At 39.2% G+C, this 71,929-nt stretch overlaps 2 protein-coding genes, 1 long non-coding RNA gene and 1 other non-coding gene across 8 annotated transcripts; 1 reads left to right on the top strand and 3 right to left on the bottom strand.

Annotated features, from left to right (window-relative positions):
- Positions 1–4,496: 4,496 nt before the first annotated feature.
- Trnat-ugu (transfer RNA threonine (anticodon UGU)) lies at positions 4,497–4,569 on the bottom strand. Its single transcript has one exon. It is a non-coding gene; the product is annotated as a tRNA-Thr (tRNA).
- Positions 4,570–23,704: 19,135 nt separating this feature from the next.
- On the bottom strand, positions 23,705–32,630 carry LOC139705244 (uncharacterized). Its single transcript, XR_011707150.1, has 2 exons — positions 32,542–32,630; positions 23,705–24,993 (listed from the first exon to the last, which is right to left on the bottom strand). It is a non-coding gene; the product is annotated as an uncharacterized lncRNA (long non-coding RNA).
- Positions 32,631–32,739: 109 nt separating this feature from the next.
- Positions 32,740–52,404, top strand: Foxj2 (forkhead box J2). Of its 2 annotated transcripts, none has more exons than XM_027950551.3 (11): positions 32,740–33,050; positions 39,081–39,427; positions 40,982–41,056; positions 42,918–42,986; positions 43,163–43,303; positions 43,784–43,982; positions 45,992–46,399; positions 46,820–46,921; positions 47,450–47,659; positions 48,074–48,172; positions 49,615–52,404. In XM_027950551.3, the coding sequence occupies exons 2-11, from the start codon at positions 39,095–39,097 to the stop codon at positions 49,701–49,703; spliced, it is 1,725 nt and encodes a 574-aa protein (XP_027806352.1). In that variant the 5' UTR covers positions 32,740–33,050; positions 39,081–39,094; the 3' UTR covers positions 49,704–52,404. The 2 variants fall into 2 exon arrangements, with proteins under 2 accessions (XP_027806352.1, XP_071466485.1); XM_071610384.1 differs by having other exon boundaries at positions 47,450–47,671.
- On the bottom strand, positions 44,704–62,927 carry C3ar1 (complement C3a receptor 1). Of its 4 annotated transcripts, none has more exons than XM_027950554.2 (3): positions 62,766–62,927; positions 55,572–57,072; positions 44,704–45,146 (listed from the first exon to the last, which is right to left on the bottom strand). In XM_027950554.2, the coding sequence occupies exon 2, from the start codon at positions 57,060–57,062 to the stop codon at positions 55,608–55,610; it is 1,455 nt and encodes a 484-aa protein (XP_027806355.1). In that variant the 5' UTR covers positions 57,063–57,072; positions 62,766–62,927; the 3' UTR covers positions 44,704–45,146; positions 55,572–55,607. The 4 variants fall into 4 exon arrangements, with proteins under 4 accessions (XP_027806355.1, XP_027806353.1, XP_027806354.1 ...); XM_027950552.2 differs by lacking the exon at positions 44,704–45,146 and adding an exon at positions 52,691–54,940; XM_027950553.2 differs by lacking the exon at positions 44,704–45,146 and adding an exon at positions 52,691–54,876.
- Positions 62,928–71,929: the final 9,002 nt, after the last annotated feature.

Raw genomic sequence — 71,929 nt, 5'->3', positions numbered from 1 at the left:
AATTCTCCTGCCTCAGCCTCCTGAGTCACTGGGATTACAGGTGTGTGCCACCATGCCTGGCCATACTTGTTTTAATTGAAGTAATTTTCCACATTTTGGGTTTTTATGTGTTTTCTTTCCTAAAACTGGTTTTCTTGAGAATGTGCCTGGTTTACTCCTTTTTATTCTCTACTCTTTTCATTATTTTCTTCTACTTTGAAAAAGAAAGGCTTATCTCTAACCCATCTTAAACTTTTGTGGGGGGCAATAATCTGTTTTAAGTCTAGGGGCACTCAACCACACTGAGCTATATTCCCCAGCCCCTTTTTTTCTTTTATTTTCAGACAAGGTTTCCCCAAGTTGCCCAGGCTGGCATTCCGGGGTTTAATCCCCACCACTGAAACAACAACAACAACAAATGGGTAAGATGGTTGGCACAGACTCTTTCTTTTGGGGGGTAGTAGGGTTGGACCCAGGGGCACTCTACCACTGAGTTATATCCTGGATACTTTTTATTTTGAGATAGTGACTCAATTTGCCAGTGATGGCCTTGAATTTACATTCTTCCTGTCTCAACCTCCTGAGTAGCTGGGATTACAGGTATGCACCCACTACTGCATCTGACTTAACATTTTTATTTGAAATTTAAAAAAAAAAAAAAAAAGTAGTAAGACTTGATCTGCTCATGGGCTTGCCCATGAACAAAGGCTTTGACGCTTTTGTTTATATTTCCATAAATTGAATAAGCTAAGTCTGTATGCCAAAGTTTAAAGAAAAAAGTTAAAAATCTAAAATGCCTTTATGTATGACTGCACAGTTTGCGGGGACAGTGGAAGCTGAAACCTTTCTGTGTAGGTTTAGAGTAGACAGAGGAAAAATACAGCTTGTAACATATTGGTCAGGGGCTGCTCCTTAGCCAGAGAACTCAGCACTTGTTTCTTTGTATAAGGGCACATCCTTAGAAAACCTGTTTTTCCCTACAGCAGCACCTTTTCCTAATTTGCACAAAAGCACTGGAAAGGCTAGCAGTGGCCCTGAATGCATGTTTCCTGTATACTAGATAGCAGAAGTTAATCCCTAGAAGCAACTTAAACATATTTTTTTCCTAGATGTCCTGATGTGTAAGGGGGTTACATAGTTTTCAAAGTTATTTTGGGAGTAAACAGAGAAAAAAGAAAGTGTTGAAGATGGTTGCTCCTTTTTTTCAGTGATGCCTGGGTGCCTCTTCCCCACCCTATACCACAAGACTACAAGTCTCTTCCTTTCTCTTTGGTTCCTCCTTTTGGCTGCTGCTGCTGCTGCTGCTTCAAACAATGAATAATTTCTTAAATAGTTGATTTAAGCATCTGCATTGGTGATTTTGTCCTCAACTCCTGGTTCAATACTGATGGAAGCAACCTGTTTGACTACCTCAGAAGGCCTGTGTTTGTTAGTGAATCATTTGTGGGTTCTCCTCTGGAAACCAGTCTAGGTTTTAGAACTTTTCCAAGATGTTTTTCTTGTAGTGATTCTCACAGTCTCCATGGGCATCCGAATTGGTCCTCCACATTGAGATTGTTTTTCTTAGGACCTCAGATCAATTCAGCACATAGCTTCTCTGGGGAATTTACTTACAGTGGGTTAGAGTAATTCTGATTCCAGACTAGCCACCTCTGGTTCCAGGGGTATCTTTTATTCCCTGATTTGCTAGTTCTTCCGGGAGAGCAAACTTGGGGCGTCAGGAGCAGAGTTGGTCTCTTACTTCTTAAAAGCCCACCTTGTACCCCTGACTCCAGCCACTGCCTTTCCTTTTACTTTCTCCCTGATCTCCTCTCCAATTTTTTTCAAATTTACTCTCCTCTCCCGAGGGCTTTACCTCCTGGGCCTAATTATATACAGCAATCCGCTTGGCACCAGTCTTACCTCAGCTATCCTTAGGCTAATTCTTGAATTTTTTCTCTTGGACCGAGAAACACCCAGTACCGGGAGGGGTGCCATAAAGACATACACCGCCACCTGGCGGCCTACTGCCAAATAGATCTTGCAATACCAGGGACGGTATTAGCTCCATAGCAACAGGCCCTTGGAGGCACCAGTCGTGGGTGGGACACAACAGCTCCTGCTTTGGTAACAGCATTTCCCCTGCCTGTAATTATCTTTCCAAGTTTATTTCCCTGGAAATTCTTTTTATCTTTTAAAATCCACCGAAAATGCCACTTTCCCCATGAATCCATTCCTCATCTTTCAAGTTAAGAGTAGCTCACTCATCTCAAGAGTATCACAGAGCAGGTTCAGCATGTCATTTGCCACTCTTCTGAAGCTCCTCATTGCATATCTCAAACGTTTCTCATCTGTTAGTCCCTTAAAAACTCAACTCCTTTGAAGTTCATGCCATCAGGATATTACAATCATGTGCTGATCCCCTGGGTCACTTCCTCTCATTTCTGAAGATTTTAAAACTTGACTCATTCTCTTGGTTTTAAACAACTCCCACTGTCAACATTCATGGAGACAGTTTGTCCAGTACACTGGCCTCTCAGTTTCTTGTCCACTTATTTCCAATCATCTATCTTATCTCCATGGCAATACCCTAGCCTTAGTCATTAATAAAAATGTACTCTTCCCACACCTCTACTCATACTCAAACTGACTGCTTTAAACAATAAATACTACCATCAGTGGTCATTCATAGTGCCTCTCATACTAACCACCCATCACTTTCTCTCCCAAGATTTGTTTTTTTGGTATTGGGGATTGAACCCAGGGTCACTTTACCACTAAGTACATCCCCAGTCCTTTTTACTTTTATTTTGAGACAGGATCTTGTTAAATTGCCTGGGCCTGAGTCTCTGGAATCGCTGGGATTACAGGCTTGAATCACCATGCCTGGCTTCTACAAAAATTTGATAGAACACAGTCTGATGGGCATGGTGGCCCACGCCTATAATCCCAGCAGCTCAGGATCACAATTTCAAAGCCAGTCTCAGCAACTTAGCAAGGCCCTAAGCAATTTAGCAAGACCCTGTCTCTAAATAAAAAATAAAAAAGAGCTGGGGATGTGGCTCAATGATTAAGCACCCCTGGGTTCAATCCCTGGTAACAACAAAACAACAACAAAAAAGGCAGTCTCTAAGTTATCAAGTCTATCAATTTTTCATTGCCTCATCACTTTCCTTCTGTTTTGACTTTTCACTTCAACCAATTTAAATTCTCTGATTGATCAACTCCAAGACTGCCTTGCATAAACTTGAAATTACCTGGCACTTCCTTCCCTCCTGTTATATTCCATAGTAAAATTCCAACCCTTGGTTAAATCCAGCTCTACTTACTCTGCTTGCCTATACTTACTAATTAAATAAACATAGCTAGGGAAAAGTCCATACTGTGCTAACTAGTTTCAAGTTAAAGTTAGGGTATAATCTGAAGCAAACCCTTAGCACTGCTTTGCAGAGCTTTACTTCCCAAATCAATTTATTGCCGCAGGGCAGAAAAGTGGATACTTCTGGGATAGTGATAAGGCTAGGGGGAATCTTTAATTCCTGTAAGATTCTATTTCTATTAGTGTTAGTAGGTATTGAACCTAGGGCCTCAGACACACTAGGCAAGCACTCTTATCACTGAGCTACATCCCTTACTCTTCTAATTTATTTTTGAGACAGGGTCTCCCTAAATTGTTGAGGTTGGCCTTGAGTTTATGATCTTCCTGCTTCAGCCTCCCTAGTAGCTTAGCTACTATGCCTGGCAAAATTCTTTCTTAGCCAGTGTGAAGGGTATCAAATTATTTAAAAAAACATCTTTTTTTGGTTGTAGTTGGACACAATACCTTTATTTATTTATTTAAAATAATTTGTTTTAGTTGTAGTTGGACACAATACCTTTATTTTATTTTTATGTGGTGCTGAGGATCGAACCCAGCACCCCGCCCGTGCTAGGTGATTGCTGTACCACTGTGCCAAAACCCTAGCCCCTTAAAAAAAATTCTTACAATGCACAGACTCCTTCATGGCCATTAAATAAAGAATTCTCTTGGTTTATGAACTACTCAAGATGAGAACCCCATATCTGTGCTTCTATTTATTTATTTATTTATTTTGCCATGCTGAGGATTGAGCCCAGGCCTCAAGCATGACAGGCAAATACTCTACCACTGAACTAGCCCCGTGTTCCCCTTTAAAGCAAAATTCTTTCTGTTTAATACATGCCCTGTGTCTTTTGGCTTTGTCCCTATGCCTTTGTTTGAAGGCTCCACTCAAGGTCAAGAAACTTCAATTTACCAGATGGTCAGTTCTGTACTGTTTTTACTCAACCAATTATATCTGGTAAAACTGACCACTCCCCCTCCATGTTTAATTTTCTTGGCATTTGATACATCAATCTGTCCTGGTTCTTTTTTTTTTTTTTTTTTTTTTTTTTAGTACTGTGGATTGAAACTTCAGGGATGCTCTACCACTGAGCCTCATCCCCATTCCTTTTTATTTTGAGACAGAGAGAGTCTTGCATTGTTCAGGCTGGCTTTGAACTTTTTTTTTTTTTTTTGGTGGTGGTACTGAGGATTGAACCCAGGGCCTTGTGCATACAAGGCAAGCACTCTACCAACTGAGCTATATCCCCAGTCCCTGACCCTGAACTGAGCTTCCTGCCTTAGCTTCCTAAGTAGCTGGGATTATAGACATGTGCCACTGTGCCTGATTCTAGTTTCTACATTCTCACTGTCTTTTCTCAGCATTTCTGAATGTTGCTGCGTCCTCAAGTTTCAATCCTCAAAATACTTTTCTTTAACACTCACTCCCTGGGTTTTCCTCAAGGCCTATGCCTTTAATTATTATCCATATCAAATCTGAGTCTCCAACCTAGACCTTATCTCTGAGCTACAGACTTGATGTCTACACCAAAATGGCTAATAGGAATCTCAAACTTAAGAGCGCTCCAAGTTCCTGCCCCAACTGCTTCTCCCCCCCAATTTTCCCATCTTGATGGCTTAAACCAAAAACAGGAACTGGTTTTGATTTCTGTATTCCCTTTATCCCCTCCCCAATTCATTAGCAACTGAATCCAACTGTTTCTCCTAGCCCAGTTACTACCACACTTCCCAACACCCCATTATCTCTACTTTAGATTCAAATTATAACTGATCTCTCTGCCTTTGTATGCTCCCATGTGGTCCATTCTCTAACCAACAGCAAAAGTGATCTCTTAGAAACATAAATTTGATCTTATTTCTCCCCTGGTCAAAACCTCTGGAGTGACCTTCTATCATATAGAATAAAAAACTTAAAACAGCTCTTCATGAACTTTAGGTCCAATGTGATCTGGCTCAAGGCTGTTTCTCCAGTAGCATTTCCTACAACTCTTTCTGCTATACCACAATCCCTCCTTCCTGTTTTTTTAATCCATCAGGCATACAATGGTCCATGGGTCAAATGCAGCCTGTAGTTTTATATTCTCTTTTTATTTGGAGATAATTGCGAATCCACAATCAGTTGTAAAAACAAGTAATACAGTCTAATATATTCACCTAGTTTCCCTAATGGCAGTATCTTGTTTAATGGTACAATATCACAAACAGGAAATGGTGTTGATGTAATCCACCCATCTTGAATTCAGACTTTAAGTTTTACATGCATTAATTTGAGTATGTGTGTTATTTAGTTCTTTGCAATTTTTTTTTTTCTCCAATTACTGGGGATTTTTCCAGTGCTTCATGCCTGCTCAGCAAGTGCTCCAATGCTAAATTATGCTCCAATCTCTTTTTAGGTGCAGTGTTTTGCCAAGTTGCCCAGGTTGGCCTGGAACTTGCAATCCTCCTGCCAGATGAGTAGCTGGGATTATAGGCATGTGCCACCAAACCTGGTTTGTTTTTTTTATCACGTGTAGATTCATATTGCCATAATCAAGATACGGAATGTAGCATCAGAAGAATCGATCATGTTTCCTTTATTAGTCAGTCATCTCTCCCTGAGACCCAATCACTAGCAACCACTAGTCTGTCAATTTTGTTATTTTACAATTATTACACAAATGGGATCATACAATATTTGAGACTGGCTTCTTTCATTCAGCACAATCCCTTTGGAATCCATTCAAGTTGTTAGGTGTATCAATTGTCCATTTGTTTTTCTTTTATTTTTCTGAGTAGTACTTTATAGTATGGATGTACCCAGTTTGTTTAAACATTCAGCTGTTAAATAGGATGCTTACAGTTTGGTCCATGACAAATGGACCTATGAACATTCATGTTAGTACTTAACCACTAAGCTCCATCCCCAGCTACCCCGCCTTTTATTTTATTTTTTTAAAGAGAGAGAGAGAGAGAATTTTTTTCAATATTTATTATTTATTTTTTAGTTATTGGCGGACACATCGTCTTTATTTGTATGTGGTGCTGGGGATCGAACCTGGGCCGCACGCATGCCAGGCGAGCGCGCTACCGCTTGAGCCACATCCCCAGCCCCTTTTTATTGGGTTTTGAGATAGGTTCTCACTGAGTTGTTTAGGGCCTAGCTAAATTGCTGAGGCTGATTTTGCACTTGTGAACCTCCTGCCTCAGACTCCTGAGTTGTTGGGATTACAGGTGTGAACCATGGTGCCTGGCTATGTGTTGGTTTTTGTATGACTGTGTGTTTGTTTATTCCTACCTCTGCTATTGTAGATTGAACCTAGGGTCTCACACATGCTAGGCAAACACTGTACTCCTGAGCTTCATCCCTAGCCCATGATTATATTTTTCTTTCTCTGGGATAAATGTCCAAGAATGCAATTGCTGAGTCATATGCTTAGTTTTATAAGAAAGTGCCATCATGTTTACTAAACATGTTTAAAACTGTACCACTTTATATTTTCAATATTAATGTATAAATGATCTAGTTTCTCTGTATCCTCGCCTGTAATTGATATTTTTTATTTTAGCCATTCTGATAAAAGACAAAGTGATGGGCTGGGGTTGTGGCTCAGAGGTAGAGCGCTCGCCTTGCATGTGCGAGACCCTGGGTTCGATCCTCAGCACCCAGAATACAAATAAATGAATAAAATAAAGGTATTATGTCCAACTACAACTAAAAAAATAAAAATAAAATACAAAGTGATATTTGGTGGTCTTATTTTTTGCCATGTGCGCTACCACTGAGCTGCATCACCAGTCCCATTTTTCAAAGTTTGACGGGGTTTCACTAAGTTGCCCAAGCTGGCCTTGAACTTATGATCTTCCTGCCTCACCCTTCCAAGTAGCTGGGATTGGCATGTGCCACCACGCCCAAATCATTGTGGTTTTAATTTGTATTTTCCTGATGGCTAAAAATGCTAGGCAACTTTTCATGTGCTTATTTGTATCTGTATATCCTCATAGTGAAATATCTGCTCATCTTTTTTGACTATCTTTTTTTAAATGTTTTTATTTTTTTAGTTGTAGATGGGCACAATATTTTTATTTATTATAATGATTATCATTTTTAAAAACATTTTGTGTTTTTAATAACAGCTCTATTGAGACTTATTTATTTATTTTTAAATATTTATTTTTTAGTTGTAGCTGGAGACAATATCTTTATTTATTTTTATGTGGTGCTGAGGATTGAACCCAGGGTCTCGCACGAGCAAGGCAAGTGCTCTACCGCTGAGCCACAGCCACAGCTCCAGCCCCTCTCTAAACTCACATACTATATAATTCATTCTCTAAAGTGTATACTGTAATAGGCTGTAGTGTATTCAAAGTTGTTTAATCACCTCTACCTTTTATCTTCATGCATTTGCCTATTATTGACTTTTCATAAAAGTGAAATCACATTAATGTGCAGTCTTTTGTCACTGGCTTCTTTTACTCAGAATATTTTCAAGGTTCATTCATGTTGTACATATAACAGTATTTCATTTTTTATTTCTCAATAATACTTCATGGTATGGACATACCATATTTTACTTATCCGATTATAAGTTGATGAATGTTTGAGTGTTTCCAAAATTATCAATGATCCTGCAATGATCACCTGAATCCAAGTTTTGTTTGTTTGTTTGTTTCCCCCCTAGTACTGGGGATTGAATTCAGGGGTCTAAACCATGGAGCTACAACTCCACCCCTTTTTACTTTTTGTTTTGAGACAGTCTCACTAAGTTGTGAAGGCTGGGTTTGAACTTGTGATACTCTGGCCACAGCTTGCCGAGTAGCTGGGTTACAGGAATATACCATCATACCAGGATCAGTTTCTCCATATTCTTGCCAACAATTGTTAATGTCTAGATTTTCAGTTATAGAAAAATCTAGTGAATTTGAAGTGCATTTTACAGTGGTTGCAATTTGATTTCCTTGCCAGCTAGTAACATTGAACGTCTTTTCATGTATTTATTGGCCATTTGTATATCTTCTTCTAAAAAATGTCCTTTTTTTCCCCTCTCATTGGTGCCAAGGGATGAACCATAGGCCTTATGCATACTAGGCAAATGCTCTACTAGTGAGCTCTATTCTTGGCCGTATCTATTTTTATTTTATTTTTTTATCTGCAAAAAAATTATTCCAATTATGTTCAAATATGCACAAGAATAGAAAACAAAGGCTAGAAAGTTCTATATCATAATTTTGATAGTATATCTATCCACATAGCAGAACCAGAAAAATGTTTCAAAGTTTTCTTTTTTGTGATTTTTGTGTTCAAGAAGGTTCACACAGTGAGCACATATACTTTTCATAATCAAAAAAATAAAATTAGGAGATGAAACTCCACCAGGAAGTTGGGATTATGTCATTGTGCCAAGGCTTCCCCCAAGCCTTTGATCCAGGGCTGCCAGGGATAAATGTAAGCATCCCTGGTAAATCGGAGGCTTAATCACCGACTGTCTTAGCCTGTCTATTTTTAATTGTGTTGTTTGTATTTTTATTATTGAATTGTAATAATCCTTTATATATTCTAGATACAAGTCCCTTATCAGATACATGATTTAATACAATTATCTCCCATTCTGTGGGTTGTCTTCTCACTTTATGGTGTCTTTGGAAGAAGAAAGTTTTTAGTTATGATTATGTCCAATATATCTATTTTTCCATTTGTTGCTCATGCTTTTTTCCCTAAGGAACAACCACCTAATCTAATATCACAAAGATTTATATCTATATTTTTTCCTAAGAGTTTTACAATTTTAGCTCTTACATCTAGATATTTGATTCATTTTTAATTAATTTTTGTATATAATGTGAGGTAAGCGTCCAATCAACCTGCCCCTATACAATTTGTTAAAAAGACTATTCTCCATTAAATGGTCTTGACACTCAAAAATTTACACAAGGGGTTGGGAAATAATATGAAGGTCAAGTTATCCATAACTATCACAACACAGGGGGTTTATTTCTGAACTTTCAGTTCTATTCTTGTATTTCATATGTCTGTCCGTATGCTGGTACCACACTAGTTTGAAGACAGTTTACTGCTGTGTTTTGAGAATGCTTTATATTTTCTATACACAAGTCCTTTGGATATGTGGTTTGCAAATATTCTTTCTGCTGCTTGTCTTTTCAAGAAGACCCTTTTCATAGTCATCCACACAAGGGCTCTTTCTGTGTGTTTATTATTTTTGTTTTTAGCACCAGGGATTGAACCCTGTGGTCCTTATTCACTGAGCCACATCCCATCCCTTTTTATTTTTTGAAATGCAGAGTCAGTTCACCAAGTTGCTTAGGGCCCTTCTAGATTGCTGAGGCTGGTTTTGAACATGTTAGTCTCCTGCCTCAGCCTCCTGAGTCACTGGGATTACAGGTGTGCGCAACTGTCCCCAGCTCCTACAGGGTTTTTGCAGAGCAAAAACTTTTCATTTTGATAAGCCCCATTTATTCATTTTTCTTTTTATGGCTTGTGCTTTTGCCTCTTTTTATAAATAAGGTTTCAATTTAATATAGTCATGATCATTTATTTATGTACTGTCTATGGCTGCTTTAATAATATCACATTAGAGCTGCTGAATACTTGTGAACCAAACCATGTGGTCCACAAAGTCTAAAGTAGTTACTTTCTGGCTCTTTACACAAGAGCATGCTGACCCCTGCTTTAATCTGCTAAACCTTTAGCAGAAGGCTTGAGTTCAAGGCCAGTCTCTGCAACTTTAAAAGACCCCTGTCTATGACCTTTACATATGTCACTCCCTTTGTATGCAACACGAATTCTCCAGATCTTCTTATGGCTAACTCCTTATCATCATTCTGGTTTCCTATCAGATTCACCTTAAAGAGTCTATCCTTGACCACAACTAGAGTAAGTAAATTCCTCCCCTCCTGTCCTATTTTCTATCCCCTTGCCAATTGCTATATTTTTCTTAGAATTTGTCATTTCCTTCACTACAATGTAAGTTCTATGAGGGCAGTCCCAGACTTGTCATATACCAGCCATTTGAGCAATTCAAATGAATAAATGAGTCATAGAGAACTACTACATATTTCTAGAAAATAAATGTTACTTATTAACTCATAAGTTGTTTTATTAGAGGAAGAATGCTTGAATAAAAGAACAATAAGGCTGATTCCCATAATTTATATAAATCATATTTATGGGTCACTTTACGTGCATGTTATTCAACATATGAAGCTGAGGAATTACATAGGGCTAGAAAATAGGATGTTTGAAAGTCTTTAGGTTTGTTTTCTAAATCTGTATCCCTATCAAATGGACATCGTAGCCCATGCCTGTAATCCCAGTTACTTAGCAGGCTGAGGCATAATGATCACAAGTTCAAGGCCATCCTCCACTGGTGGAGACCCTGTCTCAAAATTAAAAATTAAAAGGGCTAGGGGATATAACTCAGTGGGAGAGTGCTTACCTAGCATGTGGGAGGCCCTGGGTTTGATCCTCAGTACTATATAAAAAAAAAAAAATCCTGAATCTGTATTCCTTCCTTATCCCCTCTTGGACCTAAACTAAAATCCAATGGGTAGATAATGATATAAGGTTATCTTTTTCATAGTATGTATTATATTCATGTCTCCTCATTGATTCTGAACCTCTCTTCTTGATGTCTCCTCTTGATTCTGAACCTCTTGATCTGTCTAATCAGTCAATTTGGACAAAATTTCACAATCAGTTTATTTGGCTATGTCAAAATTGTTTTGTCACCAGGAGCAGTGGCACACACCTGTAATCCCAGTGGCTCGGGAGGCTGTGAGGCAGGAGGATCAAAGCCAGCCTCAGCAAAAAGCGAGGTGCTAAGCAACTCAGTGAGACCCTGTCTCTATATAAAATACAAAATAGGGCTGGGGATGTGGCTCAGTGGTCCAGTGCCCCTAAGTTCAATTTCTGGTTAACCCCCCTCCAAGAAAAAATGGTTTTGTTGAAGTAAAATTGCTAGTAACAACACCAACAAACACTTTTAAACTTTATCCTTAATTTCCATCAAGTTTCTATCCTTGATTTCTATATTATTGGGAGATTCACAGGTATACAGATCTTTTTAAGTAAGCAACAACGAGAAGATACCTTAATAATAATAAAATTGGCATAATCAGGAAGTACAGAAATAACAGAGGTAGAATAGCTTATGATTTTTGAAATGAAAAAAAAAAGTAATTCCTGGTCTTAAATGTTGAATTCTAATTATTAAATTAAATAAATAGATTAAGCCTGGATCTGCACCAGGTAGACTTGGTGGGGAGCTGGATTGAGCAGCGAATACAGGGGCCTCATTTTTGGTTGTTAAAGAAATGAACACATTAAAAAAAAGATCAGACTGGGGTTGTGGCTCAGTGGTAGAGTGCTCGCCTAGCACGTGCAGGGGCCTGGGTTCAATGCTCAGCACCACATAAAATAAAATAAAATAAAAGGTATTGTGTCCAACCACATCTAAAAATTATATATGTGTGTGTGTGTGTGTATTTAAAAAAGATCACTTTTTGACTAATTTCTATATCCCATATCTTGGTTTTTGTGGTAATTCCTCTAATATCTTTTCAAAACCATCTTAAAATTGTTATATAAATACCCCCCCCCCCCCACACACACACACACTAGGAATTGAACCCACAGGTGGTGCTCTATATCAGTGAGGTACACCTATAGCCCTTTTTATTTCTTATTTTGGGACAAGGTCTTACCAAGCTACCCAGGCTGGCCTTGAACTTTTGATTCTCCTACCTTAGCCTCCTGAGTAGCTGGATTACAAGTATGCACAGCCATACCAAGCTATAAATATATCCTCTTTTAAAATGTGTTGACTTTTTAATGTATCTTTTGGAAAACGTGAAAGAAGAACAAATGCTTCCCTTCTTCCAGTTCTGCTTTCCTAAGAATGACCATTAAAATGTCCAGGAAGAAAACAATCTGAAAGTCTAAGATGCAAGTCATTCAAGATACCAGTGAATTCCCAGAGAAACAGTTTTATGTAAAATGTTTCCAAGTATGACCCCTCCTTATTGCATTTAGGAAACATGTAATTTAACCATCAGAGAACACCTAGCCTACTCCCAGTCCCAGCTCATTCTAAAGAAAAAAAAAAAAAATATATATATATATATATATATATATATATATATATATATATATATATGTTTTAGGTGGACACAATACCTTTATTTATTTCTATGTGTTGCTGAGGATGGAACCCAGTGCCTCACACATGTCAGGTGAATGCTCTACTGCAGAGTCACGACCCCAGCCCCAAGACTGACATCTTACTTAACTGTCTTTGTGGATCTTTATAACAATATTTTGCAACTAATATGACTCACACTCTAGAGTCAGCTCAATAAGAATATATATATATATATATATATATTTAGGTGTAGATGGACACAACACAATGCCTTTATTTTTATGTGGTGCTGAGGATCGAACCCGGGTCCCGCCCGCGCTAGGCGAGCGCTAAGAATAGTTATAATTGAGCAAATTCATTTCACTGTTACTCTTCATATCTATATTGCCATGGTTCAAGATTTCTTCAAAACCAGTTTTGTATAATTTTTAATGAGACCTGTTTGCAATTATAATGATGAACATGAGTGTTCTTATTGTTCTGATAATACATATTTAAGCACAAAACACCACAAATGGCAATGCTAATTAATTGTGAATTTTAAAAATGTAGAAATGTACAAAGTCTGTTGGCTATAATAGTCTTTTAACCACACTTAAGTATGTCCTATGTTTTATCAAGACAAGAAAAGGAATGAGATGGACATCATTACCCTAGGTACATGTATGATTGCACAAATGGTGTGACTCTACTTCATGCACAACCAGACAAGTGAAAAATTGTGCTCTATTTGTGTACAATGAATCAAAGATCATATTCTGTCATGTATAACTGATTAGAACAAATTTTAATTAATAATTTGTTCTAATTTGTGATAACAACAACATGAAGGGGAGGATGGAGTTAGGAGCAAAATCAATGTACATTACTGGTATCACTTAAAACTAGATTGTTATAAATTTAGGATGTTAATTTTAATCCCTTTGATAAACTCTACCTAAGTAACTATTTATAAGTTTTGGTGGGTCTTCTTTGATCCTTTCAAACATCAAACATTTTGCAAATAGTGAAACTGGACTTAACGTGGATTTAATCTACACTCTCCATTGGATTTGCAGGTATGTAGCTCTTCTTTTCTTTTCTTTTTTTAAAAAAAAATATTTATTTTTTTAGTTGTAGTTGGACACAATATCTTTATTTTATTTATGTGGTGCTGAGGATCGAACCCAGGGCTTTGCACATGCTAGGCGAGCATTCTACCACTGAGCCATAACCCAGCCCCGTAGCTCTCCTTTTCAATACTTTATTCTCTATTATCTCAATCTCTTCTCTGATGATTGATTTTTATCTTTCTTCATTAAAAAAAAAATGTATGTCCAAATCTAGCATTAAATTACAATTCTCTCAAAGTACGAAAATAAGATGAAGTACACAGGCAAAATACAAATAGAGAACATCTCCAAAATTCTCATTAAGCTGCAAGTCATAAAAGTACACATTTTTCATAATTAAATTTAAGTGTTTACAGAGTTTTCGTCAAAAGACAGAAGGTCAACATTTATCTTGACCATATAATGCAAGTAAGAATCTGAGATAGGGCTGGGGATTCAGTTCAGTAGTAGAGTATTCACTAACAAGTGAAAGGCTGTTTGGTACTCAGCACCAAAAAAAAAAAAAAAAAAAAAAAAAGACAAAAAACTACAAAGATAATACTTATTGTTCTATTTTGGGAAAAAGTTACTCTTCAAGTTTTTATCTTTAACAAATAAATGTGTAATGTGTATATTCTATACAATTTTGTAGTAAGGTACCATTTATATATATATACAAATATGGCTATTAGTGAATAACTAATACTAGAGAAAAAAAAATTCATTTCTCTTAAAAATGAGAGGTCCACTAAATAATATCACTAGTTATGGCTAATTTTGGAAATGTACTCCTTAAATAAATCTTCTGAATTTATTTCACAACTTTAAAATTGGGAAAAGAATGTTTTATAGATACTATAAACAAAATATAGAATGTATTTCTCAAATTTTTGTACAAGGCAAATGCCATATAGAAGATATTGCCATCCATCATGACTATGTTCTTAATATAAAGAAGAAACTGAATACTACCATGATGAAAGATTAGAAGGGAAAACATGAATAGATTACCTCTCCAACACTAAATATTCAACTATTTTCAATATTGTTGTTAGCTATCCCTTAAAGTAAATAAAATCAAGTGAAAAAAGAATAAAAAAGACAAGAAAAATCCAGGAAGATGATATTGTGATTATCAACATAACAATGACAAACTAATTTGATATCTTAATACTCATACTGTATGTGTTGTTCTCCATCTCTGTTCTACTAAGAACTGACTCCCTTCAATCCTCTTCAAGTAGAACTTCCTGTAAATTTTAATTAGCTTGTTATTTATTCACTCTATCTAATTAGGCTGCCTGAGAGAAGATATGACTTAGGAGTGGCTAAAGGACACTTCTACAAATACTTGTGGAAGGTAAAATCTCATACAACTTAGATCTTAGATTAAGTCAATTCTGGGATCCTCAACAAAGTTCTTTTCATCTGTTCAATAGCGTGGGAAGGAAGAATTTTAATCAAGTTAGAGGTTCTAGGGAGAGAAAAGATGCTGGCAAAAACAGCAGCTCTATATTTTGAGTCACTGCTTGGTCAAAACTAGCACAGTTTTCCTATCGAAAAATGAACAGGGATTAGATGGTAACCTTGATGCCAAAAACTCCATGATTTTAGTGTGGTTTACTTTGCCATAGAAAGTTAAAAATATTTGAAACAAGCTGTCTCCTTAAGTTTTATTTTCACTTAAACTGCTAGGGAGCTATGGTGGTGTTGGAAATCATGATTTTTTTCTTAACCAGTCATCAAGTCTGAGCCTGTTTTCTCTTCTACCCATTCTCTTGACTAGGATGGGTAATTTTGAAAATCAGTTGAGATGTGGTATGTTGAAGCACTAATACTGTTTCCTGAGTTTATTAGGAGGAGGAGAAGAATGAGGACAGGTTGTTCTTTTGATTATTTCATATCATCCTTACTACCTTTTCTTTTCATATCTTCTGCTACCTTTCTCAGTTTCTAGAACCATCTCCCTTCTTTCTTCTGTCAGCTAGTTTTTGTCCTCAAGGTTATTCTTATTTGGGAAAACAAGCAAACAAAGGCAAAACAAAAACAAAAAAAACCCCTCCCTACTCCTTTAAAATAAACGCACTTTCCTTTAAAAGTGAGGTTTTTACTTAATTTTTTCCTAAAAATGAATTCAGATTAAGTCTTCTTGAAAACCAGTGGAAATTCTACACTTAGTATATGTACTTAACTAAAAACTAATTTTGCCAAACTAATAACTAAGGCAGTTGGCCTTCCAACCCTTCTCTCACACTTCAGGAATAAAACGCTGAACGAATCCAGAGCTAGATGAATGAATATTAAATAATTTGTTAAGAAAATGTCAATTTTCCTTCGCTAAAACCTACAAAGGTAATTCTATCTACACAACGTTTAAGCTCCAGGTAGACAAGTTTCAAGGCCAAGCAACAGATCAATCCTCCCATTTTCTCTGCTGGGACCATTCTTCTTCCAAAGCATCCTCATTTCCTTCAGGTCTGGATGAAAGGACACTTCCGCAGAAAGATCTTCTCTGAAAGACATTTCCCCGTGCCCCACCTTATCTTAACATAAATCATCCCCCTATTTCACAGCTCTGTTACGTTAAGTTTTTCTTAATAAGACTGATCACTGTCTGTATAGTATTATACACCTATGCATTTTCTTGTCTGTTGCTTGAATGTACGGTACAGGAGGGCAGGGTGCTGGCCCACCCAGTTCACTGTGGGATTCCAGAGTTTTAAGCAGTGGTGGGGCATAGTAGGTGCTCAGTAAATAAATATTCTCCCAATGCCAGGAAGCTACTTGCTAGTTTCAGCAGAACCGCAGGCCTCTTCCTCCCTTAACCTCCGCCTTTACACGACCGCAGACCGCGTTCCCCCACCTGCAGGTCCCAGGGACAGCGCTGCGCACCGACCATCCCTACCGGCAACTGCGGTTAGATCTCCCGGCCACCCGAGCCTCCGCGCTGATCCCAGGCCGTCGCGACCGGGAGTGACAGCGCTGGCGCCGCTGCGCTTCCGCCCGCCACGCCACGCAGCCGTTAGGACCCCGGCTCTGCCTCGCCAAACCCAGCATTCTATTTTGAGTGATCCGTTGATAGGATGGTAAAACGTGACTCCCGGCTCTTTCCGTCAGCAGGTCACCCACCCACCCGCCTCTGGGTAGGGATCCTGCTGTGTTGGCCAAGTCGGGGCCACCCCAGCCCCAGTCCTGCTTCTCACCTTCCACTTGTGCCAACTGACCAGCCACGGCCGCTCGAGGCCTGGGGTTCCTCCGGGCGCCCCCTCAGGCGGCTTCCTGCGGCGGAAGCGGAGAGCCCTTTACCGGGCAACACTTCTGGGCCCCACCCCCGCCACCGCCGCCGCCGCGGTTAAAAGCGTGTTACCATTTCTGCTTTAAAAGATACCCGGGCCGCTCGTTGCCTCCATGCCCCTAGAGGTGCCCTCAGATATCCTCGCCGGCTGTCCCGGTCCCTGCTGGGGAGGCTGAGGGCAATTTCAGGCAGTTCAGGCTTTTTCCTTACTTCTTCTTCTTTTTAAAAATAATATATTTATTTTTGGTGTGGAGGTCTTAACCTAGGATCACTTCACCACTGAGTGAACTACATCCCCAAACCCTTTCGTTTTTTGAGACTGGATCTTGTTAAGTTGTGCAGGCTGGCCATGAACCTGCGGTCCTCCCGCTTCAGCATGGGCCACCGTGCCTGGCAGCTGTTCTAATTAAAAATCAACTGTCCTTTCACCTCCTGTAAAGGACTGGAGTTTGGGGGTTAGAGGTAATAAAGGTCACTCCCTGCTGTATCCAACAGGGCCCTCCATATATAGGACGCAAAGGTCATTTAGAGATTGTCCTCCTCCAGACAAAAATGTTGGACCTAACTTACAATCATTTGAGTCTCACCATGAAAATATGGTAATGAAAGTGTTGAGTTGACAGGTTGAGTTTTTTAAAAGGTCTGCACTGCACTTCTCAAAAGAGGATTTCCTAGTGGACATTAAACACCTGCAAGGTGTGTAACTGAATGAGTCAGGGAACTTCTAATTAAAACCACATCGGAGAAATGTCTGTTCAGGTCCTTGGCCCATTTATTGATTGTTTTTTTGGGTTTTTTTTTTTTTTTTTTTTTTTTTTTGGTGCTTAGTTTTTTGAATTCTTTATATATCTAGAGATCTGATGTGTGAGGGGGTAAAGATTTCCTCCCAAGAAGTAGGCTCTTTAGTCACCTCACAGATTGTTTCTTTTGCTGAGAAGAAACTTTTTAGTTTAAGTCTATCCCATTTATTGATTCTTCATTTTAATTCTTGTGCCAAAGGAGTCCTATTAAGAAAGTCGGGGCCTTAGCCCACACGATGGAGATTAGGGCCTACTTTTTCTTCTATTAGGCAGGGTCTCTGGTTTTATTTTTAGGTTCTTGATCCATTTGCAGTTGAGTTTTGTGATGGTGAGAGATTGGGGTTTAATCTCATTTTGTTGCATGTGGATTTCCAGTTTCCCAACACCATTTGTTGAAGAGGCTATTTTTTCTCCAATGCATGTTTTTGGCGCCTTTGTCTAATATAAGATAATTATAATTTTGTGAGTTAGTCTCTGTGTCCTCTATTCTGTACCATTGGTCTACCAGTCTGATTGGTGCCAATACCATGCTGTTTTTGTTACTATTGCTCTGTAGCATAGTTTAAGTAAGGTCTGGTATAGTGATGCCACCTGCTTTACTCTTCCTGCTAAGGATTGCTTTAGCTATTCTGGGTCTTTTATTTTTCCAGATAAATTTCATGACTGCTTTTTTTCTATTTCTGTGAGGAATGTCATTGGGATTTTGATCAAATTGCATTAAATCTGTATAGTTCTTTTGGTAGTATGGTCATTTTGATAATATTAATTCTGCCTATCCAAGATCAAGGTAGATCTTTCCATCTTCTAAGGTCTTCTTTGATTTCTTTCTTTAGGGTTCTGTAATCTTCATTATACAGATCTTTCACCTGAAGAGACACTTCTCAGAAGATGATATACAATCAATCACAAATATATGAAAAAATGTTCATCATCTCTAGCAATTAGAGAAATGCAAATAAAAACTACTCTAAGATTTCATCTCACTCCAGTCAAAATGGCAGCTATTATGAATACAAACAACAATAAGTGTTGGCGAGGATGTGGGGGAAAAGCTACACTCATACACTGCTGGTGGGACTGCAAATTGGTGCAGCCAGTATGAAAAGCAGTATGGAGATTTCTTGGAAAATTGGGAATGGAACCACCATTTGACCCAGCTATCCCTCTCCTCGCTCTCTACCCAAAGGTCTTAAAAACGGCATACTACAGGGACGCAGCCACATCAATGTTTATAGCAGCACAATTCACAATAGCTAAAATGTGGAACCAACCTAGATGTCCTTCAATAGATGAATGGATAAAAAAATGTGGTATATATACACAATGCAATATTACTCATCAATAATAGAGAATAAAATCATGGCATTTGCAGGTAAATGGACGGAGTTAGAGAAGATAATGCTAAGTGAAGTTAGTTAATCCCCCAAAAAACAAATGCTGAGTGTTTTCTCTGATATAAGGAGGGGGAGCATGGGAGGAATAGAGGAATTCTAGATAGGGCCAAGGGGTGGGAGGGAAAGGGAGGGGGCATGGGGTTAGGAATGATGGTGGAATGTGATGGACATTATTTTCTAAAGTATATGTATGAAGACGCAGATTGGTATGAATATACTTTGTATAAACCAGAGATATGAAAAAATGTCCTCTATATGTGTAACAAGAATTGTAATATATTCTGCTGTCATATTAAACACACACACACACACACACACACATTGGAGACCAGTACAGATCCACCAGAATAGCTAAAACAAAGGCTAGAGGCAGGGAGGGAAAAGAAAGAAAAATGTCAAATGAGGGAATGTGAGGCATCCAGAATTTTTACACCTTGTTAACAGGGATATAAAGCAATAACTGTTACAACCACTTTGGAAAATTGGTAATATTTATTGAGGCAGAACGTATACCTACCCTATTACCGAACAATTCCACTCCTAGGTATATATTTAACAGAAATGTATGCCTATGTTCACCACAAAATAGGTACAAGAATGTTCACCTCAGCAGTATTTGCCTAGCTCCAAATTAAAAATAATCTAAATGTCCATTGATAGGAGAATGGATAAATACATTATGGTATATTCACATAATAAAATATGTTGTATAGCAAGGAGACAGCATGTACTAAAGGTGTGTGCAACTATATGGCTAAATCTTACAAACATAAATATGTCTTCACAAACAGAAAACATATTTCATTTATGTTAAGGTCAAAAATGGGTAAAACTAATCTATGCTATCCTAAATATAGATTATGGTTACCTGCTGTGGTTTGAATAGTTTGTCCATTCTGAAATTCTTGTTGAAATTTAATCCCTGTTATAAGGTGGGACCAAGTGGGACTTTTGAGGGATAATTAGGGCTCTGCCCTCATTAATGGATTAATCCATTGATGTGATTATTGGGTTAATGGGTCATGAGTTATCTGAAAGTGGGTCTACTATCAAAGTCAATTTGTTTAGGTCTCTTACACTCTCCCTGTCTGTTTCCATGTGTTGCTTCAGAACTCTGCCAGCAAGAGGCTATAACCAGATGTGACATCTTGACCTTTCATCAGAATCATGAACCAAAATAAACCTCTTTTCTTTGTAACTTACTCAGTTTGTGGTGTCATGTTATCAACAACAGAAAACAGACTAAGACCCAAGAGGGGCTGTGACTGGGAAGGGACACAAGGGCTTCTGGGATGTGTTCTGTGACTTGGTTTAGATGCTACTCACTTTATAAAAACTATTATCCAGGACTGAGTATATAGCTCAGTTGGTAGTGCTTGCCCCTCATGCACAAGGTCCTGGGTTCAATCCCCAGCACCACAAACAAAGAAAAAAACTATCATCTAACTTAACATTTTTCTCCATGTGTGCTACTTTTAAAAGATTTTTAATTAAAAAAATTGAACAAATTATATTGTTATATCATGTGCATGTATGAATATGTAACAATGAATCCCATTATTATGTATAATTAAAATGTACCAATTGAAAAAAGGTAGAGAAAGTCTTAGTGGGCCATGGTGACATACACCTGTAATCCTAAAGACTGCAGAAGCAGGGGCAGGAGTATCACAAGTTTGAAACCAGCCTCAGTAACTTAGAGACAACCTATCTCAAAAACATTTTAATATTATAAAGGTTAGGTAGGGATGGGCTGGGATTGTGGCTCAGTGGCAGAGTGCTTGCCTTGCGCATATGAGGCACTGAGTTTGATCCTTAGCACTACATAAAAATAAATAAAATAAAGGTATAAAGGTATTGTGTTCATCTACAATTAAAAATTTAAAAAAAAGAGAAAGGACAAAATAGTATTTTTCTTGATGTTAAATTTATTCAATTCTTAAATTCTGAGTCTTTTACCTTTTTTGGTATTAAGATGTTAATTCTGGTCTGAGGTTATGGCTCAGCTAGCATGTGTGAGGCCCTGGGTTCGATCCTTAGCACCACATAAAAATAAATGCATTGTGCTGTGTCCATCTACACACACACACACACACACACAAAGTTAATTCTTTTATGATATAATGGTCATAATATAGATATACGTATGTGAAATATATAATTATATATGTGTATGTGTGTGTGTGTGTATTTATTTTTGCAGTGCTCGGAATTGAACCTGGGGCCTTGTGCATTAAAATAATGGTCATGGACAACTGCAGTTGGTCATGTCTCTGCCTGACAATATAATAAGTTTTATGCTCCCTCTTATTTCACAACTGGCTTACTGGCTTATAAAATAAAAAAAGTCTGGATAGCTTCATCCTTTTTTTTTTTTTTTTTTCAGTGCTAGTGATTGAACTCAGGCATGAAGCATGCCACAAACATTCTACCATTGGGCCTTTTGTCTCATTCTTGTGCTGCTTCTGGCTCAGAACTTGCTACCAAGAAAAAAATTTAAATGTGCATCCACATGTACTTGTGGATATGGTTGATCCACATTCTATCTTTTTGTTGTTGTTGTTGTTATTATTAGAGATTGAACCCAGGGTGCTCTACCATTGAGCTATATTCTCAGATCTTTTTTTTTTTTTTTTTTTTTTTTGAGACAGGATCTCTCTAAGTTGCTGAGGTCAGCTTTAAACTTGTGATTCTCCTGCCTTAGCCTCCCGAGTAGCTGGGATTACAGATATAGCCCCATTGTAAAGCAGGCACATATTTAACTCTATCTAGTATATACTAGAATATCTATTCTTGTCTATTGCCCAAGAATTCTTCTCAAGTCACCAATCTCTTTTCTGTACTGCAGAAGATAGAAAATTAAAAACTGTATTTCACAGATTTTCTTGCAGCTAGGATTCTAGCTATAAATTATGGATCTATCAATAATTTGCACACTGGAGAAACTTGATAAATGAAAGTCAGGCACAGGGCATATTCTGGCTGCACTAGCTGCTCCTGCTGGCCAGCTTTTCTTTTCTTTTTTCTTTTTTGTACTGGGTATTAAATTCAGGGGCACTCAGCATTTTTTTTTTTTTTTTGGATACAGGGCCTTGCTAATATGCTGAGGCTGGTTTAGAACTTGGGATCCTCCTGCCTCAGCCTCCTGAGCTGCTGGGGATTACAGGCATATACCACCACCACTGGCTTGTTGGCTTTTCTGTAGCAGTGTTGCAATGCTTAATTACTGTATTCATGGTTAATGAAGACTGTTGAGGCAGCATTAGCAGTAGGTCGTTGATTCCTGGATCACAGGCATGGTGATGTGCTCTTCAATTCAAAGCATAGTGTAACTATGTTTTGACTATGCATAAGAATGAATTCCTAGATCACAGGCAGGGTGATGTGCTTTTCAATCTATGCGTAAGACTATAATGTAGTTATGCATAGTCTAACCAAATAGTCTTCATTTCTCTCCTTTCTGAAGCTCCCCTCATGGGCTTAGAGCAATTTCTGGAATATAACAGAGACCCTGTCCCTCCAATACTTTCAAAGATTTTGTAAGTACTTACATCCCTATATTAAAGCCTTTTCTACTTAAGGGGGTTTCTGTTTAGTGCAACCCACTCTGACAAATCATACCTGACTGAGCCACAATAAGTACATTGTCCCTTCTATGCTTCAATAAGTTCCTCTTATACTCTTATGTCCCTTTTTTTCCTTTTTCCACAAATGCCAAATGAAGTGTAACATGTTGCTTTCATCCCTGATCTTTTGAGGTTTTATAGCTGCTTCTTGGGTCTCCATAGATGAAAGAAACTCAATTACCATTATTTCAAAAGAGCAGGCAGCCAAGCTCCAATTAAGGATTTTTCTAGAACCCAAGGTTCTATTTTACTCAATATCTCTTGTTGTTACCAGTCAAGATACCACTTTTGGGCTGGGCATGTAGCTCAGTGGTAAAGTACTTGCCTAGCAAGTGCAAAGTACCAGGTTTATTCCATTCCCAGTAAATGTGCACACACATGCATGCAAACATACACACACACACACACACACAACCTTTTTATTTGTTTAAGGGCTTGGATCTATGACTGGGAACAATAATTTTTTTGGGGGGTGTATCAGGGATTAAACTCAGGGGCACTCAACCACTGAGCCACATCCCCAGTACTATTTTGTATTTTATTTAGAAACAGGGTCTCACTGAGTTGCTTAGAGCCTTGCCATTGCTGAGGCTGGCTTTGAACTCCAGATCCTCCTGTTTCTGTCTCCTGAGCCACTAGGATTACAGGTGTGTGCCATGCACCCGGTAATAATTTTCTTTTTCCTTTCTTAGACTTGGTGCTGGGTTCTACATTATCAACTTCCATGCCCCTTCCATAATCCCTGACAATTTGTTTTGTCTTACAGAGTATAACTAAAGGAAAAGAGTGCTATAAATGTATTAATTATTAACTTAAAAATAATTTTTTGTGGAGCCTGGGGTTGTGGCTTAGTGGTAGAGCACTTGCCTCACACATGTGAAACACTGGGTTTGATCCTCACCACCACATAAAAATAAATAAATAAAATAAAGGCATTGTGTCTATTATTAAAACATATTTTTAAAAAATAATTATTGTTTTTGCATGACTTATTTAGCATTACTAGGAAGGAACTGTGGTTTTCTTTCAAACACTTTAAAAAAAATTTATGGAGACCTGGAAAGAAGTTGTTTATTTGGAAGTTGTTTATTAATGTGTGAGATTAGAAATGAGCACTTTTAGAATAAGTAGAGGTAGAAGATAGAATTCTAAAGAATACCTCATTCAGGGAAGGTTGGAGGAAGAAGAACTAGTGAGTGAAATTATAAAAGACTGGTAAAAGTGAGAATAGAAATTGGGATAGAAAAGCTCTCTGATGTCAAGAAAGAAAAGGGGTTTTCAAAGGCAAGCAGGATCAACACTGTTGATTGAACAGGACATGTGGAGAAGGACCCATTGGGAGGATGTTGATGGCCTTTAATTTTATTTTTTGTATTGAGGAGTGAACGCAGGGGTGCTCAACCACTAAGCCCACATCCCCAGCCCTTTTTTATATTTTATTTAGAGACAGGGTCTCCCTGAGTTACTAAGTGCCTCAATAAGTTGCTGAGGCTGACTTTGAACTGGCGATCCTCCCGCCTCAGCCTCCTGAGCTCCTGGGATTAGAGGTATGCACCACTAATCTTCCTCCATGAGATTCTGCCTCATGTGTGGTGGCCTTTAAAATGAACATATAGGCCAGGCCTGGTGGTGCATGCCTGTAATTCCAGCAACTGGGGAGACTGAGGCAGGTGGATCACAAGTTCAAGACCAGCCTCAGCAAATTAGTGATGTCCTAAGCAACTTAGCGAGATCCTGTTTCAATTTTTTTTTTTTTTTAAAGTGTGTGACTCAGTGATTTAGCACTACTGGGTTCAATCCCAGGTACCCAAAACAAAACAAACCAAACATAATAGGCTACAGAAGTAAATGTAGGGAGAGGCAAAAAGGAGTAGAGATGAAATACAAACATAATAAGTGAGGAGTATTTTAAAGACATTTTGTGGAGAAAGAAAGGAAAGAGATCTGGCTGTAGCTTCAGTAAGAAAAATAATGAGGAGAGAGTAAAAATCTGGGGCATAGTAAAGGAATCTTCTTGGAGGTCTGAAGCTTTCTGAGCCCCACTTGGGCCATGATGGCTGGAATTCACTTGTTAGTCCAGAAACTGGATATGGTGATGTATTTATCCTGGTGAAATCTGCCAGTCTGGGAACAAGACCACAAAAGTTTTCTGGAATTAGAAACTTCTTTGACTGAAGGAATTTTCTGTGAGACGCTTTCAGAGGGTGGAGGAATTGGGGATCTGTTGCAGTACATTCGGTTTCAGAAATCTCTGTCCATAGATGGCCAACTCCATTGCTCTGGGTCCAAGGTGAGGCAGAATCTCATGGAGGAAGAGTGTAAGAAAAATGTGTACTAGGAAAAAAAAGGTATATATTCATGTTGGAAGGCAAATTCATGTTGCCTATTTAACATAATATTGAGAATCTCTCTCAATGCTCTCAAGTAATAATTTATTCCTAGCTTTGAACCTCAGGTTGTAGGTTAAACATGTTCTTATTTTTCACTCACTGGATGTAGAGCACATCTTTTCCATTTTTCTAGAAAGGCACTTTCAGGGGCAATTTGCTTTCAAATGTTAAAGGCCTCTGGGTGTTAAAGAGAAAGTGGTAGCATTTTCCCAGATGGATAACTTCACAGGAGGTCTGGGAAGCTGACCTACTTCTGAATTTACAGCTGAATTAATCCAGGTGGTAAGTGAGTGTGAAACATTTTTTTGAGGCTCATAAAATTGACATAGCCATCTTTTAAAACATTCTAAAATTCTGACATTTATATGATTTGTCCAGCATACATTCTAAAGTTTTTTCATGTTGGTTTAATTTAATTCAGCAATTGACCACCTACTCCTTATTTTATACTGCCAGGCACTGGACATACAATAAGTAAAAGCAGTACCAGGAAAGCTTCTGTATGTGATTAATGATTTTTCTTTTTTTTTTTTTTTAATATTTATTTTTTAGTTTTTGGTGGACACAACATCTTCGTTTGTACGTGGTGCTGAGGATCGAACCTGGGTCACACGCATGCCAGGCGAGCACGCTACCGCTTGAGCCATATCCCCAGCCCCAAGTGATTAATGATTTTTCTTCAGATAAATCATTATAGTTTTTTTTCAACTCCCGACACTCTCCAATTATTGTACAAATGACTTCTTTTGTTATGGAAATCATGCTCTGCAAGAGACCAAGCACCACTTGCAGTATTGGAGAACAGTTTATTTTCCCTGGCGGACCCTGATGAACTAGTGCTCTTAAATTCTGGGTCCCACGCTGAGGTTACATGGGGCTTTTATAGGAAATTTGACATTTCTTGACCATTACAACATTGGTGGGTTTGAATTCTTGACCTACGCGACCAAGGGCCATTATGCACAGAGAATTTACAATAACTAGTTCACACCTGTAAAACAAAGACAGTAAAACACCTGCGAATAATATTGTTCAGTGGCCTTAACCCAAGGCAGCAGTAACTCAAGATAACTTTGATTTTATCTCCTGAAGAGTTTCACTTCTAAGAACTAAGCCAACGATGTTATAGTTTAGACAGCAGTTAATTGGCATAGTAACCTACAATTTATACTTGCAATTAGGTGAGGTAGGTACATTCCTACAGAGTTCTGAAAGTTACAAAGTATAGGAAAATTAACTCTTTCCTTAGGCATTGTCTTCATCATAATGTTCTTATAATTTCATTTTATAATCAGGTCTGGTATCTCCTTCACACTTTATTAACCTATCTTCTTCAGTTTTCTCATCCTTTTCTACGGACAGGGATAAACTCCCGGTTTTTCTTTTTCTCCATCTCATTCATTCTCTAGGATAGCATAAATAAATGGGAAGTTTGAGACCAAAAGTTCATAAAGGTTAAATTGTCACGAATATTCCAAAAAGCCAGCTTACTCTCTGACTTCGGAGGAGTAAACAGGAAACTATCGATCCCATACAGGAAATGACCTGCTTTGAGGGCAAAGAAGGTGCCTTGGATTTCCCTCATTTTCCTTCTAAACTCATTTCCGGGTTTCAATCAATTTGGTCCTTCCCTACAATAACAGAGTTCGGCTGACTCTTCCCAGTCCCACCCTAGACTTCCATCCTGAGAGGACGGCCAATAGGGTATTCCCGTGAGTGGACATTTTCATTCCTAGTTTTACATCATCGCAAATCTTAACCAATCAGTAGTTAGGGTAGGAGGTACGAAAATAATCTTCACTTCCTCCCCAAACGGCCACTCCTCTCTTGCGACACCCTGTGATAGATTGCCTACGTAGCCAATCAACGAGCAACGTTGGGCCCAGCCCATTCTAAAGCCAACCAACTAAAATGAAGATGGGGAATTGGGGCGGAGAATGGAAAACTTGCCCCCTCTTTTGGAAATGATTCGAAGAGGTGCGTCCCGAACCAGTGAAGTTACAACTTCTTACCAACGATGGCTGCATACTGAACCGTTTATATCATGTGCCGGGTTCAGTTCCCTTCTGATCCTATCCCAAGATGGGCCCCGCGACTCACATTCCACCCCGCCCCCGTTTCAGTATAACTCATCCCCATCCCTGAAGTCCTTCGGAAAAAGTCCCAACCCCAAAGGCCCGTGCTTCACTCGCTGCTCTCCCGCGGGGTAGAGTAAGGGGAAGGAGAGATCCTGCCGCCTTTGGCGCCAATCTTTCCATTCAGTGCGCCTCTCCTCCCTTCTCCACGTTCCCGGGCCCGGGCTGACACGGGGGTGGGAGGAGCTGAGTGCCTGTTCGGTTTGGGGAAAGGCTAGAGCTTCTTAAGGTGGAACAGAGCAACTGGGAGGCTGGGCCTCACAACTGGGATGTGTGGGCCTCCTGCTTACCAATTGCGCTTCCCACAGGATCTCTCATTCTCTAGTCCCTGAACCTTGGTTCTAGTCTTGTATTTGGGAGAATAACCAGGTTAGGTAGAGGATATAGAATTTAGGTAGAAAGCTTTAAAGTATAAACTCTGTAAGGGAAATACAAACTATGAAGAGAACTTTTTAGTCACTGTTGTTATTGTCTTTTTCTTTCCCCCGTGATTACCTTTTGAAAGTGGCAGAATTTTTCTGATGTGTGAATATAAGCTTAGAATATCATAAATGAATCGTTTGTAAACCTTAGTTACTAGTTTCCCAGGAAGCTGGAAGAGTAACAGTAGTATACTGCAGGTGCTTGTGGTCTTGGCTCTGATCCAGTCTTCTCCTTTGTAAAATAAAGATTATAATCCCCTTTTTCTAAATTTGATATGAGTAATAAAAGAAGTTGTGTAAAAGAAAACACACTGTAATGGGTGCAAACTAACATTAGGTAATTTTTCTACACACAAAGCATACCATAATAGTGAACACTTTGATACTTCTTATTATGTTCCAGCATTTTTAACAGTATTTAAAAAAATTATCTATTTGTAAATTTTCAAGCTCAAGAGTAGAGAGAATAGTTTTTTTTTTTTTTTCGATGTTGTAACAAGCAACATTGGCCAATCTTTTATCACCTCTACTTTTCTCCTCCGTCCCAAATTATCTTGGAGCAAATTTCAAGACTCTATACTCCCATGTGCATTTTTAAAAAATTAAGATTCTTAAAAAATAACAATGAATGCATCTAAAGTATGAGAATTTTTTATATTATCAAGTCAGTATTGACATTTTACTAGCTGTCTCATATTTCATCCAGTTAAATTGTTCTAGTGAGGCTCTCCTAAAAAGTCCACATATTGCATTTGAAGGACATGTCTCTTGGTCCATATATATTGCAATTGGTTGATATGTCTTCTGAGTCTCTTTAATTTCTAGGGTACCACTCTCTCAGGCAGTTATCTAAGTGCATTACATGTATGAAGTCACATAATCCCTCTGAAATACTATGAAATAGGTATCATCATTAACCCCATTTTACTGATGAAGAAACTGAGTAATAAAGCAGTTACTACAACTGTGATTTACCCGAGTTCTCTCAGTTATTAAGGGTCAAAGCTAAGATCTAAATACATGAATCTTATCCACTATATTATATATTTCAAGTAGTACACTGGTCTTTAAAAAAAAAAAAGCTTCCAAAGTGTGTATTGTGGCATGTTAGTTACAGATGTTATCAAGAGTTTTGGTTAAAGTGGACTAATACTCAAATAATTATATAACATGCTTTATAATAAAGAGGTGTGGATCCTTACATTTTCTTTCTTTCTTTCTTTATTAAATATTTTTTAGTTGTTGATAGACCTTTATTTATTTGTATGTGGTGCCAAGAATCGAACCCAGTGCCTCACACATGCTAGGCAAGTGCTCTACTGCTGAGCCACAACCCCAGCTCTATTAATTAATTAATTGATTGGTTTTGGTATGTTTCAGTGGCTTTTTAAAATCTTGCTCCACTCAGGGGCTCGGAAGGCTAAGGTAGGAGGTTTGCGAGTTCAAAGCCAGCCTCAGCAAGGCACTAAGCAACTGAGTGAGACCCTGTCTCTAAATAAAATACAAAATAGGTCTGAGGATATGCCTCAGTGGCTGAGTATCCCTGACTTCAATCCCTAGTACCTGACTCTCACCCCAAATTATGTCTAGATGGTTGTAGTGGCACATTCTGGTGATCTCAGCAACTCAGCTGGCTGAGGCAATAGAATCACAAGTTCAAGGCCAGCCTCAGCAACTTAATCAGGCCCTAAGCAATTTAGTGAGGACCATGTCTCAAAAAGGGATGGGGATGTAGTTCAGTGGTTAAGAACCTCTGAGTTCAATTCTTAGTGCCCCCCCCCAAAAAAAATTTGCAAAATACCTAAATGGTAAGGAAAATATAAAAATAAAACAACTCCTATTTGTACTTCCAGAGTTAAATATAATTACTTTTTAAAGATTTATTATTTATTTATTTGCTTTTTTATTGTTGTTATTATTATTATTATTTTGCATGTGTGTGTGTGTGTGTGTGTGTGTGTGGTATTGGGGATTGAACTCAAGGGTGTTTAACCACTGAGTTACTTTTCAAAAAATTTTTATTGGGACATTAAGTTCCTGAGGCTGGTCTTGAACTTGTGATCATCTTGCCTAAATCTCTCTAGTCTCTGGGTTTACAGGTGTGGGCTATCACACCTGGCTGAGGATGACTTATTTCTCACAGTTCAGGACAATGAAATAGAGGTTAAGAGCCATGTTAGATTTAAGTGTTTTAATGTAAAATAATATTCCTAATTATGTGAACAATGTGTGACTTATATGAACTAATTATGTGAATTTAGACACAGTTAATATCTCTAAGTTATAGTTTTTCCCACCTATAAAAGGTATAATTACAGTGTCTTATAGTATTGCCAGAAGAACAAACTGTAAATGCCTAGTTTGATTTTTTTTTTTTTTTTTTGTAGTACTGGGGATCAAACCCAGGGCCTCATGCTTGCTAGGCAATTACTCTACCATTGAGCTATATCCTCTACACTTTTAAATTTGATTTACTTACTTATTTGGTACTAGGGATTGAATGAACCCAGGGGCACTCAAACACTGAGCCACATTCCCAACTTTTTTTTTAATTATTATTTTTTTAGATGTTGATGAACCTTTATTTATTTATTTATATGTGGTGCTGAGAATTTAATCCAGTGCCTCACAGAAGCTAGGCAAGCACTCTACCACTAAGCCACAAACTCCAGCCCCTCCCAGGCCTTTTTATAATTTATTTAGAGACAGGATCTCCCTAAGTTGCTTAGGGCATTGATAAATTGCTGAGGCTGGCTTTGAACTTGTTATCCTCTTGTTTCTGCCTCCCCAGTCACTGAGATAACAGGCTTGTGCCACTGTACCTGGCTTAAATTTTATTTTGAGACAGGGTCTCATTAAATTTCTCAGGCTGGTATCAAATTTGTAATCCTCCTGCCTCAGACTCCCCAGTTACTGGGAATACATACCTGCACCACAGCTCCCAGTTATGTGCTTAGCTTTAATGCCTGCACATTATAAATATAATGTAATTATATGTACATATAATTTAATTAAATTATAGTAGTGTATATTTAGAAGACACAAAGACTTTATTATCTAAGGCAAAATTCAGTCATCAAGTTGTAAGCTTGTGTATGCAGTCTTTTTTGGGCAATTCAAATATTAAATGAGCAATCTTTTTGCCTTCATGTTATTTTGTATAGAACATAGAGTAATTTGAGAAAAGCTTAATAAGCCAGAGGATAAAATACATAAGTGTTTGTAGCAGAATCATGAATGGAGGAAGAAAGCTGAAGTAGGCTTCCTAGTGGCATTTTTCTGTCTCTGATAGATTGTTGTGGAAGGGGCAGAGGATATGTTTTATTTATTTATTTTGGGTACTGTGGAGTGAACCCCAGGACACTTAATCACTGGGCCACATCCCCAGTCATATATATATATTTTTTTTATTTTTTTTTTTTTTTTGAGATAGGGTCTCATTAAGTTGCTTAGGGCCTGGATAAGATTGCTGAGGCTGGTCTTAAACTTGTGATCCTACTGGCTCACCCTTCCAAGTCACTGGGATTACAGGCATGTGCCACCACAACTGGCTAAGGATGTGCTTTAAAAAACATTCTATATGACACTCAGGACAAGATATAGTTTAAAAGCATTTCACATAAATTAACTCTTTTAGTAATTGCAACAGCCTTATTGGGTAGCAGGAGGAGTGTCTGGTCCCCGCCCCGCCTTCCGCGACCAAGATTCCAGAGAACAGGGCCCTTGCACAAGTTTGTAGAGCAGGAAAAGCGAACAGGACCCACATCTTCTGATGTTTATTTGTCAGTTGCTAGATCACTTATCCTTTTATGTGTCCACTCACTGAGAAGAGTAGTTACTGAACTCCAGGATGATATCAGGGCAAAATATTAACCTTCCTTCAATCTCTATAATAATTTATAAACTGCCTCGGGGAAAAGAGAAACTCATCAAAGAAATTTCTGAGAAAACAAGTTGCTCATCTGTATAGAGAATGCAGTAGAATGGGAAAAGATCAGAGTACCAGAATTAGTGTGTAAATTGGAATTGACAGTGTAAGGTGTGCACGAGGGACTCTCCAGACAGGGAGCAGTGGGATGACACCCCAGGTAGACCGCAAGCGGCACGGAGCGCAGCGGCGGGGAGGCGGCTGGAGGTGAGTGCGCAGCGGCTGGGCGTTAGTAGGCTTCAGCGGGAGGCAGCCGTGCGGTTGCCCGGGTGGAGCGCACACCCCGGCGGCTCGCCGCTCGGAGCCGACCCGCTCCTCCTTAACCCGCGCGGGGAGGCGGCGGCCCGGCGGGCGGGGAAGGGGGAGGGGCGCGGAGTGCGGCGCGGAGGCCGGGGAGGAGCCGGGGCCTGCAGCGGAGCCGAGCCGAGCCCGAGCCCGAGCCGAGCCCTGACACTGTCCGTCCGCTTTCTGGCTCCCCGGGAGCCCCGACTGGACGGAGCCCGAGAGGTGGCAGCGCGGGGAGCCCCACGCGCCGAAGGCAAAGGACGGGACGGGACAGGACTAGAGGAGGCGCTGCCGCCACAGTAGCCAGTGACGGGAGTCGGAAGCCGCGGCCTCCCGGACCCTGCTGCCCAGGCCAGCCAGGGGAGAGCGGGGAGTACGAAAACCCCACCCTCTGGGACACCCCCAGGAACGTGGGCGGGAGCGGGGACCAAAGAACCCTCTCTCCTGTTGGAGGGAAGACCCCAAGCCCCTTGGGTGAAGGAAAGAAAAGCTCGTGGTAGGAGACGCAGCTCGCCTTCCTAGAGGCGAGGAAACCCCCATAGTGGCTCCGGAGAAGACCCCCAGAAGCAGAAAGAGGCGATCCTTCCTTAAGGAACGGAGGGGGACCGCCCCTGCGAGTCTCCACCCTCCAAACACACTCTAAACAGTTCAAGACTTTTGAGGCAAAGAGAAAGGGGAATATGCCAATGGAGTAGACACCCTCCATCCCACTCAGTACTCACGGAGGAGAGGCGTCCTTAGGTTCAGTAGCAAAGTACACTATAGTGAGAGGAGGAATTGGCTTTCCGCCTTTCTCCAGAAAGGCGGAAACTTCCTTTCACCTAGACAGTGGAACCAGGTAGAGCCCCTCCGCTCAGATTTCCAGCAGACAGAAAGAACCCTCCGCCCCCGAAACATTCAGTTTGGGGGCGAGAGGGACTCCCCCAAGGGGGAGGAGACAACTCCTGGTTGGGAGAGGCTCCTCCCCTCCTCCCCAGGGTAACTGGCAGGGTGTGGGGGGTGTGCCACCTTCCCCAGGTAGGACCTCCTTCTCCTCCTCCACCCATTCCCCCCTCGGCTCCTCATCCTCAGGGGACCCAGTTCCCCTCACAAGCTTGGGAGGTTCAGTCAAGGACAGGAAGACCCACTGAGGATGAGAACAGTCACCTGCCTCTGAAAAGGGGAATCCCTCCAACCTCAAACTCCAGTACCAGGTGGTTTCCTCCCTTTGCCGGGGGACTGGTGGAGACAGGTTAGTGTTTTCTTTTATTTTTCTCTGTCATCTTTAGGCACCAGTGGGCTTAGGGGCCTGAAATGATAGATCTTGGGTTTCGTTACTGGGGAAAGTAGAGTGATAACTCAGAATCCTCTGGAAAATGTGTCTGAAGGAACTTCTTAATTGGAACCTACATCTTGTTGCAAAAACTCAGAGAAATGGGTTTGTTAGTGTTTGGGAGGACTAAAGGGATGAATCTCATTTAAGGTCCCTAGGGAAGTGGATGTTTTCATACTGAGGACAACTGGATCACTGATAACAGTTGCTTTTTCAGAACTGCATGCATACTGTGTAATAGTGATGGACCTAACCCAACTGGACTCCATAGCACCCTCCTCCATCCTTGGGCCTTTTCACCTGGAGAGTGGGCCCTCATCAAAGTCATGGTGGCAGCTCCTGTCCTAGGCTTGTCTAGGGCATGCCTAGTTCAGCTAAGTATCTGCCAGAAGTGTCCTTTCCAACCCACTGTGATTACTCTTTACAAGCAAGAGAAACAGTCTGTCCCCACTAACCCTACTTCAGATACTGGGAGGACTCCTCTCCTGACATTCTCATTCCTAATTGGATGTATCTCTCTCCCTACAAAATCCACAGGGAAAATATGAATCCCCTGAGGCAAAAAGACAGTGTACAGAGGACTGACATTCCTGAGTTAAAGTTCTTCACAAATACTGGATCTGCCCCAGTCCTGTACAGTTCTCCTGCCCTTCGCTGACAGTTCATCAGCAAATCAGGTCCTTGATAGAGAGGAGGGTTGCTACTAACCCCTCTCCAATCTTCCATCTGAATAGTTGACCAATAGGAGATTTTACCTCTAAGGAGTCCATTAGTTTCTTTCCAGAAAAGCACCTAATAGTCTTTATCCTCTGTTTCTTGTTCAGTTCAGGTCCCTGGAACTTTATGTTTAAGTTTCCCACATAAGATAGGAAATTATCAATGTTCAGAATCTTCAGAAAAAGCAGGAAAAAGGTGCTAAGAAATTTTCCTAGATGAGCCTGGGCTGTGTTTTTAGTAGATCTCTGTCTTTCAACCTGAGGTCACTTAACTGGGTGCTAGCTTTCCTGCTTCACCATTGGAACATACCTTATCTTCAGTAAGGGGCATTGTACTCCACAGCAAGGCCATGTGAAAGGCTTCCTCCCCTTGGGATATTTTTTCCCCTTTCTGTCTAGGTTGCTGGTGGTCTGCTTAAGTCCCTAGGTATGTCTACTTGTTCCTGGAAGATACCTGTTGTTGGTGGTATATGAGACAGGGCTATACCCCACAGATTTGTATGGCTGTGTGGGTAGAATGTTGCACATGTGTTTCTTAACTGAGGTGAGTGTTGCTCCCGTCTTTTGTCAGTGTTTTGCATAAGTGTGTGGAGAACAGGGACATGTGCTTTTCAGACTATACTCCAATTCCCTAGAGTTGTGTTTCTGATAGGCCTCTAGGAGCAGATGATCTGTTGCAAAGACCTGGAAAAGGTGGTGGTTAAGGATGCCCAACTGGGAAGAAAGGCTTGGCATCCCCCTGTCAGTGGGAGCCTCATTCCACGTAGCAGGGAAGCCCAGTCTCAGGTTGGGACCATTTCTTCTAGGACCAATAAGAGAGCTTCATCCCTGATACCTCTAGTCTCAAAAGGATGAGAATCCCTGACTTCTAAGTCTAGAACTGCCTCCTCCACTTTTCAAACAGTCTGTTTCTTCCAAAGCACTTTACCAGATGCTGGAGAGCAGCTTCTGAATAGTTTAGAGAGAAGTGTATCCTAACAGCTCCAGATATACTACTATTGCACAGTTTAACTGGCCCTGCTTGATCTGAGTTTCCCTAACCCTCTTTGCCTCTAAGGAATCAATTAGAAGCAGTTGGCTGTTGGGTTGGATTAATTAAGAGGTAGAGATTGCTATTTTCCAGACCATGTCTTACAACTACAACTAGTTCCCCCTGAAAGATAAGAGATAGTATTTCCCCTATGCCTTCATCCTTGGGGTTTTTTCAATCTTAGTATTATTCAGTATGGGGGTATGATCTCTAAAGGAAAAGTTTGTAATTCTGACATTGTATACTTGGTATTGGCTTGCTGATTCCAGTCTTACCTGTTCATGGTCTGTCAGTTCTCTAATTTTTAAATTCTAATATTCTCTTTGCACACATGCTGAGCCTACACTTTACTACTATGCTACACTTCCAGCCCACTAATAGTCTTTATATTTCCCCATTCAAAAATAACAGCTATACTTAGGTAGCACATACAAAGTACTTAAAAATACTAACTTTAAATCCCTATAACAATACTTATTGGTACAATAATTGTCTGTTTTATAGGTGAAGAAACTAAGACACAGAGAGATTAGGTGATTTGCTTGAGGGGCACAGTCAGAGGTAATGGAGCTGGCATTGAAACACAGGCAGTCTGACTGATATGAGGTACACTTAGCCATTGTCTTATTAGTTTTGGAATTATGAACAGGGTAGAAAGTTATTACTCCTTAACACCTGATTTTGGCACTACACAGAGAATAATTACAAGTCATTGAGATAAAATGAGAAGTAAACTGTGTCAGTTATTTTGGATCTTACACATCTCACCCAGGATTGGTCTTTAGCTCTCACAGAATGTGTTCCTGTTTTTCTCTGCCTTTCCCCTGGTACTGTAGTCCTTATTAGACGTCCTGTGGATATGAAGGAGCCTGCCCTTTGGCTGCCTTTCCCCGTTTCTGCGGGTATTTCCTTTCAGTCTTCCAGCACACACGGAAGAATGTGGCCTGACTCAGGTTCTGCCCAAGCCCAGTGGCACAAGGCCCACCTGGAATGAGAGGTCTGGGTAACTAGGTTGGTTGGACTCAGAAATGGAACTACCTCTTGTTTGCCTTTCTAATAATAGCCCTGAACATTAGCCTCGTGCCATTATTTTGGGGAGTGTGGAATGTGTGGTAGCCACGAGCTCATTAAGCTTCATTCCCTTCCCTCCAGGGATAAAGCTTTGGCAGGGTTGATGACTTCATCTCTTATTGAAGGGGAAACTGAGGTATTAAGACTTCATCAGAGAGCAAGGGATTGTTAGGGACACTCTGAGTCAGTGGCAGAGTTGCCAATACAGCTGAGGAACCTCTGTCTCCTAAGTTCTATACATGAGGCTGCCCTTCAAGAATGGGGAAATGAATGGGGTGAGGATGTGGGACAGGTTTTAGGAGAGTGGTGCTGGAAGACCAGAAGGATCTGACCCTGCAAGCTTCTTATAGCTGGTAAGATTGGGTATATTTTGAGTACTGGGTTTTCTATCTGGAGAACTGATTGGGAGGGTCCAGGAGAAAGGTTAAATTTAACCTCAGTGACCTAAACTGGTGCTGGGGTAAGGGTATAAAAGAGCACAGAACAACTAGTAAAAGGTTGATTGCTTCCATTCAGAAGTCATGGTGATTGGCGTGTGTCAAAAGGATTCTCTAAGGACTCTAAACACTTTAAATTCACTCTCATGCTCTTTTTCAGTTTTGAAAGAGTTTCAGATGAAATATCAACTGGAGATCTTTGTGCTCTTAAGATGGGTACAGTGGCACATGCCTGTAATCCCAGGGGTTCAGGAGGCTGAGGCAGGATGATCTCAAGTTCAAAGCCAGCTTCAGCAATTTAGCAAGGCCCTAAGCAACTTAGTGAGACCCTGTCTCTAAGTAAAATCTGAAAAAAAAAGGCGGGGGGGGGGAGCTGGTTAAGCACCCCTGGGTTCAATCCTTTGTATAAATAAATAAATAAGATTTCCTAGGGATCTTCAGCAGAAATTAAGAATGAAATATACCTGTAGCCTCCACATTTGGGAGCTTGGGACTTGAGTACAGGAGTTTGAGGCCAGCTTGGGCAACATAGTGAGAACTTGTCTCAAGGAAAGAAAATAGGGTTAAACTTCTTTAAGGATCTCTTCTTCTGGGCAGGACCCAGGAAATCCCTGGTCATTGAGAACCTGCTAATTGACATGTTGCTCTTCAGCTGGGGAAACCCAGCTATGGGACTGAGATATTGTCTAAACTCCCTGCTATAGCCCAGAGGCTGGGAGAAGATATGTGGTTGCCTGGAATGATTAAGTGTCTCTATTATTTTCCAGGTTTCCATGGTTTTGGGCAAGGTGGTGGTATTAGGATGAAAAGGAAGATGATGGGAAGAGGAGCTAAGGATAAAGGGGAAACCTTTTATGATGTTATTTATAGGCCCCCCTCCCCCATATTTTTTTCTTCTGTCAAACAATTCTTGTGTTGCAATTGGGTCTTTGACTGCCCAGGCCCCTGAGGCACTAAGGTGTTTTCTTTAGCCTCGGGAATGGGTGTGTTACTGGGTGGCCACTCTGATCTGTACTTGTGTGTACAGGCAGATTTTATGGATGGGACCTTGGAGAAGAGGGGAGTGAGAATGCTGACCCTTAGGGGAAAGAGTAGGTGTCAAGGACAGAAGAATTACTACTTAAAAGAGAGCCTGAAAGATGTACTGGGGTCAGGAGAAGGGTTGGGGGGAGTCCTATCTGAAATTGAGTTTTGACCTGCAAAATATGTAGAACTGTGTGTACTTGTTTGTATATGCTCATGCATGTATCTGGCTGTAGATTTAGACATTACCTATCTAATATATTTCTGTCCAGGATCTGAACTCAGACATTCTAGACCTGACTCCTCTAGAGCAATGTCCTGGTGGGACTGAGGGAAAAAAAAGCCAGCTGGAATCTGGCAGCTGTGCAGGCACAAACCTGTTAGGCAGCAAGTGCTTAGGGGGTTGCTGGCATCATCTCTAAGGGAGTGCCAAATGGCTACCCAGTGGTCCTTGCCAGCCTTTCTGGACCCCATAGTACAGATATCACCCCTAATTCTTCACCTTCCCCCACCAAGATGTCACTGTAGCTACACCTCTCTGGCAGCAAGAGCACCCAGGCAGTGTGGTTGGCAGTTGGGCGTGCAAACATCAAGCGTGGGCGGTCTGGCAGCCTTAGGAGTTTGCATGGAGGTGCGACGAGCCTGCGTGCCTGGCTGGGAAGGAAGGGGGGAGGAGGAGGGTGGGGAAGGGGAGCCGGCTCTTAGCCCCAGAGTGGCTATTTTTAGTCAGGCTATCTGATTGTTACTGATGCGCACACAGCTGGGTGTCTCCCTAGCTCTGTTAAGCCCAGCAGGCTGAGAGGTGGGAGGTTCTTGCTGATGATTTCTTCCTGGTACTAGTGTCTGTGGGCAGAAGCAAGCAAGGGGTAGCTTTAAAGGTGTGAGGGTAGCAGTGTACTCAAGATCTGTTTCTTCTGTGTGACTTTATGCTCTGTTGGTAATGTATGCTATATATCTAATTGTGACCTTAGTGTATGTGTCCCATTGTTTATCTGTCAATTTTGTATTTGGTCTTTGCTGGTTGTCATATATAATTTATATCTGGGATATGTCTAATATGTTTCGTAAGCACATGTGTCTGGGATAAAAAGGCTGAATGCTCATTATGAATGTGATATGAAGCAACTTTAAAAATGTTGGTATGTGCTTCATTAGTATACATCTTTGTTTACTCGGACTGTTTTTTCTTTACATGTACACTTGTGCTATCTACCTGTGGATATGTATGCAAATATAACAAGTGTCATATAATTGGAGAATGGACTAATTTTACCTGCTTAGTAGTAGTTTTTTTTTTTTTTTTTTTTTAATGTATCCCTGCAAAGTTCTGAAATGTTATGTTGTAAGGCTGTATGTAAGGACAATTGAGGGCATATCTCAATTTGGTGTGAGGTTTGGTGTCTGGTCTTGCCTGCAGGGAGATGCCATGTGGGGATGCTTTGCATTAAGATGTACGATAAGTAGCAGTCGGTCTTCTGGTATTTGATTGATGACATATCTGCCTGGGAGTTCAGGTCACTGGTTGAGGGCCATCCCAGGAAAGGAATTGCCTATGGAATTATAGTGGAAGAAATACTTCCCTTAAACATTAGGAATCTGGTATTTCTTTTCCCTAGTCATTGGAGGTAACACTCATTTATTTTTCTGCCCACCTTTGTCCTCTTCTCCGCAGAGCCCAGAAGTAACATGGCTTCTGACCTAGAAAGTAGCCTCACTTCCATAGACTGGCTTCCCCAGCTGACCCTCCGAGCTACCATTGAGAAGCTTGGGAGTGCCTCCCAGGCTGGAACTCCAGGGGGCAGCCGCAAGTGTTCCCCAGGCTCACCCACAGATCCTAATGCCACCCTGAGCAAAGATGAGGCAGCAGTCCACCAGGATGGCAAACCCCGATACAGCTATGCTACACTCATCACCTATGCCATCAACTCCTCTCCAGCCAAGAAGATGACCCTCAGTGAGATTTACCGTTGGATCTGTGATAACTTCCCCTATTACAAGAATGCTGGCATTGGTTGGAAGGTAGGACTGCTTCTAGAACTTATTTTTAGCCTTTGTTTTCTCTTTTTCTGTACCTGTTTCCTTTCTACAATCTAGTTCAGTTTGCTCTGCCTTGTCTCAAAGATACGTCAATTTAAAAATCTCATATCTTTTACCTTTTTCAGAGTTGAATGATTTTCTTAAGATATATCAGGGAAACTCCAGTGATGCCAAGCCATTAAGTATAGTTATGGATGCTGTTGTACATCATACCCTCTTTTCTTCTGATTCCTCAAAAAGGACACTCATTCATTTCACAAATATTTATTGCCATTCTACCATGTTCAAGTCACTGTGCAAGGCACAGCATTACTCCCTCCTACCTAGAGGTAGGAAACCCATCAAATTTTCATAGCTTCATTGCACATAGTCATCATCTTCTGAAAAATCATATACCAAGAAAAAAATATATAATTAGGTCTTTGATCAACAGCTATTCCACCAAGCACATAATGAGAGGTTAAGTTATTTGCCTAGAGTTGAAGGAAGAAGGGGTTGTTCTTCCAAGCAAAGAAGGAAAGCTGATGTTATAATTTCTTGGAGGAATAGCTCGTTTGCCAATTGTTGATTAGGAATGGGAATTCTATGTAGTTTTCTCACTCTTTAAATCAGTTAACATACAAACTGGACAGTAAACTGGAGACTATTGAAAGCATTTTGCTTTACTATTGTAAATATGTCTCCACTAGACCACAACCTTCAACCCCATCAAAGACATATAAATAATATTTTTCTTTGGTCCAGGTGTGACCATTCTAGGAGCTATTGAGAAAGTTAAGGTAATTTGTGCCTTTGTTTTATCCCTGATTTATATTTGTTATAGTCTATATAAACAGGTTAAAAAAAAATACCTTTATTTATTTTTTTGTGGTGCTGAGGATCGAATCCAGGGCCTCACAAGGTGAGCGCTTTAACGCTGAGCCACAACCCCAGTCCTATATAAACAGTTTTTAAAACACTTTTTCTTTTGCATTGATAGGGTGGATTGAAGAACTGGACAGATGTGATATTTTGGGGGCGGTGGGTACCTGGAATTGAACCATCCAGGGGCACTTAACTACTGAGCCACATCTTCAGCCCTTTTTTATATTTTATTTAGAAATACCGCCTCACTGAATTGCTTAGGGCCTCGATAAATTGCTGAGGCTGACCTTGAACTCACAATCCTCCTGCCTCAGCCTCCCAAGCCGCTGGAATTACAGGTGTGCACCACCGTGTCCAGTGGCAGATATAATTTTTCAGGCATTTATGTACCTATTGTCAGTTAGTGGAAAAGTTGAAAAACCATATAATGAGGTTTGCAGATGAGAGGATGGCTATAATGATGATTGATCTCACTCATCAATTTAATTTCTTCATTTTCTTATCCAGTTGCTTCTGCTTTGTGAAATGTAGTTTTATCCATCAGTGTAGTTAATAGCTGCTAAATGTACCTTGATCCTTGAACGTTATTGTGCATTATGTTCTTTTATGTCCTATTGAAAAATATTTTGCTTCACACATTCTTGCATCTAACTTTCTTCTCTGCTTCCCTAGAATTCCATTCGGCACAACCTCTCTCTCAACAAGTGTTTCCGGAAGGTGCCTAGACCTCGGGATGACCCTGGGAAGGTGAGTACTGCAGTGGAAATCATAGGGAAGAGCAGGAAAGAGAGTGAAGTAGTTGATGGCCCAGAGTCCTGTGGCTGTTTTAATTACCCAGAAGAGGAAATCATGTTAATTAGAGAAGCATCTTTATTTTTCCTCAAAGGAAGAGCTTAGTTGACAAGCTTGTGGAACCCCATTAGAATGGGTGACTAAGGAAGATTGTGAAATCTTTTTTTTTTTTTTCAATAGGACTATTTGATAAAGTTGATTTTGAGACTCCCTTTCTTTTTGTGGCATTCTTTTTCTGTTTAGATGTAAAAGATTTACTTCATAACCTTTGTAGAAACTTTTCTGTACAAAAATCTTTACTTTTTACACTGAGATTTCATCTCACACTAGTCAGAATGGCAGTCATCAAGAATACAAATAATAAATGCTAGAGGGATTGGAGAAAAAAGGAACACTTTACACTGTTGGTGGGACTATAAATGAGTACAACCACTGTAGAAATTGGTATGGAGGTTCCTCAAAAGACTAGGCATGGGGGGCTAGGGATTTAGCTCAGTTGGTAGAATGTTTGTCTCACATGCACAAAGCCCTGGGTTAAATCCCCAGCACCAAAAAAAAAAAAAAAAAAAAAGACTAGGCATGGAACTACCATATGACCCAGCTATACCATTACTTAGTATTTATCCTGAAGAATTAAAATCATCATACTACAGTGATACATACATACCCATGTTTATAGCAGCACAATTCACAATGGCCAAACCATGGAACCAGCCTAGGTGACCATCAACAGATGAATGGATTTAAAAAATGTGCTATGAAGCAAATTTTTTATTCATAAAGAAAAATGAAATTATTTCATTTGCAGGAAAATGGATGGAATTTGAGAGCATTATGTTAAGTGAAATAAGTCAAACTAGGAAGATCAAGGATTGTATGTTTTCTCTTATGTGGAAGCTAGAAAGGAAAAGGAAAGGGCTAGGCTGGTGGAGTCTCATGAAAATGAAAATGAAATCAGCAGAGTAAAGGGACCAATGCAGGGAGAAGGGAGAGAAAGGGGAGGTACTGGGGAATGATATTGGCTAAGTTATATTCTTATATTGTATGCATGTATGAATATATAACAACAAATCCCATCATTATGTACAACTATAATACACAAAAAATTATGGAAAAAATCTCTAGTTTTTACTTTCATAAGAAAAGGGATGGAACATTCTCCCAATTTGCAAAAGCAGATGCTAAAGGCCAGATGAGTTTTGCCTCAGGTCACAAAGAAAGGGAATGACTGTCTCTGGCCATTTTGCCATTCTTTGCACTAAATATTGTACTTCTAACCCTTCAGAATAATTGAGGCCTGTGTTTGGACCACAGAACTACCTCTGGCACACACAATGAGCTTTTAGGAAAGTTCTCTTTCTCATTAATACTAGTGCCCTCAGGATTCTATGTAAATGTCTAGAAGGTTGGCATGGTGGTGTAAGCCTATAATCCCAGTGATTTGGGATGCTAAAGAAGGAGGATCACAAGTTTGCCTCAGCAACTTAGTGAGACTTTGTCTCAAAATAAAAATTAAAAAGAACTAAAGTATAGCTCTTAGTGGTAGAGTGCCCCTGAGTTCAAACCCTGATATCAAAGAAAAAAACAATAATCTGTGTAAATGCTCAGTCTTGTCCCCCCTCATCCCCCCACATTCCTTGATATTGGACATCAAATCCAGAGCCTCATGCAGGCTAGGTAAGCATTCTATCATTGAGCTACACCCCTGAGCTCCAGGCCTATTTCTTAATATGGCTGTTGGATTATCTGTTTTCAAAAGTGGGAACTTCTATAGGTAATTAATTTTTTTCTCTGTGGGGATGGGTTCTTCTTCCAGGGCTCTTATTGGACAATAGATACCTGCCCTGACATTTCCCGAAAGAGAAGACACCCTCCAGATGATGATGTAAGTTTCCTCTTCCTGGGAAGATGCCATTTCTGAGTCAGTTGCTCTTTCTACCTCCTTTTCTGGATATTCAGTCTTTTCCAAAGCTAAGATGAATGCCAGCAGAGGGGAGACAATGGGTTTGGGGAAGATATTTCAATTTTTCTTACAGATTTCTTTTCTGTTGCAACCCTCAGCTATCCCAAGACTCACCAGAACAGGAAGCAAGCAAGAGCCCACGGGGAGGTGTTCCAGGGAGTGGAGAAGCCTCGCTGCCTCCTGAGGGGAATCCTCAGATGTCACTTCAGAGCCCCACATCTATGGCCAGCTATAGCCAGGTAGGAAGTAAAAGTAGTAGGGGCCACAGGGATGGATAGCTGGGTAGATGGTTGTGTGGCTTCAGATAGGTTTCTGTTCAAAATTACATATTATTTGTGATGTTAGGAAGATAAAGTTGAAAAGAAGGGTAAAGCAAAAGAGAAAGTCCAAAGAGGGAAAGAGAGGAAGAGAAAGATATAACAGAACTTTCAGGTAAATCAGGGGGGAAAAAGGTGAGAAGGAGGAAGGGGAGTAAAAAAAAAAACATGATTAAGAAAAGAAGGGTATGAATGTAATGTAGGGAAAGGGCAGTCAAAGAAGAAATGGAAAATGAGGTCAGACTCAAGAACAACCAATGAGTAAAGAAGGAGAAAATGATGCTGTTCCACTGAATATATGAGAGGAACAAGAGGATAGGCAGAAGAGCCTGGTGACCATAAAGTGTTGTATTGTTCCCTCAGCTGGGACACAGATCAGGACTTTCTTACCTGTTTTTGCAGGGAACAGGGTCTGTGGATGGTGGAGCAGTGGCATCAGGGGCTCCAAGCCGAGAAAGCTCTGAGGGTCCCCCTCCCCTCTATAACACCAACCACGACTTCAAATTCTCCTACTCAGAGATCAACTTTCAGGATCTAAGCTGGTCCTTCCGCAACCTCTATAAATCCATGCTGGAGAAGTCCTCTTCTTCTTCGCAGCATGGTGAGTCTGGAGTTGGGATGGGTGCCTATATTCTCTTACATTTTTGTATAAGTGATGACATTCTCTTCTCTCCCTCATTTGTTATCTTTGCATGCAAAGAGATTGATCACTGTTCACAGTTAACATATCAGGAACTAAAACTGTTTGGAATAGGACAACTGTTTCAGAGAGTAGTCTGGATTGTAAGCTTCAAAAAATGAGTTGAAGGATTGCCCAGTCTAGAACCAGGGACAATGATTATTATTATTAATTTTTTTTTTCTGGTTGCTGGGCTGGAACCCTTGGCCAATTTGTTTTAGGCAAGCACTCACCCCTGAGCTACATCCTAAGCCCATAGGGGATTTTATAGCTGTGAGCAAGTCAATTAGAGGATGACCACTAGGGGACAGCAGTAGTATCCTCTCCCCAAGAATCCCTGTATTTCATTATAAGAATTTATTTTTATATTATTGTATATTTATATTTATATTTATATTCTTATAATGAAAACTTTCAAACATATGCTAAATAGAGTGAATAGTATAATAAACCTCCATGCTTCCATCACCCAAATTTTAAGTTACCAATATTTTGTTAAGCTTGCTTTATTTACCACCCAGTTTTTTTGAAATTAGAATAATTTCATGCAATTTCCAGACAGTGTTTCATTCAATCCATAAATATAATTTCAGTAATATGTTGCCAAACTATAAAGGCTTTTCCTTTATTTATTTACCATGCTACCATCATTCCTAACACAATTAATAATGCTTTTTTAATATCACTTAATATCTTAACCATTTGCACATTTCTGTAATTATCACATGAGAATGACTTAAGAGTTGTTATTGGGAGTCTCCTTGAGAGACCATCTCATTCAGCCCTCTGCATTTCCTGAATTTTTTGAAAAAGAAACTAGAGGTAGAGGTGAGAGATATGAGTTCAAGTAAGGCAGATCCCTTCTCCTTCTGTGGCCCTTTGTAGGCTGCAGGGACTTAACAAAATGATAACAACTGGTTAGAAGTCATTTTTTTGGAAAATATATATTAATCATCATGAATTCTTTCTTTTTATATCCCAGGGGATCAGTATCTATAGTATGTTCCAAGATTGTATTAATTATTTGAGAAATTAATCCAACTCAGGTGGTCCGTTGACTGGAGAGAGGGAGTTTGGAGAAAATGTCTGAAACAAAGTAAAACATTATATTAGATGGAGTGAGGACAACGAAGTGTTCACTCAAGTTCAGCTGTGACTAAAAGCCTCTAGCCGAAGTCTAGATCTTCCCTGTCTAGTCTTCTTGGGAGGCGAATCCATTCCCATTCTGCTTTTCACCCAAGCTCCATTTGTTGGTAGTGAAATCAAGAAGGCAGTAACAGTAGAGGAGTAAAGAGATGCCCAGTTGCTCAGTTTTACTTATAATTTACTTTTTAAATTTCACTTGCTATCTGATTTTTGAAACCGTGATTCCTGGCCTATACCAAAATCCCTGAAAAATAGTATAAAAACTTTGTACACACTGACCTTTTAATTAAAATATAAGCAGTCACCACACTAACAATGCCCTGCTCTAACCTAACTGCCTTCTTGTCTGTTATCTGCCAGGAGAGACACAGGTATCCTTGCAGTTCCACACTATGTCCTTTCTTCCTTCCTTTGTTTCTTTCTTTTTTTCTTCCTCCTCCCTCTCTCCTGCTCTCCTTCCCCAGCCCCCCTCTCTTTTTTTTCACTGGAGATTGAACCCAGGGGCACTCTACTACTGAGGTATGTCTCCAACCTTTTTTATTTTTATTTTTTTTTTGTTTTGATATACAGAGTCATTTTAAGTTGCCCAGGCCAGCTTTGAACTTACCATCTTCCTGCCTCAGCCTCCTAAATTGCTGGGATTATAGGCAGAGGACCCCAGAATACTCTTTTTCTTTTAATTCTATAGTTTCTGTCTGACGTCTCCTATCTTGACCCAGAGAAAATCCCATTTAGGGAAACATGCATTGCCTAAGTCATATGCCTGCTTCTTCCTCACCCTGCAGGCTTTTCGTCTCTCCTGGGGGACATGACACCTTCTAACAACTACTACATGTATCAGCAGCAACAGCCGCCGCCAACTCAACAGCAGCAGCAGCAGCCATCGCAGCCACAGCCACCTCCTCAACAGTCACAGCCGCAGTCGCAGCAGGCACCAGCCCAGGGCCCCTCAACTGTGGGGGGTGCCCCTCCACTGCATACCCCAAGCCCTGATGGTTGTACCCCACCAGGGGCAAAGCAAACTGGGCCTGAAAGCTATGGGCCTCCCCCTGTGATGGCCATGCATCCTCCCACACTGCAGCACGGGGGCTACCATCCTCATCAGCACCATCCCCATCCCCACCCTGCCCAGCAGCAGCCACCACCACAACAGCAGGCACAAGGCCAGGCACCTATCAACAGTACTGGCTTTGGTGAGTAAAGAGGGTGTAGAGAAAGCTTAGGAAAGGGTGAATGAGCCCCTAGTTCCGACCCTGCTATGGAGATGCACTTGTTAAGAAGTCAATAGTGAGTCTTTTAGCCTCAGTCTCCCAAGAGCTTAACTGAGCATATTGAAGTTGCTGCCCACAGCTCTATTTTGTGGAGGATTTGGAGATTAAGGATTTAATTATTTCCCTTCCATATTTGTGAATCATTTAGGAGTTTTTTTGATGTTCTCCTGCCTATGATCTGTGCTGTACTTAAATCACCAGGTAGGGAGAGTCCAAAAATGTCTTGGTAATGCAACTGGTAACCTGTGTAGGTGCAAGACTCTTGCATGTAGTCAGTCTGTTATCAGTTGACTGCTATCTTATACTTTTACTTTATCTCACTGCCTACTTTCTTCTTTACAGCCTTTCCTCCTGATTGGTGCTCCAATATTGACTCCTTAAAGGAAAGCTTTAAGATGGTGAATCGGCTTAACTGGTCCAGCATTGAGCAGTCCCAGTTCTCAGGTTAGTCCTTAAAGGATGATGACTGGAAGGAAGAGAATAAGCAGAAAAATCCAATAGAATGAGAAAGGGGTGGGTAAGTGAAACTCGAAGTGTTTCATTATTTCCCCTCCACATTACACAGATGAATATTGTTAATGTGTTCAAATTAATTTTGCCCAACTCAAAATACGGCAATGATTTCTTCTAGTCAGTTTTATCTTTAAGAGAGAGAAGGCTCTTAGAATTTAGAAACCCTGGGCCACTATTTTGTAGTTTTGTCACCATTTCCTGACAGTGTGACCAAAGCTAAGTCATTCAGTCACTTTGAAAGTTTGTTTTATTCATTGGTAAGATGGAAATAATAATAAGAGTTTAGTAAGGAACAAACAGAATGGGAGCTTGAAAATGTAGAGCACTTAAATTGAATTGTTAATACATATCATCAGTGGTATTGACTTTTGATGTGGGTGGAACAGTGAAATAGGGATGGGTCTGGAAGGAACTCTGGTGCCTCTGCAAAGTTAGCATTGCTTGCTTTCCTATTTGTAGAACTCATGGAGAGTCTACGACAGGCAGAGCAAAAGAACTGGACCCTCGACCAGCATCACATTGCCAATCTGTGTGACTCCCTCAACCACTTCCTAACTCAGACTGGTCACATGCCTCCTCAAGGGGGCTCCCACCGGCCACCAGCCCCTGCTCGGATTACTGACTCCTGTGCCCTCACCAGTGGCAAACAGGAGACAGCCATGAACCAAGGTATTGTACAAAGTAAGCTCCAAGATAGAGACTATGATGAAAAGGAAGGTGGGAAAAAGATAAAAAAGAATCACTGTTGAATCAGTGAATCCTGAAAATGCAAAGAAATAGACTGGTCCTTTTCAGACCTTGGTTTAGGAGATCAAATTACTTATGAAAAAGGAGAAAATTTATTAGAGAAAGTCCCCATTACAAATTGTGTCTCAGTAAATTTCACACTTTTAGTATCCATTCTTTTTCACCCTAGGTGGTGAGGACTGATGACTTGTTGAAAGCCTTCATGCCCACAGGATCTATAGAATAAGGCAGGGAAGGGAGACAGAGATTGATGGGAAGAAAGCTGCAAATTTTTTCTCCCTGTTTTGTTGAGTACAGTGATTCCCCGATCAAGTAACTCTTGTCTTGTTTTGGTAGTGAATTCCTATGGACATCCACAAGGCCCCCACCTCTACCCTGGTCCATCACCAATGTACCCAATCCCTACCCAGGACTCAGCAGGATATAATCGCCCAGGTAAGAGCCAGAAAGTGTATTTCACTCTCTTGAAGTATTAACTACAACTGAGCACTGAAATAACTGAGCGCTGTCTTCCCTGTTAAGTTGTATTGCTTTCTTCTGACTCAGCCTGCTCTCTGTCCTAGTGCTTGCACCTGCTAGAAGGGAGTGAGCCGTCATGATTCCCATGTCCCAAAGATAGGGATGGGCTTCTTACTTGCTAGGAGGGATATATCAGGGGAGACTTTAAAAAGTCTGATGTATTTTTTAATTTAGCACTGCTGGGAATAAAATCCAGGGCCTTGTGCATGCTAGATAAGCACTCTCTTATTAAGCTATACCCCCAGCCCTAGATTTACTTTAAAACTAACTTGTAACTACAATAATGAAAGAAAATAAAAGCATAAATTTAAGCAAGAGATATGTGTGGGATATTTATGTCTAGCTTTAGAATCTAGATGGAAAATATATTTATTTAGGCAAATAAAATTAATTTTTTAGTATAAACATACTTGCTTTGGGCACATGGCTGTTTTCCTGTCACCTGATGAGTAATATCAGAGGCTTGAGATTAAACTATCTTTTTTGATTTTTGTGGTGTTAGGGATTGAGCCCAGGCCCTGATGCATGTTAGGTAAGCACTTCCCTCCTGAGATATACCCCTAGCCTGGGATTGAATTTTAATGGTGGGCGTGTAAGTGAGGGAGACACTGAATTGCCATAGATAGTATAAAATGAACAAGTCCTTTACATTTAAATACATTTTAGGAAAATCACTCTTGTCATCCTATATAATCATGAATGTTTTCAGTTTTGGTGGTGACATCTGACTCTTTATCCATGTAATACAAATTTCTTTTCTTATTTCTCTCTCTCTCTTTTTTTTTCTTTTTGTGGTACTAGGTATTGAACCCAGGGAAGCTCTACCTCTGAGCTACATATCCATCCCTTCTTATTCCTTCTTATTTTTTATTCTGAGACAGAATTTCACTAAGTTATCCAGACTGGCCTTGAACTTGTGATTTGTCTGCTTCAGCTTCCTAAGTAGCTGGGATTACAGGGGTGTGCCAGTGTGCCCAGCTTATAAATTCAAATTTATGTGCTGCTCTTTCATGTAATAATACATTGTATATTATATTATCATTACTGATAGTCTTCATAATTTTTGTGCGTATGGTGCTGGGAATTTAACCCAGGGCTTTGTGCGTGCAAGGCAAGCACTCTACCAACTGAGCTATATCCTCAGCATCATAATATAATTTTTGATGGCACGATATTTTATTGTCATATAATCTAGCTTCCTCTAGTTTATTTTCTAAGCTCTTACTGAAGTGGTGGCCTGCAACAAAAATAACTCTAACCTGATAAAGTAATAGCTGCACCAGCTGAGCACTTTCCATCTAGACTGATGGAGCAGCTTCTCATCCAGTCTCCTTTTACTCTTTCTTTCTTCCTGACAGCACATCATATGGTCCCTCGGCCACCGGTCCCACCTCCTGGTGCCAGTGAGGAGATCCCTGATGACTTCGACTGGGACTTGATCACTTAATAGAGTGGACATCAGCCCCGGGTCTGGTGGTTAAGTCTGGCCATGAAGAAAGAGCAACCCTAGCCCGTCCCTTCTCCTGCTTGTATATAGATATATATCCACTTTTTGTTCTTTCTGTCAGAGAAGCCACCGCAAGATGCTGCCGAAGATAATTCCCTTTTTCCTTCCTCATTTTTCTCTTGTCCTTCCTGTTTTTCCCCTAATTTGTTTATTGTTATTCTAATTATGTTGTTTTTGTTATTATTATTATTATTATTATTATTGGTTATATACTGTCCCCAATCTCCTTTTCCTACACCATGGACTGTGTCTACCCCTTGCTAATTTAAAGTCATCAGGTTGGAAGACAAGGCCATGATAGCTGTAGAGAAAGGTTTCAATTTTTTTGTTTACCTTTCTCTTCGAGAAACTCAATGCGAATCCCACCTTCTAGCTTTAAGTTGTTTGCTGTTCCTGTCTATTTCAGCTCAGGACTGGAGAGTCCACACAGTCGAGTAGAAGGGATCTAAAACACTGCTTGGCAGCCATGAATTTGCAGGTTTTACTCAATGGTGCTAATTCTGTCCTCCGAGCTCGTCTCTGACCCTTTGTCCCATCAATCCTTACTTCTTCTGACAATCCTCATTCCCCATCAAGGATAAGATGGATGCTGGTTCAGGAGAGCGACAATAAAATCTTAGTGGAATTAGAGACTGGATTGGGTTGAGTAGAACACTGTGGAGAAGTGAATATAAATCGGTGTGAAATACGGTATATATTGCTGTGTCATGTAAGCTCTCATTGGCTTATTCCTAGCCCATTTTCTAAGGAAATTGGATTGGCCTTGGCTTGAACTCTTCTTCTATGGTTGTACATGAGGACAGCTATTCAGCATAGGCTCAGCTTCTTGGAGATGATTTCAACTTAGTCATCTTGGCTTTTTAAAAATAATTCTCTCTGAAAATTAACAATGGCTCTGACTTTCATAGGTTGCCTTCATTACCTTTTCCCATGGAGCAAATATCATTTTGAGCTCTAGTTGTTTGCCCTAATATTTAAACTATCTTGTTTTCTTCCTTCATTTCCTGGGAGTCTCAAGAAAGAAAAAGTAAGGCATTCATACTGTGGGTTTCATTATGTCCTCGTTATGATATGGGAATCTCTTTCCTGCATCATAGCAGAATCACACTTATAGAATTGGTAGTGGAGGGTGGGGAGAGGAAAAAGGAGCTGGCATAGATTTGGTTAGGGAATATTTCATTTATTTAATATATATAGGAAGATGCTACTCTTGAAATACAGATCATCAGGGCTAAAGCTTTTGCAATTAGCCTCTTGACAGGTGGAGGAAATTGGGAGAAGAGAGAAAATGATCTAGAAGAAAGAGTTCAGTGAGGACCAAGGGCAACTTCTAGAAGAAGTTACAGGGATAACTTGTCTCCTTCAACAAGGGATGGCCATGATTTATTGCTGCAAAGTTCGTAGTATATATTTAATATAACTTGTTGCATTTGAGTTAGGAGAGGGAAGAACAATTTTACTTCTATTTTTATTTCACTGAATTTTCCCTTTCTGAAAGCTGCAGGACAGAATGTATGGAATGGACACAGCCCTTTATGATTTCTACTGTTTGTTCATATCCTTTTATTTATCCATGTTTTCCAAGATATTGGACTTTCTAATCTCCTGCTTTTCCCCCTCATATACCCCTTTCCTTTCTTTGGAAGGGGGTTATATATGAGTTTGTTGGAGAAGTTCAGTGAGGCTGAAGTAAAGGGGCAAGATAGGGCAGTTAACTAAAGAGCACTTTATTTCTTTGAAGCCTTTGTAAGAAATAAATGGGGATGAGCGTAGATTGAATCCCTCATTGTGTTGGAGAATACTTAGTGAGGTTGAAGTATGACACAATATTTTCCATTAGGGAGAGGGGTATTTCTTATAGAGGGAGGCAAAATGCCTTTGCCTGGTGTCCCTATGTTAGGCATCTCTTCCTTATTCCTTCCATTCAAGGTACACCCTACATATAATTTCCCTTCAGTTCTCCCCAAGATTCTTTCTTTACAGATTAACACTCCTCTTTTCTAAAACCCCTTTCTACTCGGTTCCATACAGAGTTAGGAAGGGTAGGCTAAATCATACACACAAATGCCCCTTGTTCATCTGTGTCTTCTGAAAACTAGTTTCATTAAGAATCCCGGTGGTCAGCCAGAGTAACTGAAGTTTGGGGCTGGGACTGGAGATTGGCCAGTAGGTCACCTGAGATTCCAGCTTTTCTCCACCAAAATCAGCCTTGCTAAATGGTACAGGACAAATCTGACTCCCATTGGGCCTCAATTTCCCTTTCCCTCCATGAAATGGAAAGAATACTACTTTTTATTATTGGTCCAGCATTGCTGGACATGAAGTATAGTCATTGTTGTTGTATTGGGTGATGTGTGAAAATTGCAGGAGCTCACTGCCTAAATGAGGAAATAAGGGAGAAAGCAGAGGAGAGGGACAAAAGGAGCAAGTGTCTGGTATCAACCTAACCATCCCAGGTTTCCTCTCCTCAACCCCATGTTTCTGGTCTGGTGAGTCCTTTATACCACCCATAATGCTTTGCATTGGTGCAGGCTGGGAAGGGGTATATGGTTTCACAATTCGATGTTGTTGTTCTTGGGTTTTTTTTTTTTTTTTTTGCATGCTTTCTTAATAAAAAAAAAATGTTTCCAGTTTTATCTTACTAGTGTTTGTCTCCAATTTATTTTTGCCAGGTAGAACAGGAGAAATGTGAAAGCCTTTGGTTTCAGTTGTCCTTTGTCTCTTTCCCACACCTCACCACTGGGTTTCATTAGTTGACCTTTTTTTTTTTTTTTTTTTTTAATGCCTTTAACAGTCCTTTTTTTAAATGCTATTAAATGTAGTGAACTTTTGTTGGGAGAGTCAGTAACCCCTTGCAGGTTCATGGGTGGAGTAGGCCCACCTTTTAGTGTCCATTTAAAGGATGCATGAATTTCTGACACTTGAAAGGAACCAGGGGCAAAAAAATTTATTCACATGAAATACATAAGCAAATTAAATTGAAAAGCTATTACTGCAAATCTTACATCAGGTCAGACATTATTTCCTCACAAACAAAAAATTCCAAGTAGTTTGAAATTTTTCTGCACAGTATTTTACAACAAATTTGTAGTCTAGACCCTTACCTTAATTATTGAGCAAATCATTCTTAAAAGTCTAAAATGCTATGAGAGAAGATATTTTAATAACAAAGAAAATTCCAATGAATTGTGCAGAAATACTGTTTCTACACCATCTTAAAAAAAAGTTATGAGAGATTTTTGGAATAGGAAAACATTTTTTAAAGTTGAGATTTAAAATTGTAAAAATGACCAGAGTGTCAAAGTTCTAGTAGAACTCATTTTGTGCAATGAACATGAGGAAAGATTACTGTATAGTTTTGTTGTTTTTCCCCCCCTTTTAAATGAAGAAAAGCTTTGCTTAAAAAATAAAATAAAATGCTATGTTGTAGTACAAACAAGCCAAAATTTCAAAGGTTTAACATGATGAAATACACAGAGGAAAGAAAAGGTGGCAGGAATTGAAAAAATGCTTTTTAAAAACCAAAGAAGGTTTACTGTGGTACTATTCACAATAGCTAAGATATGGAATCAGTCTAGATGCCCATTGACAATTGAATGGATAAAGACAATGTGGTATACATATACAATAGAGTATTTTTCAGTCATAAAGAGAAATGAAATCCTGTCATTTGCAGCAAAATGGAATGGAACTGAAAGACATTATGTTAAGGGAAATAAGCTATGCATATAAAGACAAGTACTACATATTCTGTCTCATAGGTAGTGGTTAAAAAGTTGATCTGAAAGTTATAATTACTATAGAAATTGGGAAGCGTGTGTGTGTGAGGTGTGGTGGGGGGGTGTGATGGGAAAAGAGTGGTTGGATTTGATCAGTGCATTCTGTATGCATGTATGGAAATATCACAGCAAACCCCATTAATATGTACAATTAATATGTGTTCATAAATTTTTTTTTTTAAATAAGGAAAGCTATATAAGTTGTTGGAATATATAGGCAAATTAGAAGAAAGATTTGTGATCTTGAGCAAATTATGAAAGTTGGCATGTTGAATAAACTATTTTAGAAATAGGAAGATATCTGGATAAAAACCTTCATCTTTTAAAACAAGAAGTCATTTTATCATGTCTACAAAAACAGCTGCAAAAGCATATTACTTAGGAACATGGTCAATATCAGGAGAAATATCTAAAATTGTTACAAGGGTTATCTCTGGGAAATGAAAGTGGGAGTTGCGAGTTATTGGGCAATGGAATAGAAGGCCTCATTTTATTATAATCTTTAAATTCTTTAATAATTAAATGTGTATATTACTATTACTTGGTAAATATAAAGATTAATTTTAAAAACTTAAATGCTGGTGGGCATGGTAGCACACCCCTGTAATCCCAGGGGCCCCGGAGGCTGAGGCAGGAGAATTGTGTATTCAAAAGCCTCAGCAATTTACCGAGGCCCTAACCAACTTCAAGAGATCCTATCTCCAGAAATAAAAAGGGCTGTGGATGTGACTCAGTGGTTAATCACCTCTGGTTTCAATCCCTGGTAGCAAAATAATAATAGATACTTAAAAGCTATATCTGGTAATTTGGGCATGAAAGAGACCTGGAGCCATGTTTAAAACACTTTTTTGATGGTATTCCTGTCAGGGTTCTCAGTCATTTTTCAGTGAATCAAAGATATGCTGCTCCATCCTCCCTTCTCTTCCTCCTTTCATTTGAAATGAGTTCCTTGAAAACTATTAATTTGGGGCAAGCAGACTAATTAGAACCTTAAAGAATCAGGAGTTATGTGAAGCACAAAGTCTTATGTGAAAGAAGATTAAGAGGCAGGGGAACAATAAGGAATTAAGAAATTAAAAAGGAATGAAGATAGATGGTTTTATCAGTAGGCAGATAGAATCAACAAATAGAGAACTCCCCAAACCACAGTTTCCATAATATTTCATAAGTAAGTTTTTAGATGTATTCTAGATGCTCTTTAGTGGTAATCTTGGAAACTTTGACTTCCTGTATCCTGTATCAGGGGTATTCCCAGCAGCAGACATCTGGCATTGTACTCTGCTCCAGACTCAGGCGCATAACTCCTTGTTTTCACATGCTTTTTCTTTCTGCAACTTATTTTCATTGAAAACTGTCACCACCAACATCATAACAAAGCCATATAGAATAAGTGATTATCTTCCATTCATGTAAGACAAGAAGAAATGGTCTTAGGTTGGTAATATGGAAAAGGATTTAGATAATGCTAAAGAAAAAACTTAGTGATGGAAACAGTTAAAAATAGAGTAGGCTGGGCATGGTAGTGCATGCCTTTAATTTCAGTTACTCAGGAGGCTGAGGCAGGAGGACTGCAAGTTCAAAGCCAGCCTCAGCAAATTAGTGAGGCCCTAAGCAACTTAATAAAACCCTGTCTCAAGAAAAAAAAATTGGGGGCTGGGAGAGTATACCTCACTGGTAAAGCACCTCTGGGCTAAATTCCCTGTAACCCCCCCCCCCCCCCCCCACAAAAAGACTAGATTCTTATTTATCTCACATGGCTTAGGGATAGAAATACACTAATTTTTATAATTATTCTCCAATTTGGTGTTAATGAGAAGCAAGAGGGCCTGTTAAAACAATGGGCCTCATCTCCCAGAGATTCTGGTTCATCCATGGAACCTTGAGTATTGAATTTCTAACAAGTTTCCATTCCAGTAGATGCTGATGCCAGTAATTTGAGACCACACTTTGAGAATTGCTACATTGATTATTTGATGATTTCTGAAGTCTCCTGCTTGTCATAATCCCTCATTCTTTTACAAATACTCACCTAAAGACATCTCCTTAGGTAGGTTGCTCTGTATTTTCACACACCTGTGCTGATGCTGTTTCTTTCTGTAAAGACTTTGTTTTGGAAACAACTGGTAGAGTGTGTGAGTTCCTCACTGAAGGCTGCCTCCAGAATACCCTTCACAGACTGCTTTGCTTTCTTCCTAAAATCTTTCCCCAAGAGGGCATAGAGGAAGGGATTGAAACAACTATTGGCAGATGCTAGAGCAAGGGCCACATTGTCCCAGGATAATAGAGTTCCTCTCAAGGAAGATCCTGGGTTAATAACCAGTAATAGGACTCCAATAATATGGTATGGGGTCCAGCAGACAAGAAATACAGTCACCACCATCACGGTCACTCGGAAAGTTTTGTTCCGAGACTTTGTCAGTTGGCTTCGTCGCATTCGAAAAACGATGATGCTGTAACAGCACACTATGATAATAAAAGGCAGCAAGAAACCCAACACTAACCTTGTAATGGTTATTATCATCATAGTTTTTTGCACTTGACTGTCACCAGGAAATTGGCTTAAATTATAATCCTGGAAATCTTGTGATTCCTCAGGCTCATATAAGTTATCACTATAAGCCCTGGGGTAGAGGTCTAAATCAGTAGGAAGAAAATTATTAGGGCTATGCAGTACATCGGTTTTGTGATCTTCAGTGAGAAACCCACTGGGGCTTGCAGATGAAATATTAGGAGGCTTAAAATTATTGTAAGATGGATGTTGACTAGATAATCTTGCTGACTCCCCAGGGATCAAATCTCCAGAATGTCTTCGAAGTGTTTGAGATTGGAGGATGGTGGGGGCTGTCCAAGGATAATTGTTTGCTTGGAAAGAGGAAGAATTTAACTTATCATCCATTTTTCCAGGCTGCTGAACAATGGAGTTGGTGAAAGACCCATTTTCTAATTCATCTGGATCATAGGTGTAATCCGAATAATCTGAGCCGGTTAAATCAAAATTGTATATACACATTTTATAATCGTCTACAGTGAATGTTTCCCGGTGCATGAACACAGGAATACACATTGCAAAAGACATCATCCAAATACATCCACAAATAGCGAAGGCTGTCCTCACTCTTCGATGATTCTGACACCAGATTGGCTTGAGTACCATCAGACATCGGTCCACGCTAATGGCAGTAAGCAGGAAGACACTGGCAGACATGTTGAGGATGATGATGGAGGGGATAAGCTTGCACAGGAACCTGCCATAGGGCCAGTATCCATGGAGAGCTAAATGAGCCAGGGAGAAGGGCAAAGAGAGGCAGCAAAGAAAATCTGCCAGAGTGAGATGAAGAAACCAAACTGTGTTCACTGTCCGCTGCATCTTTAGGCCAGCCACCCACAACACCAGCCCATTGCCTGGCAATCCTAATAAAAAAGTGAGGCCAAGAATGACCATGGAGAGAATTATTTGGGGTTCATACAAAGGCTGGGAGAGTGGGTCAGTTGAGTTGGTCTCAGCAGAGAATGACTCCATTGCTAAACTTCTGCAAAAAGATGAAAGAAATGTTATAACTAACAGTATCTTTGTAAAATGTGTATTCTTAAAATCCTAACCTGCCTACATAATGATGTGGCACCGCAAAGCCAGAAGGCCCTCACATGTTTTTGTTTATATTCCTTGATGTTTTAGGCATCTTTGCATCACTGTGACCAAAAGACCTGACAAAGAACAACTTAGGGAGAAGTTTGTTTTGGCTTATGGTTTCAGAGGTGAGGCAAAATTTCATGGCAGAGGAAAGCAGCTCAGGACATGGCAATCAGGAAGGAGAGGAGAGGGGATGAGAGGGGAGGGGAGGAAAGAGACTACTCCATTCACCAGAGTCAAAATATAAATTCCAAGGCATGCCCTCAGAGACCTACTTCCTTCAACCACACCTTATCTGCCTGAATCCAGTTAATCCAGAAAAGTGAATTAATCCACTGATTTGGTCACAACTCTCATAACCTAATCATTTCATCTCTGAACATTCTTGCATTGTCTCACACATGAGCTGTTGGAGGACACCACATATCCAAACCATAATAGTTGACTTCATACTAAACCACACAAAAACATTTTCTGACAGTTTAAAATCTGCTGGATAGATTTGAATGTGTATCAAAATATCAACTTCACTTAGAAGTCCATATCAATGCAAATTTATGATTCTTTTTTTTTTTTTTTTGGTACTTTTATCTCTCATTTTCCACTGACTCACTCCATGCTTCATGTCCCCAAAAACAAACAAGTAGGGGCTGGGTTGTGGCTCAGCAGTAGAGCGCTTGCCTCACATGTGAGGCACTGGGTTCAATCCTCAGCACCACATTAAAAAACTTAATAAACAAAATAAAGGTATTGTGTCCATTTACAATATATATATATATATATATATATATATATATATATATATATATATATATATTTTTTTTTTTTTTTTTTAAACAAATAAGTAAGCTAAATGAGTAAACAAAAACTTCTGGAACTTGTGGTCCCCAACCTGTGTTAATGAAAAGGCTTTTGGAAGCTTCACAATCTAAAATGATATGAAAAATTTTAAATTTATTTATTTTAATTTCTCTGATGGCAGAAGTTGGATCCATTTCCTTAAGCAGACTTTTAAAGGACTCAACTACACAAAAAGAGGGAGTCGCCACTTGGTTTTGTCTTTCAGATGCAACTTCTTCTTTTACTATCAGATTTCTCAAGAGTTATTGATGCTCTTTGCATTGACTGCTTTCATCATTTCTTTCTTGTGTTTTAGAGTAAAATTTGGGGAAAATAGCTTTATTATTACAAAAGCAGAAAATAGGCATGAAGAGAGTTGGAAACAGACAAGTAAAATTAAGAAAATGAGCTGGCACGGTAGCTCATGCTTGTAATCCTAGTGGCTTGGGATGTTGAGGTAGGAGGATCTTGAGTTCAAAGCCACGCCTTAGTAACTTGGTGAGACCCAAGCACCTCAGTGAGATCCTGTCTCTAAATAAAATACAAATAAGAACTGGGGATGTGGCTCAGTGCTCCTGGCTTCAATCGCTGGTACCAAAAAAAAAAAAAAAAGAAAGAAAGAAAAAAATGAAAATGTCATATCCACCAGTCAGTGATTACTATATCTTAATTTATATCCTTTGGATCTTTTTTTTCCATATATGTGTGTATACATATGTATATGCATTTTTTTTGTTAAACAAAGTTTAACAAAATTAGATCATACCATGAATATTTTTTTAAAAATTTGAATTGTAAAACACACAACAAAATTTTTTAAATTTTTATTTATTTATTTTTTAGTTGTAGATGGACACAATATCTTTAATATTTATTTATTTATTTTTATGTGGTGCTGAGGATCAAACCCAGGGCCTCATGAGTGTGAGAGAAACTCTCTACCACTGAGTCATAAACCCAACCCACAACATAAAATTTACCATCTTAGTCTTTCCTTCCTTCCTTTCTCTCTCTCTCTCTCTCTCTCTCTTTTTCTTTCTCATATTGGGGATTAAATCCAGGGCCTTGTACATCCCCAGCTTTTTGATTTTTTTTTTTAGTTATATTTGGACACAATATCTTTATTTTATTTATTTATTTTTTTGTGGTGCTGAAGATCGAACCCAGGGCCTTGCATATGCTAGGCAAGTGCTCCACTGCTGAGCTACAACCCCAGCCCCATCCCCAGCTTTTAAAAATTTTATTTGAGACAGGATTTCACTAAGTTGCCAAACTTGTGTTCCTCCTGCCTCAGCCTCCTGAGTAGCTGCCATCATAGGTGTGTACCATTGCACTCTGCCTCAACCAGTATTAATAGTTCAGCAGTATTTACTGCATTCACATTGTTGCAAAACTAATGACCAGAACTTTTTCATATTGCAAAGCGGAAACAGTACCCATGAAGCAATTCCCAGTTTCCTCCTCTCCACTGCCCCCCCCCCCGCCTGCAACCAACATTCTTTCAATTTTTACAAATTTGACCACTTTACATACTTCATAGTCTTTTTCTTTTTGTGTCTGGCTTTTTCTTTTTTCATTGAGCATACTGCCTTTCATTTTGTGGAATGTGTCATTATTCCTTTCCTTTTTAAGGCTAATATTCCAATGCAAAAATGAGAGTTTATTTATGAAATTATCTGTCAGTGGACTTCAGATTCCTTTGACCTTTAGGCTGTTGTGAATAATGCAGCTATAAATAGGGGTGTAAATACATATTGTTTTATAAACTTGTTTATGTTTTCAGTTACCAGTCTTCACATTACACGGTATGATTGTACTTTAAGGAATATCTAGTCTTTGTCCAATTATTTGTCAACTGCCCCTAAAATATCTTTTATAATTGATTTATATGGAAGCTGGGGTTTTGGTTCAGTGGTAGAGTGCTTGCCTACCATGTGCAAGGCCCTGGGTTCGATCCTCAGCACCATATAAAAAATAAATAAAATAAAGGTCTTGTGTCCAACTACAACTAAAAAAAAAAAAAAAGATTTATCCCTGACAATATCCAATCTAGAATCATACTTTACACTATGCAGTAAATCATAATTTACATACTGCCCCCATTACTTCTAGAGAACAAATCCAAACCTCTGTTTGTCTTCATCCTCCACAAGGTAAAATTTGTCATTCGGTATGCTAAGTCCTTAACAGTGTTCTCTTGGCCTCTGTGACATTATTCTCTCCTGGTTCTGAACATTCCTGTAAGTGTACACTACTTTCCCAAAGGATTCATTCTTCCAAATTAATGCAGTTTTCTTATTTCTTGGCTAATGCTGTTTACTTCTATCTGGAATTATGTCTTTCATTTAGCCTCTTCTTTCCTCCATCCTTAATCTCTGCCTATTGAAATATTACATATTCCTCAAGGTCAAGCTCGAATATTATATCTTCCTTGAAATAATTTCTTATAATGCCATTTAGAAATTAATTCTTCAGCGTATTGATTGTGTGCGTTGAATCCTTTTTCATATTCTCTATGCAATGGCACATTTTTATCTTGTGTTATAATTATCAATTAAGATCATGGCTGTCTTATCTATCATTCTGGCCTTAAATTTCATGATGGTAAAAACAGTCTTCTGCATAAATAATTGTTCCACAGAATTTAACTCAGTACCTTATATGACATAAAGGCTAAATATAACTTCAACAGATGAGTGCTCACCTAGGGTTGACTTTGTTTTTTGGTACTGGGGCTTGAACTCAGGGGTGCTTAACCACTGAGCCACATGTCTATCCCTTTTTTATTTTGAGACAGGGTCTAAGTTGCTTAGGGCCTTGTTAAGTTGTTGAGGCTGGCTTTGAATTCGTGATCTTCCTGCCTCAGCCTTCTGGAATTACAGATATGCCTGGTTAGCTTTTTCTTTATCTTTAACTAAATTCAACATTGTAATTCTTATCCATTTAATCCTTACCATGGCTGCTTTCTTAATTCCTATGCTGTTGCTTCTAACTTCCTTTTTAAGTTCCTAATTCTTACTGGATACAATAATACTCTACATTTCTTTTTATAGAGGCCCAAAATTTTTTCGTGACTTGAAAGTAGTTCTGCTGAGTTAAACAAACATTTTTAAAGGGATATATAGGATTAGCAGAAGTGAAAATAACAAGTCAACAAAATACAAAAAAAAAAAAAAATAAATTATTCCCATTCTCCTTTCTGTGGCCTTTTCTACTCAAATATTCAAGTCCTATCATGAGCTCTTCCCTCTCTCTTGTGAATGGCAGCTACCTTGATCTATTGCACCATTTATGCAGAGATTCATACAGACTTATGCATAGATCCATAAAACAATGAAAGAAGGATAAAGTCATAGATTGCTAGGACTGAAAGAAAACTGAATAGTCATCTCTAGTTCTCTCTACTTTTGTAATTTTTGATACTGAAACTCAGTAGATTAGGTCACTTTTACACAATCACAACTCAGGAGGTTCTCAGATGCTACGTCCACTGAGTGTCAGGCCAATTTCTTTTTACTGTAAAGCATCACATAAGCAAAAAACATACGGTATTTCTAGTAAAGGGCACTGCACAAACTGAAATAATAAGAGTTGAAAAGCGCAAAATTCCAATATGAGGGAAGTTATCTGTATGAGCTATATCATTACATATTATCTGTCATGAAATGAAAGTATATATGAGACAAGCCTTAAAAGTCCTTCAGAGCAAGATTATGTTTTACATTTCTTTAAGCTTTAGCTAAAAAATACCACTGTGTTTAAGATTAGTAGAAAATTTTTCCCTTAGATTTTATTATAGAAGGGGTCAATAGTAATTAAAAGAATAAAATTCTGAAACTAAAATTCATCTATGATAAGTAAAGGAAAACTATTTTATCCCAGAATCAAATAGTAATGATACAATGACAGAGCCAGTAGCAATAAGAAATGGGAAGAGTAGAAGAAAAAAAATAGGGAAATAAAATGAGAATTTCTGTGTGTGTATAAGTGTGTATAATCAATGATTAAAAACAAACAAACAAACAAACCCAAAACTAATGGGGAAAACTGGAATCAAAGAGTAGGAGGGGAAACATAGACACTTTAAGAGGGAAAAATGAGCCAGGCACAGTGGTGCATGCCTGTAATTCCAGCGACTTGGGAGGCTGAGGCAGGAGGATTGCAAGTTCAAAGCCAGCGCCAGCAACTTAGTGGGACCCTAGTGAGACCCTGTCACAAAATAAGAAATAAACCGGGTGTGGTGGTGCACACCTGCAATTCCAGTGGCTCTGGAGGCTGAGGCAGGAGGACTGCAAGTTCAAAGCCAGCTTCAGTAAAAGCAAGGTACTAAGCAACTCAGTGAGACCCTGTCTCTAAATAAAATACAAAATAGAGCTGGGAATGTGGCTCAGAGGTTGAGTTCAATCCCCAGTACCCAAAAATAAAGAATAAAAATAATAAAAAATAAAAAGGACTGGGAATATGACTCTGTAGTTAAGAACCCCTGGTTTCAATCACTGGTTACTGCCCCCCCCCAAAAAAAAATAGTTGGAGGGGATGGCACAAAAATTCACTATTATTTCCAGAATGAAGATGTTAAAAGCAGAGACAATTAGAATGTGAAATATTTAGAAAAATAAAATCAGACAAAGGATAAGACAAGAGAAATAAAAGGTGGGGAAGGAATAGAGGAAAGTAGGAGATGATAACCCTTATCTGCAATGAGCAAAGCAGGCTAAACACAAGGCATCAGATCAATTTAGGTATTCTTACCAAATAACCAAGACTGTAGCTAAAATCTTCAGCACCAATCTGTAGGTCCCCAGAAGTCCTAACTGACCTCCACACTTAGCCACAATGAAGTCATGAAATATTTTTAAGCAACTTGCTGAGTTCTCTCTCTTTTCCTTCTTTCTGTTTCCGATGGTAAAGTCAGCCTCATGATCTAGACCACTGTCTTGAGTTCAACAGGAAGAGTTTCTAAGTGAGTCATTTTAAAGTGGCTCAGATAAGAAAAGAAGAACAAAGTGAGAGAGTTCTAGTGAAATGTGTTTTTTTGCAGGACACAGAGTACAATTAGGGAAAGAGAACTTTTTTTTTTTTTTTAAAGAGAGAGAGAGAGAGAGAGAATTTTAATATTTATTTTTTAGTTTTCGGTGGACACAATATCTTTGTTTGTATGTGGTGCTGAGGATCGAATCCGGGCCGCATGCATGCCAGGCGAGCGTGCTACCACTTGAGCCACATCCCCAGCCCAAAAGAGAATTTTTGTACATAAACTTCCCATTTTTATGACTTTTGCTTTTGTTTTGCTTTGTGAATGCAAAAAACTGACCCTATTGAGATGGGAGGATTAGAATGAGGGTGGTTATAGAGAAATAACATGCATAAATGCTTTTAATTAATCTCAGATAACATCTCTTTGAGGTTTAGTATGTGTTAAAAAAAAAAAAAAACATGCCAGGGATAGGGCAGTGGCTCAGTGTGAAAGCGCTTGCCTAGCATGTGTGGGGCACTGGGTTCAATTCTCAGAACCATAAATAAACAAACAAACAAACAAGCAAATAAATAAAGGTCCTTTGATAAATAAATATGCCATACCAAAATCATGATAAATTAAACATTCTAGTTCATAGAAATTTACAATCAAGAGGGAATATGTACTCACATGTGTACACACAGACTGTAGTATAACTCATACTTTGTGTAGTAATAGAAATGAAAATAGTACTAAAGTAATAGAACATAATAGGCAGGGGACAATATGGGAAAGTCTTAAGGTAGATATAAGATGTGAGCAAGTCCTTAAATAACTATAGAACTTCTAGAGGCAGAATAAAGTGAAAAGGTGAAAGCATATGTGAATCATAGCCAAAGGCAGGTAGGTGGGAGAGTGCAGCCAATGGTGGAATATGGTGAAAGTTGAGGTTATGATTCATCAGGAAGGAGTGCAAAAGACTGAAGATGACTCCTGTTTAAAGTACACACAGTAAGGAATTCTTCCTCCCTCACATCATTCTTTCACATATTTGTGAACACTGTTGTCTGATGAATTCTTCATTCCAAATTGATAAACGTATCTAAACAATGACATCAGCTCCTCCTCTTGTTTTCAGTCAAATCATCCACATTGGTTTATTTTTGAAGCAGAAAGACCTAACAAAAATGCTAAGAACTGAATAGTGTTTAAGTTATTTCTATTGTTATTATAATCTAATTAAAAATAGTACATACATATAAAATGATAAATTGAAATAATGCAGAAATAGAAAAGATTAAAAAATGGAAGCTTTCATTTTTCAGTATGACTAGAAATTATGTAACCCAAAGCTTGGTTCTCCTTCTCAATGCCAATCTAATAACAAAGCAAGGTCTTGAGAAAAAAAGGAAAAAGAAGATTTGTTGCTTTTCTAGCAAAGGAAAAACACAAGGGACTCCTGTCCCAAAGGTTTTAATTCTGCCCATCAGCAGGAACAGGGGGTTTTATAGAGGTGATTCAGAGAAAAAACGAAATTAGGGAGGAGAGATCAATCGGGAAGGAGAAGTTTAGGGAAAAGAAGATCAGGAAGGAGAAACTTAAGGAAAAGAAGATTGGGGAAAAAGAAAAAAAATGTAAATTTTAAAACCACAAGGAATATAGTCAAAGTATCAAGTGAACCCCTGTTACAGTAACAATTTTAAATAGACTAATGTTCATTCTTTCTGATTTTTTCTAAATATAGCACATATTTTTTTTTAAAAAGTATAGTTTGTAAAAAAATGGGACTACAATTTATATGTGATTATATGACTTGGATTTTCATTTAATAATATATCAGGACAAATTTCTATGCATTTAATTATTTTTTGTTTTCTTTCCCTCTAATATTTGGAAATATTAAGTGACAAATGTATTCAGAGCACACACAAAAGAGTGACATGATTAGTGTGTGTGCTCATGTGTGTATTCTATGTATTTATTTATGGTACTGGGGTACTCAACCACTAAGCTACACCAAGAGCCCTTTTTATTTTGTGACAGTCTCACTATGCTGCCCAGGCTGTCCTTGAACTTGTGATCTTCTTGCCTTAACCTCCCCAGTAGCTGGGATTGATTATAGGCGTGCACCACCATGCTCAGTGATGAGCATATCTTTTAAACTTTCAGAAGATAAAGTTTTTACCACCATGTCCGATATCATAAACATGTACTTTGGTCCCACTATAAACACAATTTTCTGCTCTGTAGGGGATGCAGAAGCTTTGAGAAATCTATGTAATGATATACAGTGGGAACTGCTAGGAGGGTACAATATACTTGGGGAACATGGAATTCTTACTGAAGCAAACAAGAAGGTGATTCATTGAAGAAGCAGCACTTGAGCTGGGCTTTAAGAAAGAATACAATTTGACAGAAAAATAGTAGTGCTTAAATAATAATTTATCTGTTTCTCTGTTCTACTAGACCATGAGTTTGGATCTCCAGTGCGCAGTATAAAATGATTAGGCACCAATGCATGAATAAATGTTTGAAAATGATGTTGACATCTGAATATTATTCAGAGAGTTCATATGAGTCCTTAAAGTTTTTTTTCTGATGTGGATTCAGTTTTATTGATTTCATTTCTTTAAAGATTATATAGCACTTCAAACCACTTTGAGAAACTCTCAGCTGTGATTCCTGGGTTTTCAGTTCAGGAAGGAAAATATTTTTTTCCTTTTCTTTTGTTTTTGGAGATAGGGTCCCACTATATTATAGCCCAGATTTGCCTTGAACTCCCCATCCTCCTGCCTCAGTCTCCTGAGTAGCTGGGATTGTAGGCCCAGGTCACTGTCTCTGCCTGGGAGATTTTATTCATTTGCTGTTTATTTATTTATTTTTTAGGTGCAGGGCTGCAACCCAGGACTGTACATACACTCAGCAAGCAAGCACTCTACCACTGTGCTATATCATCCCATCATGGGAAGGAAATTATTGAAAGCATCTTGTGAATAGTGTTTCTGTTTTTGGATGTATTAAGTAAGTATAAATATTTTGTATATTGACATGAAAAACTCTAGGGGAATTTATATGTTTCACTTCTGTTTTTTTTTAATATCTAAATATAAATTTCTAAGCAGAGATTAGATGACTTGGGTAAAAATGAAATCTTTTTCTTTTTGGTACCAGGGATTGAACCCAGTGTGCTTAGCCACTGAGCCACATCTTTAGGACTATTTATTTATTTATTTAGAGACAGGGTCTCACTCAGTTGCTGAGACTGGCTTTGAACTTTCTATCCTCCTGCCTTAACCTTGCTGATTACTGGGATTACGGTGGTGACTGGCTAAAAATGAAATCTTGAATATATATTAAAAGATAGCTATGAATCATTAATTAATTCTATATTGTCATTGATGGAGATCTACATTAAAGTTCATTTGGACAAAATAAAAATTTTAGAATCATAGAATTTCTAGCCTATTTTGTCTGAGAGATTTAATAATAAACATATGAGAAAGTTACTGTCTTTAAGGACCTCCTGGGAAATGATTAGATCCATTATTAGATCATGTGAAAAAAAATCTATATTCTAAATAAATATAACCAAACACAAAAACTGTGGATGACACAGATACATTCTATTACTGGTCAGTAAAGGGAAATAAAGTTGGTGGTTAAAATTAACTGGAGGCAGGGTATAGTGGAGCACGCCTATAATCCCAGCTGCTCAGGAGGCTGAGGCAGGAGGATCAAAAGTTCAAAGGCAGCCTCAGCAATTTAGTGAGGCCCTAAGCACCTCAGTGAGACCCTGTCTTTACATAAAATACAAAAAAGGGCTGGGGATGTAGCTCAGTAATTAAGCACTCCGGGTTTAATCCTCAGTAACCCCCCAAAAGAGAAAATTTATAATTAAAAAATTTGAAACAAAAGCAAGAAGTGAGAAAGGAAAATCAGTTACCTTCTGATTCCAGTATCAGCAGACAACTCTGGGGGGGCTCCTGCAATGGAGATGCAGGTTTGGCATGGCTGCTGGCAGCTGTGGGTTCCAGCACGATTACTGGTTCTTAGAGCAGCAGTAGAAGAGGCAATAGGACTACAAGTTCCTAGACTCTTGTTAAGCTGCAGCAAGAGCCTCTAACCACATTTGCCCATTCTAGTTTATATTCTTTTTAAAAAAATTATTTATTTATTCTAATTTATTATATATGATGGCAGAATGCAATTCATTTCATATTACACATATAGAGCACAATTTTTTAAGTCACTGATTGTACACAAAGTATTTTCACACCATTTGTGTCTTCATATATGTACTTAGGGTAATGATATCTAAATCATTTAACCATCATTCCTACCCTCTTGCCCCCTCCCTCCCCCTCCTTCCTAGTTTATATTCTTTTATATTTTTATTTTCCAATTCTAGGGAAGCAACCTTCTGCAGTTTTTTTGTTTGTTTGTTTTTGTACTGGAGATTGAACTTAGGGGCACTCAACCACTGAGCCACATCCCCAGCCCTATTTTGTATTTTATTTAGAGACAGGGTCTCACTGAGTTGCCTAGAACCTCACTAAATTGCTGAGGCTGGTTTTGAACTCGAGATCTTCCTGTCTCAGCCTTCCAAGCTGGTGAGATTATAGGTTGTGCCGCCATTCCCGTCTGCAATTTTTAATGTAGTAGTATATTATTGTAGGTGACTCTCATAAATGTAGGTCAAGATAAATTTTTGAGTCAATTACAGACAGGATCTGGTTAAGTTGCTTAGAACCTTTCTAAATTGCTGAGGCTGGCCTCAAACTCACAATCATGCCTCAGACTCCTGAGCTGCTGAGATTATAGGTGTGCGCCACTGAGCGCAACTTTAAAATCTTTTTGATTCATTAATATTGACTTTCTAACAACAACACTATAACTTATGCCTGGAAAAGGTTTATCTCACATACTTACTTTCTCTGTAAGGTACATCAAAGTCTTACGCTTAGGAACTTGAGGCAGTACTTTGGTCCGATGCCTGGAGGCATTTTAAAAATGGTGAAATCACCAACAAACCCCACAAAAATGTAAAAAATGGTGGCACTAAATAGACCATGAAAAGGACACTCATGGATAGTACAAGAACTGAAACAAGTAAGTAGAGTCACCTTGTTTGACCTCAGCTAGGTTACTTGTATGTCCTGTGACAATTTTTTTTGCCACCTTTGCATGTTTGAGAAGGACTATGAAAGCTTTTGAATGTTGGTTTTGAGCTTGTGTTACTACTGAAAGCTTGGTCCTTGTCCCCAGTGTCAATCCAATAGTGAGGACATGGTTTTGAGAAAAAGGAAAAAGAAGTTTTATTGCTTTGCTAGCAAAGGAGAAACACGGGGTACTCCAGTTCCAGAGGCTGTGATTTTCCCCATCATGGGAAACAAGGGGTTTTTAAAGAGGTGATTCAGAGAAATCCTGTTTCCCTGGATTAGGGAGGAGAGATTAAGGAGAAGATTACGAAGTAGAAGGTCAGGGAGGAGAAGATCATGCAGAAGATGAGGGAGGAGAAGGTCAGGAAAAAGAAAAAACATGTCTGTTTTAGAGCACCAAGGGATGTAGTCAAAGCATAAAGTGAAACCACTGTTATATCTGCAGATAAATTTTAGTGAGTAGGTGATTCACAAATATGGAATTCATAAATAATGAAGATCTAACATGACTGCTATAACACTTGGGTTTTTTGTCCATTTTATAAGTGAAGAATTACACAGTGCTTAAGGACCTAAGTTTGGAGATGATGAGATCAATGTCTGCCATTTCTTACTGTTGACAAATCACTTAATCACACTTTATCAGCTTCTCACCTGTCAGATGGGCATTATAATAATATTACATGTCTCACATGAGGGTTAATGATATAATATACTATAAGCATGTAGAACAGCATTCAGTACTTAATTAATGTTAGGCAGTAGTATAATTCAATCACAGGCAAAAGAATACTAATAATATATACAAACATTTTAAAATATAGGTTATGGGCAGTTATTATTTTGGTATCAGACTCTAGGATTTTCCTTTTCTGACACTTACATATTGGATGAGCAATGAATAAATCTGACCTACTCAACATTTTTTATAAAAATGGGAATAACCCTGTTTACCAGGCAAGATTGTTGTGAGAAATAAATGAGTAAGTATATGTGAAAGCATTTTCTAAAGGATCATCATTATTATACAGAAAAAAAAATTGTTTTTTGGTACTGGGAATTGAACCCAGGAGCCCATTACCACTGAGCTACATCCCCAGCCCTTTTTATATTTTATTCTGAGACCTGGTCTTGCTAAATTGCCGAGAGTATCACTAAGTTGCTGAGGGTCTTGCTAAATTGCTGAGGATGGTCTGGACCTTGTGATCCTCCTGCCTCAGCGTCCAAATCTCTGGAATTATAGGTGTAGATCATCACACACAGCCAGAAATGTTATTGTTTAAAATTAGTACCTGAAGGGCTGGAATTATGGCTCAGCGGTAGAGTGCTAGCCTAGCACGGACGGGACCCGGGTTCAATCCTCAGCACCACATAAAAATGAAAGCATTGTGTTGTGTCCATCTACGCCTAAAAAATAAATAATAATAATAAAAAAAATTAGTACCTGAGCCTGGCATGGTGGCACATGCCTGTAATCCCAGTGAGTAGGGAGGTGGGGCAGGAGGATTGCAAGTTCAAGCCCAGCCTCAGCAATTTAGTGAGGCCCTAAGCAACTTAGTGAGAACCTGTCTCAAAAAATAAAAAGGGCTGGGGATGTGGCTCAGTGGTTAAGTGCCCTTGGGTTCAATCCCTGGAATAACAAAACGAAACAAAAAAAAAATCTGTGAAAACATAGTTGCTTCATCATATCCCTTTTAAAATGGTATGGTACATTTTCAAAGAGTGTATATTATGAATATATATGTTGTGAAAACAATGAAATGATCACCTATGAACTCACCACTAAGCCTCAAAAGTAGAGTGCTACCAATAGCTTTTAAGCTCCCTCTCTAAATGCCCTCTTATGCTCCTCCACCAGAAAAATCGCAATTAGGAATTTTATGTGTATCATTTTCTCACATTTTAAAACTCGCTTGACACCTTAACTATACAAATTAGATTTGTCTATTTTGAACATTGTGCAGTTTTTAATTTGTCCTCCCTTACCCACATAATTTTCCTGACTTTCATTTCTTTTTTTTCTTTTTTAAATATTTATTTTTTATGTGTAGATGGACACAACACAATGCCTTTATTTTTATGTGGTGCTGAGAATTGAACCCGGGTCCCGCCCATGCTAGGCTAGCACTGTACCGCTGAGTCACAATCCCAGCCCTCTTTTTTAAAAACTATTTTTATTAGTTGTTGATGGATCTTTATTTTATTTACTTATTTATTTATATGCAGTACTGAGAATCGAACCCAGTGCCTCACACATGCTAGGCAAGAGCACTACCACTGAGCCACAACCCCAGAACTCCACTCCCTTTTTCTTTTAGGTACTGGTGATTGAATGGTAGGAGTACTCTGTCAATGAGCTACATTTCTAGCCCTCTTCTGTATCTTTTTAAAATTGTTGTAGATGGACAAAATACCTTTATTTAATTAATTAATTAATTTAATTTTTATTTTTTGGTACCAGGGATTGAACTCAGAGGCACTCAACCACTAAGCCACATCCCTAGCCCTATTTTGTATTTTATTTAGAGACAGGGTCTCACTGAGTTGCTTAGTGCCTTGCCATTGCGAAGGCTTGTTTTGAACTCACAATCCTCCTGTCTCAGGCTCCCAAACTGCTGGGATTACAGGCATGGGCACCCCACGCATGGCTTATTTATTTTTATGTGGTGCTGAGGATGGAACCCAGTGCCTCACACGTGCTACCACTGAGCTACAACTCAAGCCAAGATTTTTTAAAATTTTGAGACAGGATCTCGTTAAGTTGTCCAAGCTGATTTTGAATTTGCAATCCGCTGGCCTCAGGCTTGAGAGTCACTGGGATTACAGACATCGGCAACTGTGCCAGCTCAACATTGTGTTTTTATCAACTATCCACGTTGATACATTGTACAATGTAGTTCATCATGTTCACTATTTACAATATTTAGTTATATGAATATGCCCCAATTTATTTGTTATAATTTTAGACTTTTGAGTTATTTCTAATGTCCTGTTGTTGTAAATGATAAAAAAATACTGCAACAAAATTCTTTTGCATTTTTCCTATAGTGGAGGAGTTGCTTTGCTTAAGTGGGGAACTCTGAGCATGTATACCTTTACTAGGCTGTCAAAGTCTTACCAGCAACTATTGTCTTATTTCTTTATCAGCAGTGGGTGTTGATAGATATTTTAAAATTTTGAGCGGGGTGCTGTGGCACAAGCCTGTAACCTCAGTGACTGAGGAGGCTGAGGCAGGAGGCTAGGGCAGGAGGTTAGTAAGTTCAAAGCCAGCTTCAGCAATTTAGAGAGGCCATAGCAACTTAGCAAGACCCTGTTTCAAAATAAAAAATGAAAAGGGATGGGGATGTGGCTCAGTGGTAAAGTACAACCAATATATAAAAAAAATTCTTTTTGACAATCTAGGGTATGAGAAATGTCCTATGAGATTTTTCACTGGATAAGAACATTGCTCTTGAAATAAAAGATTTCTTTGATGAGCCATTCTGCAGACTCTAAGCTAAAACCGGGAGTAGAAATTACTTCTACTGGGTTTGCATTTGATGGTGTAGTAGGGAATGGAGGAGTTAGGAAGAAAAGCAGACTCTAGTTTTAGTGCCTGATCCTTCTCCTAATTTCATGTATTGCCTGTCACATGCCTCACATCCTCCTTATGGAGATTCTCAAAGGATGACTCATGGCTAAACCTCTCTGGGGCTGAATCATTATCATATTTCCTAGCTGTTATAGCATGGAGAGTGAGGAGGAAAGAATATTTCCTGAAATCATCAGGAAACAGACTCCTAACTCAAAAGTTCTCATTG

This window comes from Marmota flaviventris, chromosome 3, assembly GCF_047511675.1.
Source record: "Marmota flaviventris isolate mMarFla1 chromosome 3, mMarFla1.hap1, whole genome shotgun sequence".
NCBI classification, from domain to species: Eukaryota; Metazoa; Chordata; class Mammalia; order Rodentia; family Sciuridae; genus Marmota; species Marmota flaviventris.
Note: the sequence above shows the minus strand (reverse complement) of the source record. Positions and strands in the feature narration are given on the sequence as shown.

Excerpts from the sequence above, each read along its gene's own strand:
- Foxj2 (XM_071610384.1), top strand. The coding sequence starts at position 39,095 with ATGGCTTCTGACCTAGAAAGTAGCCTCACTTCCATAGACTGGCTTCCC. Across the intron at positions 43,983-45,991 it reads CTCTTCTTCTTCGCAGCATG|GCTTTTCGTCTCTCCTGGGG; the intron begins GTGAGTCTGGAG and ends CTCACCCTGCAG. Across the intron at positions 46,922-47,449 it reads TGAGCAGTCCCAGTTCTCAG|AACTCATGGAGAGTCTACGA; the intron begins GTTAGTCCTTAA and ends TCCTATTTGTAG.
- C3ar1 (XM_027950554.2), bottom strand. The coding sequence starts at position 57,062 with ATGGAGTCATTCTCTGCTGAGACCAACTCAACTGACCCACTCTCCCAG.